This window comes from Setaria italica, chromosome II, assembly GCF_000263155.2.
Source record: "Setaria italica strain Yugu1 chromosome II, Setaria_italica_v2.0, whole genome shotgun sequence".
Taxonomy (NCBI): Eukaryota; Viridiplantae; Streptophyta; class Magnoliopsida; order Poales; family Poaceae; genus Setaria; species Setaria italica.
Genome location: NC_028451.1, coordinates 40,418,460 through 40,488,643, shown reverse-complemented (window position 1 = coordinate 40,488,643; position 70,184 = coordinate 40,418,460). Strand labels below are relative to the sequence as shown.

Here is a 70,184-nt window from a genome sequence, read left to right as displayed (position 1 = left end):
GCCGCCCGCCGCCGTTCAACGACGAGACAGGCGTCCACCTCTCCCGCCTGCATGGCTGCCACTTCGCTTAGCTTCCTCCTCGTTCTCCTCTCTTTATGGACGACGCGTGCCACAGAGCTACCCCGCCCAAGAATCTCGCCACCATGGCTGCCGCTGCCAAGCTTGTCGCCGCCCTCGTCCTGCTCCTGCCACTCGCCGGCTCGTCCGACTACGACGGCTTCATCCGGCAGGTGACCGACGGTGGCGGCTCCCGAGCCAGCAGGCCGGGGCTGCTCCCGGAGGCGCAGTTCGCGGCGTTCGTGCGGCGGCACGGGCGACGCTACTCCGGGCCCGAGGAGTACGCGCGGCGGCTGCGCGTGTTCGCCGCGAACCTCGCCCGCGCTGCGGCGCACCAGGCGCTGGACCCCTCGGCGCGGCACGGGGTCACGCCCTTCTCCGACCTCACGCGGGAGGAGTTCGAGGCGCGCCTCACGGGCGTCCGCCACGGCGGCGATGCCCAGCGGCTCGTGCACGGGAGCGTGCCCGCCGCGGCGCCGGCGACAGAGGAGGAGGTGGCACGGCTTCCCGCCAGCTTCGACTGGCGCGACAGGGGCGCCGTCACCGGCGTCAAGACGCAGGGCGCGTGCGGGTCGTGCTGGGCGTTCAGCACGACGGGCGCCGTGGAGGGCGCCAACTTCCTCGCCACCGGGAAGCTCCTCGACCTCAGCGAGCAGCAGCTCGTCGACTGTGACCACAAGTGCAGCGCGGTGGCGCGGAACGAGTGCGACAACGGCTGCGGCGGCGGGCTGATGACGAACGCGTACGCGTACCTGATGGAGTCCGGCGGGCTGATGGAGCAGCGCGCGTACCCGTACACGGGCGCGGCGGGGCACTGCCGCTTCGACCCGTCCAGGGCCGCCGTCCGTGTGGCCAACTTCACCGCCGTTCCCGCCGGCGACGAGGGTCAGATCCGGGCGGCGCTCGTCCGCCACGGCCCGCTGGCGGTGGGGCTGAACGCGGCGTTCATGCAGACGTACGTGGGCGGGGTGTCGTGCCCGCTCATCTGCCCGCGGGCCTGGGTCAACCACGGCGTGCTCCTCGTCGGCTACGGCGCGCGAGGGTTCGCGGCGCTGCGTCTGGGCTACCGCCCCTACTGGGTCATCAAGAACTCGTGGGGGGAGCAGTGGGGGGAGAAAGGGTACTACCGCCTCTGCCGCGGCAGCAACGTCTGCGGCGTCGACACCATGGTCTCCGCCGTCGCCGTCGCGCCGCCACAAGTGAATTCTTAATCCATCACCACCACGGCCGTTTGCCGCCGGCATGTACTGGGAAGACTTGGGATTCCTGACCTGGCAAGATCGATATCGTGTGAAAAACATGGCAATGTGTGATATAGTGTACAGATGAAATAACAGGATGCCTTTGCCTTCTGATGTGATGATCTTGGAATGAACTCGAGCAGTGCCGGTCCTAAGTTTTTAAGGACCCTCTAGCGAACTCATCACGATGGCTCTCTAAACTATATATAAATTTTATAATATATATAAGCACTAATTATTCTTGCAAAAACAAATCTAGTAATATTTTTAATAATTCAGCATGTTTGATAATTATCGAAGAACAATAAAGACTAAAACTAATAAGATTACCTTAAGGAAGAATAGAACTCCATAATATACATTGCTTCTTATAAAAATATATCTTCGGGCATTTCTTGATGCAAAATCATCAAGGACGGTATTGAGATCAATAGTGTCCAAGATATCCCTTTCGATGGTGCACATAGCCAATCCATTTAACCTTTCTTGTGACATAGTTGATCTCAAATAGTTCTTTAACAACTTCAATTTTGAGAAACTTCTTTTTGCCGAAGCTACAGTCACAGGTACAGTTAAGATGATTTGATAGGCAACTGAAACATTTGGATAGCAATCTGCAGCTATAACAAACTCCAGAATCTCAAGCGCTGACATCAAAGAATTTGGCAAAGTCACTTGTAGCACCTTTAATTCTGAAAAAAAATCATTGATCTCAACATCGGATGAGTTATCCTGAGAAAATGTTTCCACAAAATTCTTGCAGTGCAGCTAAAGATCAGCTTCATCCAAAGATTTCAAATTTTTTGAGTTGAACAAGAACCCAAAAATGTTATCAAATTTTTTCATCTGCTCAAATCTACTAGTCAATGAAGCAATTGCAGCATCAATCATAACATTGGAGTACTCTACTCTAAATGAGTCCACAGCAGATCGTTGTATTTTCTCATCTTGATCATCTTGTTCATCAAATTGTTTCTTTCTCTTTCCTTGACGTTTTGGACGAAATTTTGGCTCTATACCATTTCAGATGCAATGTTTTTTGCTGTATCCATACTATAAGTGAAACTTTCATCTCTGTACTTCTTAAAATATGATATGACACCTTCAATATGTTTGAGAGTATCATCTATACTCACAATTTTAGATTGCAACTTCTTGCCCACCTTATTTATAGAGAATAAAATATCGTGCCAAATAACCAAACCAACTAAAAATTCAAAATTCTCTAGTGCACTCACCAAAGATTGACATTCACTAACTGCCATTAGATCATCAGTTGAAGCCTTCTCTAGCGCTATTAAAGCTGATCTTATTTGAGGAGTTTGGAATCTGATAGCTTAACACTTTTTATTCGACTTTCCCAGCGTGTATTAGACCATGACTTAACTGTCAATCCTGGAACATTGTCCACTAAAATCTTCCACCTTTTAGTAGATTTTGCAAACAATGTGTATATACGTTGGATGAGACAAAAAAAGAAATAGCTTGCCTACAAGATTTAACAAATAGTAAGTTTGAAACTTTTCCCAAAACATGACATATTATATGAAAACAATGTATAATAGAAATAATAGTTTACCTGCAAGATTTTCCCATATCACAAAGAGTAAGATTCAGACTATGACATGCACACGGCATGTATAGTGCTTTTCGATTAATTTCAAGCAAGCGCTTCTGAACACCTTGGTGAGAACCCTTCATATTTGAACAATTATCATAGCCTTGTCCTCTCACATCATCAATATTCAAATCAAGGGTGGCCAATACATTCTTTAATTCATTAAAAAGACCCAATCCTGATGTGTCATCTACCTTCAAAAACTCTAGGAAGAACTCCTCTACCCTTGGAACATTCCTCGACATATTGACACACCGAATAATTAGAGTCATTTGTTCTTCATGGCTCACATCTGGAGTACAATCTAAAATCACAGAAAAATACTTTGCATCTTTGATGATCTTTAGTATAGTTTTTTTCACACAATCTGCAAGAAGAGAAATCATCTCATTCTGAATTTTATACCCAAGATAATGATGATGAATCTCATTATTTTGAATCCGCCTAATATGGTCTTGCATCACGGGATCAAATTCACTCATCATTTCAACTGTGCCTAGAAAATTACCATTACTATCTTGATATAGTTTCTCATTTTTTCCTCGAAAAGCCAAATTATGTTTAGCAAGAAACTTGACAGCAGAAACAATTCTTACTAAAACTTGTCTCCAACGCTTTCTCTCCTTTGCAATTTCTCGTTGCAAATCATCGTCAATTGTTTTATTTTTGCTCAATCTTAGCCTAACTTCATTCCAAGTATTCATGTTTGTTATATGCTCAGCACTGTTCTCATGTTGCTTGAGTCTAAGACTAAGATGTTTCCAATCCCTCAATCCATCATATGCTAGCAAACTTTTGCTCTGACTTGATTTGAACAATTTGCAGCAAAAACAAAAAACTTTGTCCACATGTTTAGAGTAAACCAACCATTTTTTATCAACCACCTCACCATTGCTTAACTTTATAGAGTAGTAAGCATATGAAAAATGTCTATTAAGAGCATCTACAGGGAACTCAAGATTCAATTCTCTCACCGGCCCCTTTTCAATCAATATATCTCTACCCTTATTATCAAGATTTTCCCAAGTTCTAGGATCAAAGACATCATGAATAGAAGCTTCTTGCACATCATCAATTGAAATTTCAGGTTGAGAGGAACGCTGTAAATTTTCATTCTTTGTAGCTTCATCAATGTCATCAACTTCTTCACTTAAATTATCATTAACTTGTTGCTATTGCTGCCCTTGTTCTTCAATATCAAGTGCATCTACAGGATTATCATCAGGCACAACACTGCTTGAAGCTGAAAAAAACTTATGTATAGCACCTTTTTGAGATTCAATAAATTGATCTTCTACTCTTTTCCATTTTCTTTTTTGAGATCCCGACAAATGTTTTTTAGGTAACATTTTAAGTTTCTAACACATAAATTAGAAGAAAAATATGACTATATGAGTACCGAGTACTAGAAATCAAAGTAATTAATTTAGATTAAAAATGATAAGAAAAAAAATCCTGACGAGGAAGGGAGGAAGCACACTGCACCTGCACAAGCCGCAGTCCCGCACGATGCGCCGTCTGTGGTCTTAGGTCTGCTCGTCGTGGCGTCGCCGTATTGTGGCGGATCCACTTCGGATTTGCTTGGTTAAACATGATTAAGCCGCATGATACGCGACACTCATGCCTTAACCGAGTAAACACGAAGTGCCGTCGGATTTCATCCGATTTAACCACTTGAACAGGACCGAATAGCAAACCCACACGAAGGTGAGCGGTTCCAGAGAATACAACAAGTCCACCGAGTTAACAAATTGACCATTTAGTTTGGCCATAAAACACCATCAGAGTTTACAAGGTTCAGAAGAAAAAACAACAGAAGGTAAAACAACGCGCTGAAGCTACTTCGTCGGGGTCGGATATCCCTGGTGAGGCCAATCGGGACATCAGTGATCCCTCTCCTCGCCGTCCGAGGAGGGATCCCACTTAACCGTCTAACCCGGAGGGAGTTGAGGCGGCCAAGTGCCAGCAGAGGGAGGCTCAGAGGCAGCAACTTCACCTGAAAAAGGGGAGCCACAACAAGGTTGAGCTACTAAGCTCAACAAGACTTAACCGACAGGGAGTACGCTACTCCACCACTTCTAGACATGCAAGGCTTTTTGGCTGAGGGGTTTGTTTGCCAAAAGCGCTAGGCGTATCCCTACTTTCAAGTTTTAGCTCCGGTTCTAAGTTCATTATCCGGTCTAGGTTTGCAATCTACTCTAAACAGATATAGAACCAACCAAGGTATATACATCATCATCAAGACCATGTCATCATCAGATTCCTTTATTACTCAGGGTGACATAGCGATCAAGCAGTCTCAAACTGTGAGAGGCAGACGAATTGATTCGAGTTTCTTAACCATGCATGGCGAACCTAATCTCACGACATCCGCGCACCTCAAGGGTCGCTTCCTGTGTCGGCTGTCCCCATCAATTCCCAGGCGCGTGTCAGGTCCAAACTTCCCTTGGCATGCAATGCTCCACAGTCCCGGTCTCTACCGTACTGTGACCGCACTTGCACCCACATGATGCACCATGGGAACCTCGTTCCGGGGACAGCAGGGGTATAAGCCACGCCCTAGTTCAATCAGGTACTAGGCTTCCCCATCCCATACTAGGTATGAGATTAGTACTTTCAAACACTTGATCACGAACACCACCACTGTCGGGCCTTAGCAAGTTTCATAGACAGACGGGGCGATCAGCCGACCACCAAAGAGTTACCCAAAACCTTGCCCCGTCCATCGTCCTTATAGTTGTAACAGAAGAAGAACAACCAACTCCTACAACTCGCGAGTGACAGGAAATCACTCGGCTTTTACCGTTTCCTATTTAAGCAAGGCATCTACTCGGCCCAACAGCTAGTGTCCAGATCAAGGGAGCTAAGTTATGCATCTATGGTTCCAAACAACTCCTATACATAAATGCACAAGCATGCTAAAGAAGACATGCGCAAGTTTGGTAAAACATAGGGGATTCATGCATCCGGGGCTTGCCTTCGAGCAAGGAGGAGGGAAATTGCTCGTCTGCTTGGGCGGCTTCGGCTTCTGGAGGTAGGAGCTCGGCTACACCTTCGTCTTCTTGCGGCGGGTGCAGCTCGTAGAAGCCGTCGGCGAGACGCAGCTCTACACGAATGCAATGCATTGGTTAGCATTTAGACGGTTATTTCAACAACAACACTTGCAAGTTTGAGCCCAGAAACTTGCGGCAAGTTATAGGAGTGTGGGGGAGGTTCGATTGAGTTGATGGAGATCAAGATATAAGGGTCAGATGGGGAGGAACTTATGATCTGACCCTTAATCTAGAGGAATAGATGTGCTAGGGGTCCTCAGACGTAACGCTGAAAAGTCCCCAAGTTTTACACATACACCCTCGGTTCAAGGAAAAAGTTACAGCCGAGCCCTCGGGTGAGGCGGAGAAAGGTCGGCGGAACAGATAGGGTTGGGCAAGACGGAACCGGGGTCGGGCGGATAGGAGGGGTCGGACGAGGCGAACAAGGGTCGGTAGCTTACCTTCGTCTTACAGATGAGGCTTGGGCGGAAAGACTAAGGCTTGGGACAGCGGCGAGGATGTCCGGTGGGACTCCGGCGGCGGTGGTGCTTCTTGTGGACGACAAGCAAGCTCTTGCACAGTGCGGAGGAGCATGCGGCTAGGTGGTTTGGGAAAGGCAGGTATCGAGCGGAGAGGAGAGTTCCTTAGGGGCTTAGGCGGTAGCGCTGTGAGCACGGACAGGGAGCAAGCGGGAGGGCAGCGATGGCAAAGGGGAACTCCGACGGGGCTCCGGCATTCCATTTTATAGCTGCGCGGAAGAGAGAAGGGGGAGCGGCGCGAAGGCCAGGGAAGAGGCGATGGAGTGCTCTGCCGGGGCGGCGATTGAGCGACAAGGGCGGTGGAGCAGGACTTCGGGGATGGCACCGGCGGTCATTGGGCACCGATGTCAAGGCGGCGCAGGCGCGGGTTTGCCGGTGGTTGAGATTTGGCGGAGGTGGGCGTCGTCGTGCGGTGGATCTGATGGAAGTGGCCGAGGAAATGGCGCTAGAAACGAGGGCGGACAGGTGAGAAGACAGGCAGCTGCGGTCGCGCGGGCGAGCGCGAAGCAACAGATTGTCGGGGTGGAGCTTCTGACAAGGCGGAAAAGGAGCTGTCGCTGCCGCGGTCTGGGTTGGCGGAGGAGGAATCGTCGCGTAGCGAAGACCGGGACGGCGCGACTGTGGAGAGGTGACGGAAAAGACGGGCGGCGTCGGGCTCTGCAGCAGGGATCTGGCGATGTGATGATGGGCGCGGGCGGCGAGGTGCTGCAGAAAGGGTAGCAGAGGAGCTTCCGCCGCGATTGGGGAAGGGGGCGCAAGAATCCATCCGGTCGTGGCCGGCGACGAGGCGGAGCGGCGGGCGTCGGTGGAGTTGAGCCACGCGGCTAGGGAACTCTGAAGCAGGCATGCAACTCGAGTGCGCCTGTCGCGGGAGATCTGGGAGAAAGATCTCGTGGGTCCACCGGTCAGTCTCGGTGGTCCACGGCTCGAATTGAAGGGCAGCGTTATGGGATGACTTAGAAAGATTCGACGGTGGGTTGGGGGTCGGCGGGGTCGGAACTGGGGGAAAACACGGTAAGGGGTCGGATCAAGGGGGTCGGGAGATCTGGAGGTTGAGCACTTAGGCTTGGTAAACTGAGACAGGCGATCAGGAACTCGAATTAAGATAACGCGAAGGATTTTAACCGAGGTCGTTACACGTATGCAATCTGCGGTTGAGGTGTCGCCGTGTTGGACTGCCTGTCGCAGTGCACGACAGGGGGCAGGGGGCACTCGCACAGTCACCGCATCGGCAGGCACAGAAGCATGCGGAGACGACAAATTACGGACGGCGGCGTGGCATAGAGCTGAGATTCAGGCGACAGGCGTTCGCGTCATTAAGCGTATACCTAAAAGGCCTATACGTGCAGCTATACCTATTACCTGGGGTCTTGGGCTGGGCCTCCCACTCCTGTGGTCCCTAGGCCGGTGCACCTCGTGCACCCTCCAAGGGCCGGCACTGAACTCGAGCTGCATGTCGGAAATCGGTTTGCTACTTTTAAATACGTGAATAATCGAAGAAGAGAGTAGAGGAAAATGCTTCAAATAGCTAGCTAGCTACACGCCTACACTTGTACCTGAATGTGTGATTTTGCTCCGATCGACCAAAATACCTGCGTTGTGCAAACTATCGAATTGCCAGATAGTAGGGTATCCGTGTCTCACCAAATCCACACCCATTTCAAATGGATCAAACGGGGAGGGTATGAGCAGAAGATAGGAGAGCCTATTTCAAATGGATCAAACGGGGAGGGTATGAGCAGAAGATAGGAGAGTATGGGCACCACATCCATTTCAAATGGATCAAACGGGGAGGGTATGAGCAGAGAAAGGGTATGAGCAGAAGATAGAAGAGTATGGGCAGAAGATTATATACCCATTTTCTAATCACCAAATCCACACCCATTTCAAATCACCAAATCCACACCCATTTCAAATGGATCAAATGGGGAGGGTATGAGCAGAAGATAGGAGAGTATGGGCAGAAGATTATATACCCATTTTCTAATAGAGAGTATGGGCAGAAGGTTATATACTCAGTTTCTAATGAGGAGGGTAGAGTAGGGTACAGGGAAGCTACTGGTATCCATACCTCACCAAATCCACACCTATTTCAAATGAGGAGAGTATGGGCAAAAGATTATATACCCATTTTCTAATGGGGAGGGTAGGGTATAGGAAGGTATAATTAATCAATTGGATATATATATATATATATAGTACAAAGTTAATTATCCATTGGATATGGGTGGGATCGAGGAGGGTAAGGAATGGATAATAATTATATGATTTTGGATGTGAACAAGAGTGAGTTTACCCATACCCTCCCTAGTGGCAGGCCTACGATTTCGTTGGACAACACTATGTAAATACCGCATTAGTTAATATTTTGGGGCGATGCATGGATGAATTCAGGGCAATGTGACCTCCGCTTGGATGAAAAATCACAACAAGGTTTCATGGTTCCACACAACACTCCTATCAACGAGGACTAAGCAAAATACTAAAAGAGTAGCAGCACCCAAATATAAAAAGACTAGCAGAAACGAAATATAAAAGGACTAGCATGAAAAAAAACGCAAACACGTTGCTCACACATAATACGAACGCGGTCACCGGTAGAAAACTCAGCTTTTATCTCAGTTGGTAGGCCTCAAATCTACCGAAAACCATCCAGATAAATTTTTCGAGACAAAAATTTCGAAAAAAAATAAAAAAAGCCGGCCCATGCCGACGCTGTCGGCCGCCTCCCGCGCCCGCTCCGCCGCTCCCACTCGGCCCGCCGCCGCCGCTCCTCGGTCCCACTCCGTCCGCGCCGCCTGGTGTCGCTCCGCCCGCCCTACGCTGCTGCTGCTCCTCACTGCTAGTGAGGGGCGAGCAGAGCGGGAAGGGGAGGAGAGTAGAGAGGAAGGGGTGGTGGTGGATAGAAGAGGAGAGGGAGTGGGTGGATAAGGAAGACAATTACGTGGAGAGGAAGATATGAACCCGCTAGGGTTGATTCCCGATCTTTCGATGAGAGGCGTGGGATAACTCGATTGGTGGATGGAGACGACGTTCACGGCCCGACTACAGCCTTCCAAGCTGCGCCTTAGCAACCGATACACCACCTCCAATGGCTGCCGCGATCTTGTGGAGCGCGTCACCCGGCCACTAGGGCACTCGTCCTGCAAGCAATCGAAGAACAAGCAAGAACAAGTAGAACAAGCAACTAAATTGCAATTATGGAGATGAAAACTAATCTGAACTCATAGAGTTGGGGTTCCGAATCGAGTAGAACGGATGGTCTAGTCGACACACGCGTCTACAAGGAAGTAGCAATGGCTAAACTTACATCAAAACAAAACTCAATCTGTTCGTGGCGGCTCTAATCCTTATTAATACCTAGGAGGACGACCAGGGGGGTGTTGGGGTCGTGCTGCAACCCTAGGACACGTCCATAATGGACCCAACTTGATACACGGCCCATCGGGCCAAAATAGGGCGACGCAGCACCTGTGGACAGAAAACCTCTCGGTAGTATTTCGATGATTGCGGTCGCCTCAGAACATATATGGACATGAGTCCGGATCCATATGAAAATAGACTTCATAAGGATTCCAAGGAGTACTTGAACGCCCAAAACGGAGTCCGGATGAGGTTGTGGCGGGCGTTGCAAGTTGGGCCAGAACTGTAGTCCGAATCCAGCACCAAAACGTGTTGGATTGGATCTCTTTCTTTCCTTGGGCCAAAAGTGACTTGTGGCCTGGTGGAGGACGTTAGGAATACTTGGACTTGGCCCCCAATCTACTTCTTTGGTCCTCCATGCCTTCCATGTGTGTTTAACACTATTTTTGATCCATGTATGTATTTCTGAAATTGACAACGAATACACATCATGGTGCAGCATCAATTCATCAAATGTATCACATATAATTATGATAAAGAATTATTTCACCTCGGAGTCAAAAGATGCCAATATGGTTGTATCCGAGCATGTGATGTCCTCATCACTCGGTCCCACTCCGTCCGCGCCGCCTGGTGCCGCTCCGCCCGCCCTACGCTGCTGCTGCTCCTCACTGCTAGTGAGGGGCGAGCAGAGCGGGAAGGGGAGGAGAGTAGAGAGGAAGGGGTGGTGGTGGATAGAAGAGGAGAGGGAGTGGGTGGATAAGGAAGACAATTACGTGGAGAGGAAAGCGCTGAGAGGGAGGATAAGGAGGTGGAAGCGCTGCCTCGAGGGCCGGGTGGCCCTTTTGTCCCGGTTAGAATTACCAACCGGGACAAAAGCTCTCCTTTTATCCCGGTTGGTAATTCCAAGATTTATTCCTGGTTGGAATTACCAACCGGGACAAAGGTGGGTTGTCCTAGTTGGTTTGTCCCGGTTGGAATTTTCAATCGGGATAAAAGGGGATGTCGCTGTCAGATCTTTTCAACTGGGACTAAAGCCCCTCCCGTTGGTATCCTTTCGGTACCTCATTTTTGACCCGGGACTGAAGGCATTTTAGTCCCGGGTCCAAAGTCATCCGGGACAAAAAAGGGTTGGATGGAAGGTCAAAAGAACATACGGAAAAATGGCACATTTGACCACCTAGCAAACACCGGATGACATGAGAAAAAAAGAGAGAACTAGTCGATAAGTTTCTCACTTAAGGTCGGAACGACGTTTACGATGATAAAACTTGGTAAAAATAGCCATTTCAGTCCCTAAACTCTGCACAGGGTCAAGTTCATCCCTCAACTTCCATAATGATCAATTTAGTCCCTCAACTTTTATTTTTTATCAAACATGATGTGCTAATATGGGACTCCATATTAATATGAAACTAATGCGAAAAGTTATTTTTGCCCTTTGGCTCCTTCTCCCCCTCAATTTTCCACCGGAAGTAACACATTATTATCCAAAATATATATGTATGAAAACACACACACACATATATATACATATATACACTGATATTGAGAGAGTATGAGTACGCACATGGAGCATGAGCATGCATACTGTACCATGAGTATATGAGTACATGTCAACTTTAGAGTATATATATGTACATTAAATTGTGTATATCATGAAAGAATATGAGTGCATACATTTTGCATATCAAAATTTAATCCGTATGAGTACATGCATGATTTTAAAATGTACAAGTACATACATTTTTTAAAACTATATTTTATGTTAGTTAAAAAAATATATTGTTGTGTGTATGTATCCAGGGAGTATGAGCATATATATATATATGTATATATATATATTTGATCTACATGAACCAAGGGTAAAATGGAATTTTCACGTTAGTCTCATACTAAGATATAGCACCACAATAGCTCAAGGATGAGTTTGAGCCAAAAATGGAAGTTGATGGACTAAATTGACCAATTCGAAAGTTAAGTGACGAACTTGACCCTTGGTGTAAAGTTCGGGAACCAATCTGTCTATTTTGCTATAAAACTACACTACACTTCACAACCCTAGGTAAGTTGGCGAAAGAAAAAGGAAATTTAGCCAAATTAACACCAACTCTTTCAGTTTTCATTTGTTTCCGGACTTTGTTTGAGCAGGACTGCAGGGTGGGTCTCTTTCCCTGTGTAGAACTATCCTTTACTTTTGTTAGACCAGCTTTAAAACTGAATTTGCTGTAAAAGATTAGTTGTATGCGATCGCAGAGGTCGGAAACAATTCCATTTTTTTTAAAAAAATGTGCAGAACTGTCCTTAACATTAATCCAATCACTAAACGAGAGTCTCTCAGCATATTGTGGAGCTAGAAATTCGATTGATTTATCAAGCCCGGAGAAATAAAACAATTTTCCGTTTTTATTTCACATCCGATCCAAGGCTCAGGGCAAGTACCTACGTAGTACATGCAACGAGAGAAAAAGTCAATCAGAGTCTGACAGAGGAAGCCAGATAGACAGATTGCCTGATCTCAACAGAGACCCACATTTCAGTCTCTAGGCAGGACGCGCGCTAGGCGCCGATCACCTTTTCACCTTCACGAGCTGCTCTGGCGGCCCGGCCGCCGCCGCGGTCTGCAGCTCTTGCCGGACGAGGACGCGCGCGTGCTTCGGTGGCAACGCCTCCAGGTCGCCCACACGCTCCTGCCCTTTCCCGCGCACCCACCGCCGCCGCGCACAGCGGAAGAGCCACGCGAGCATGTAGAGGAAGGCCAGCCCGGCGACCAGGGCCAGCACCACCGTCAGGAACACGTGGGCCCCCGACGGCGAACCGTGCGGCGGTGACGGCGCCGGTACTGGCGCCTGAGGAGTGGTTGCCGGCGTCTGCTGGCTCCGTTCTGCGGCTAACAGGGGGATGATCACAGAGGCTATTGTCTCCGGGACAAAAGTTTCCTGTCACCTCGAATGTTTAGATATTAATTAGAAGTATTAAATATAGATTAATTATAAAATTAATTGTATAAATGAAGGCTAATTTGCAAGATGAATCTATTGAACCTAATTAGTCCATGATTTGACTATGTGATGCTATAGTAAATATGTGCTAATCACGGATTAATTAAACTTAATAGATTTGTCTCGCGAATTAGCCACAGCTTATACAATTAGTTTATATTTAGTCCTTCTAATTGGTATCCAAACATCCGATGTGATCCGAACTAAAAATTAGTCCATGATCGAAACACCTCCTAGATTTGGCGTAGGTAGAGGGCTGTTTATTTGATGGGATCTCTTTCTAGGGACGGCGCACGAGCAGGGAACAGTTGAACTGATCCCTAAAGAAAATGGGTAGGATTCCTTTTTTTCTTTTCTTCAACCATAAAACTGCAATCATTTTATATCTGCGAAGTTAATCGGCTTAGCCGTCAGGGCAGGAAGAGCAGCCGATCTTGAGACCAGGACTGCCGACTGCCTGTCCTTGCTTCCTGTTCTGTTCACCCTCACAAGCGCGTGACGCCAACTCGAACCATGTATGGTGTAGGTGTGCCGCATCAGCTGCCCTAGGGGCTCTGATGTCTTTATGGTCACGTTCTTCAGACACCATGTATATATCACCAAAGTAAACAGACGTGTAGTTATTAGTGCATTCCCATGAGAGATCCTCCACCTTTGGTGCCAAGCACAGCACGGTGAAATTATTCATGAAACCCTCTCTGGCATGAAATATCAACTTCTTAAGCCTAGGGGCTATGATGAAGACTTGCCGAAGCCGCACATTGGCCAACAAAAATAGCTCCTCGACCAACGGCAGGTTGATCGTGAATTCATGATAAGAGTCAAGGTGCAAACTGGAAATGGAAAGGCGGAGCACCAGTGGAGCAAGCCACCTAGGACGACATCGTAGCGACGAAACGATAGGCTTTCAAGCTACGGCATATCCCCTTCCGGTTCCTGGGGCAGGCCCAGACTGACGCCAGGCATGTCCAGCGTTATTGACTTGGTGTGGTCGAGGCGGGGCAGCATCACCAAGCCAGGCCGCCGCGCGGTGACGCCGACGATGAGATTCGCCGGCTGCAGCCTGGCGGCAGCGTCGAATAGCGAGGAGATTTGGGCAAGGGTGAACCTGCGGTAGCTAGGGGCTTGCACATCGAGGAGGGACAGTTGGGGCTGTGGCCGGGCCTGGGGATCGAACCGAGCGACGAACTGCGCGAGCACGGCGTCGAGCGAGTGGGGTAAAACCTCGCGGAGGACGAGCTCGGGGAGGCGGGTCCAGAGGCCGCGCCACCGGCGTGAGAGCACGCTGGTCCGGGCGGCGGCGTGGGCGCAGCGGAGGCGGGCGAGGATCTGGAGCAGCAGGTCGTCGTGCAGGGCGCTGATGCGGTCGGCGTCGGCCGGGTCGCGGCGGGACCTGCTGGCGGATCGCCGCAGCAGCAGTCCGAGAGCTCCCGGTGGCATCGGCGGCAAGACCTCTGATTGGCCCGAGCCATCTCTGCACGCAACTCCCGTTGGTGTTCGAATGGTCAACGAGCACACAGTCACAGGCTCACAGTTCGCCGCGGCACCGCGTCGAAATAAAGGAGGGCGTGACAGCAGGCAAGGCATAGCGGTTCTGGACCTGGTAGTGGTAATGGTGCTTAAACTTACTCGGTGATCAAGGAGGTGTTTGGATCTTTGGCTGAAATTTAGCTCAGGTCACATCGGATATTTAGATGCTAATTAAAAGTATTAAATATAGGCTAATGATAAAAATAATTGCATAAACGAGGGTTCATTTGCGAGATGAATCTATTAAATCTAATTAGTCCATGATCAGCACATCTGATGATATGTGCTAATCATATATTAATTAGACTTATTAGATTTAATAGATTCGTAAGATCAGCCAAGCAGGAACTTGATCCCGTACGTACAGTACATCCCGGACGGATGATTTACTTAGTGTATCTTTCTAAGCACCCGTGAAGAATCTTGACTGGAAATGCTATAGTGCAAATGTTCCGCCTGAAATCTACGGTTATTCTTTTTGCGGCGGATGCTGTTGACATTGGGCAGGCGATGCGAAAAGCATTAAAGAGCAACAAGCCTATGGCCATCGTCACGTGAGCCACCATCGAGACACCTGACTTTCATGTTGGATTCTTATGAGGGGAATCATGGCGACACCTGCTCGGCTGTGCTCCTTCCCGCTGGCTGCAGCTGCGACTGCTGCAGCCAGCGTTTAGTCACTATAGCAGCTGCACAACTACTCCGAACGGCTTGCTTGTGGCTGCTGCAGCTGCAGCTAGTAGGGAGTAGCACAACCGATCTGGCTATATGGAGCGCATGTCAATATTTAGAGACTGATCCATTTCAAATACACATCTCTTTTGCGGAGTCATTACCCTTGTTAATGACCGCATAGATGAAATCCGGCAAAAGTCGAGATGTCTAATTAATTTGGAGCTGTCGAGGGTAAATATGGAGAAAAACATGCTTAGAGGGTAAATACCTTAATTATGCATGGTTAGAGGGAGGTACGTCGTACTCGTACGTTGGGTAATTTGGTGTGGAGGGCACTTCAGAAATTTGACGTTTGTCAGACTTGACATCACATGCCAACGTGGCACGCCACCCAAGCCCAGGGATTAGATTGGAACAGAACGAACAGTTTATTAATGTTAGCATTTTTATAGCTCAGAGACTTAAACGAGTCTCCGAGTAAAGTTTGGGATCGAAACGGCTATTAAATTCAACCTTTAAATTTGGTTATTAAACCGTTCACACCCCATGCGTTGATTCGTACCGTCTAACAAACTTGTTGGAGGGATTTTCCTAAAAACCTTTATAATTTGGAATTGACCGAACAAGAGATTAACCATACCGAAGTGTTATATATTTATTGAAATAGCACTTCAGCGTGTTGGCATAAAAATTCGAATCACGAAAGCGGGAATGGGATCGAACTGGAAAGTAAGCTTTGGCGCGCGAACTTGTGATGCCAGCCCAGCCCAGCCCATGCCGCTCCCTCATCGAGGTTCCAAATTCCAACAGTCCAGCCCATCCCAACTCTCCCCCGCGGCTCTTGCGCTACTTGGTAACTCAGCCGTCTCAGCGCAGTCAGCGGAGGCGGCGTCAGGCATTACTGTACTATTTATCAGGCACCGGCACCGTACTAACCCTAGGCAGGAGGAGAGGCGGCGGCGATCTGCGGTCGTCGCGCCCGGCGGCCGGCTGCTGCACCACGACGGGAGACCAAACCTGCGGCGGCCGCTCCTGCAGGAGAGACAAGCTGGTAGGCCATTCTTCCGTCTCCATTTATCATTGAACTGATCTCTAATGTCTTGATCCAGGGGCCTCGCCTTATTACACGAATCTCGTTCTCTTGCTTCCCAGTTCGTCTTCCCAAGCCATGCCACCGCAAGCAAGTCGCCGGCGACCAGAGGGCGGCGACGGATACGCCGCCGATGGGGTGGACCGGCTCAGTGACCTCCCCGAGGAGCTGCGCCTCGAGATACTCGGCCGTCTCGGCAGCGCCCGCGAAGCTGCCTGCACCAGCGTCCTCTCCCACCGGTGGCGCGGCCTCTGGACCCGGCTACCGGACCTGGCCTTCCGCGGCGTCGGCATCGGCTCGGTCGAGGCCGCGCTCGCGCAGCTCGCCGGCAGCCCCGCGCTGGACCTCCTCAACGTTTGTGTGGAAGAGCACGTGAACCCCGAACGCATCTCCTCGTTGCTCCGCGCCGCCGCGCCTCTGGCGCCCAAGAATCTCACCATCGCCAGTGAATACGGACCACGGGGGGAGGGCGCTGTCGACCTGCCCTGCCTGGACCGCACTGCCTCCCTCACGATTAGCTTGGTGGAGATGTCCTTGGTGCCGCCCCAAGCCGGCGAGTTTGCCGCGCTCACGAGCCTCTCCATCGTCTGGTCCAGCATCGACGTCGCGGCGCTGCTCCCCCTCTGCCCGTGGCTGCGCGTTCTGCACTTGCAAAAGTGCTTTGAGCTAGGGGCTCACGCGGTTCTTCACTTGCCGTTGCTGGAGGAGCTCCTTCTGAGAGAAGACTTCTTGGAGTCTATTGACATCGATGCGCCGGTGCTTAAGAAGGTGGAGGTGGAGGTATTCGTGGACGAAGAGCTCAGCGTGTCGTTCTCTGCGCCAATGGTAGAGCTATTTGACTGGGTCCTCGTATACCACCAGTTTGATGTTGCTTTTGGTCGGCTATGGCGAATGAATAGTGTGCGTGAGCTCCGCATACAGGGGTACCTACCGTGCGTCGAGATCCAGTTGCAAGCAGATGTGCGTCCCATCTGCAGCCTCCTTTGCTTGGCTTTCATGAATAAATTGTTCTACATGTGTTAGTTGCTATGATGTTAATTGATTCGTTTTCGTATTGCTGCAGCCAGATCTGTCCGATCAAGACTGGTTCTGGGACTTTGCGAAAGCCATAGCACAGCTTCGGTTTCCCAATTTTTCTGTTTTGGAGCTGGATATCTTGGCAGAGGGACATGTTTTTGGACCAATGGTATTGCATCTGCTCCGAATTCGACCAGTTATACAAATGCTTAGGATATCCATGGAAGAGAATGATGAGTGCAAGGTAAACACTCACCAATTTTTTCCCCAGATCTATTTGTGTTGTTTAGATGGCCATTAAACGTAAATCATTAATGATACATTTTGCTCCAAACTTCCTTTCAGGAAAAATTTCCATGCTCAAGAAACTGTCAGTGTAAACAGCCTAACAACTGGAGAAGTGAAAGTGTTGCTTTGACTGGTCTTGAAGAGATAGAAATTGTGGGTCTCAAAGGAAAAGATCACGAAGTTGATTTCCTGAAACTACTACTGCGATGTGCAACAAAGCTTGAGAGAATGACTGTGAGGTTGTATGATGGGGTTTCACCAAGTAAAAGTGAGTGCACGAAAATCAGGCACGTTTTTAAGGAATATCCTGATGTGGAATGTGTTGTCTACAGCAAATATGGTAAGTAGATTTTGTATCCATATTAGCACGTCTCTAGATATAACAAGTATTGTCAGTATGCTTGGAGTCATTGGACAAGTTCATCAATGTTTTGTGTTGCTATTATATGAATAGGTTTTACTACCTTTCAATGAGCCTCGGCTCTCAATTTTGGCATGATGGTAGCATTGGGAATGTGTTAGAAAATATTACTAGATCAAATATGCGGAACAGATCAGTATATATGCCACATGTATATACAGTCCAAAGGTTGTTTTTTCTTTTCTCAGTGCTGAATCATTCTTTTGAAAATATACAATCTACTAGAAATACCTATGTAGATCCAAGATTTTCTGTGGTTAGTGTTGAATAAAGAGCATTTTGACAAAAATTAACTTAGGACTGGTTGAAAGGGAGATAAGAAACGTTCGTTCTGTGGCAGTGATGAAGGCATTCATCATTATTTCCCCCTGCCCTCTTGCTAGATTTAATTGGGGATGTTAAGGGAGTTTCTTTTTGTCTTCCAAACTGTTAATATTCATGAGGTCACTATCTATGCAATGGATGGGTTCAGAATTTCGAAGGCATGACAAATATGTGGGTAATGGTTGGGATTGAACCACACTTTTATGAGCAATTTGGGAGATCCAAAGTGCAGGCTTTTTAATAAAGTACCCCTATTTGTGAAGTTGTGATCCTGTATCGCTGATTTTCTCTTTTCTTTTTTCTAACTGGTCAACTCTGCAGATAAAGGGAGCAAAACCAAGAGGTGGTGCAATTGGGGGCAAGGTTGCTAGAGGAGGTGACGAAAGATTTTTTTGGTGCCAGCAAGGGATGGCGTGGCCTATGCAATCAACCTGATGAAATCATACTGTTTTTGTGGATTTTGAAGGAGAAGAACATATTGTCAGTCAGCTCTTTGAAGTGTTTGATTCTTTTTTGGGAAATGCTGTTGTCTTTTGTCGGGAACCTTAGGAGTTGGGTGTGTTTTCAGTTTTGCATTGCATATTGCCTTGTCAGACTCACGGTTATGTGGCCAAGATTTCAGGCTTTTGGACCCCTTTTCTTTCTCTCCATTTTGCTAAATATAAATCTATTTAGGTTTACGTAAGTCAAACTTGTTTCATTATCAATAGTAGGTTTGATAACGCAAGGATGACATCGCTATATTCTGTCATGAAACAAATTTAACATAATTATATATATTATTAGTCAAATTTCTATGTTAGACTTGGTGAAAAAATGTTGCAGATCAAGTTCCAATCCTAACAGGTATATATTTGGGAATTGGGATCGAATAGAGCACTTTCCGAAGAGGAACGAGATCCTTTAACGTTTCGTTCTCATGAGGGACGTTCTGCTGCTGTGGAACATTGATTGAGCATCCGATGGCAAGAAGCAACAACAGAAGAAACAGAATGGACCCCTTGGCCCAGGAGCACGATGCGGCCCAGTCTGGACGCAAGTGGAGGAGGAAAAAGAACGCGAGGCTGACGGAAAAGGGCACGAGGCTGACGGAAAAGGGCGTGAGACTGACGAGAATGAGTGCAAGGAGGAGAGAAGCGGCGTGGAGGAGTTGATTGCTAGAGGGAAGAGCTGCTATGCTCATCAATCTTGTACGCAAGTATTAATCCACCTTCTCCTGCCATCTCGTCAACATGAAAGGATCACTGATACTGATAGAAGCTTGAACTCGATTGAACTTTCTCTTTTCTCATGAAAGAAGCAGTTGGTTGAATCTGTATTACATAGCATTCATATGGAAAAAGAGGCTAACAAAGAGCATCATGCTTTCAATACGTAAGTAATACAACCCCACTTTGTTATTTTTTATGTGACATCAAATTGATTTTAGTTATCCCAAATCCAAATCCCAAGTATTGCTACTCCTTGCTTGTTCTCTGGAATTGCACAAGGCCCTGCTCATATTATTTTTTCCATTATAGAGCTATGTTGCCTAGCTTTGTACCTCATGTTGGCATGGAATTTAGAAATTCGGGTGAGGGTTGGGCATTTTGGGTTAGTTATGGTAGGCAGAAAGGCTTTGAGGTCAGAAAACGGTACACAAACAAAAGGCAATCTGATGGGAAGATTGCATCATGTAAGTTTGTTTGTGCAAATAAGGGTTATCGATTGAAAGATAAAAGGGATCATTTAATAAAGTGCCCTCAAGCTGAAATTAGAACTGATTGTCAAGTGCACATAAATTTTATAATGAATCGAAAGAAGGAAATTTTGAAAGTGACTGATCTGGTTTTGGAACACGATCATCAACTGCACCTTCCAGAAACCTTGCACTTAATGGTCTCACAAAGGAAAATTTCAGATTTACAAGCATTTGAAATTGAAATAGCAGATGATATGGGAATTGGACCCAAAGCTGCACATGAGTTGGCTAGTCACCAAGTTGGTGGACCACTCTATTTTAGCTACACCCTTCGTGATTACAAGAACTATTTGCGGTTCAAGCGACCGCAAGAGATGGCGTACAAGCCGGTAGCATGCTTAAGTATTTTCAAGACAAAATTGTTGAAAACCCATCATTCCAATATGCATTGCAAATGGATTGTGAAGAACAAATAGCAAACATATTTTAAGTTGATGCTAAAATGATCGTGGACTATGCACACTTTGGGGATGTTGTTAGTTTTGTTTGTAGTGTTACCATTCTGTCCATTATTTCTTAAAACCCTCCAATTTTGATAAGGAGGGTGGGGAAGAGGCAGGTAGAGGTGAAGCACAAGCACAAGCTCAAGCACCAGTTGTAGATGGTACTGATTATAAAGATTACATGGGTGAACTTAGCTTCACTCAAATGCTAATGGTAATATTGCTCGTATAGTTACTTTACAAATTCAGATGACAATTTAGAAAGTCTTACTTTTTTATTTCATTTATTACAGGGTCCAATCACAGAAGATCTTTTTTACTAGATGTTGGTGAAGTACTTTTGTTTTTGAGCAATCCTTGGTCTAAGTATGTTGCAACTTTTGACATTGTAATGTTCAATTCTGGAGTATTTTGCCATACTGAGTTCAGTCCTGGAAGCATAAATTGAATAGGAATGTCTACTGTCTCAAAATGACAGCACTGAAGTCTTGTGCCTAATGTGCCACCTGAAAATTAGATTCCAGACCTGTGATGATTCATCAATGCATTATGTCTTATAGCTGTGCTGAAATACATTTGACAAAACAATCATCATATTCTTACGTTTGACAAAACAATTGTCATATTCTTAGATCCGTTTGGTAGAGCTCGGCTCCTCTCAAAACGGTTTCAGCTCCAGCTCCTTCAGTGGAGTGGCTTCTCTAGTGGAGCTGAAGCCGTTTTGCAAAATGTCTGGTAAAACGGCTTCTCAACAGTAATATGGGTAATTTTATGATCACTTGATGCTTGGAGAGAGAGGAGAAACCGGTGAAGCTACTTTTTTTTCTCCTCTTCTCTAGTGTAAGCCATTTTGTGGCTTCTCCTCGGCTTCAGTGGTGGAGCCATTTTGAAATTGCCCCTTTGACAGGGTTTCACCAAAAACCGGTGGAGTCAAAGGGTTTCACCAAAAACCAGTGGAGAAACACTTTAAGAACCCTACCGAAGGCCTTAGTTTGCCATCCTAAAATTGATAGCAATAGAATGACCCAATTACAATAATCATACTCCCATATTGACACAGTAATCAGACTCAAATTGCCAAACATGTTTGCTACTATCTGAAGTTCAGCATCTCAGCTTGTTGCCTTTGTCCTCCTGTACGGCGGCCGCCCTTCCTCCACGGTGGTTCGAGCTTGGCAGCACCGGTGGCCCTCCCCGTGGCAGTTCTGTTCCTCAGCACGCGAACCCCCTTGCGAGTCCCAACCATGGCCTGCCCCATCGGCGGTGGCGGCGGCCGGTCAGAACAACTCCGCGATGGCCTAGGTGACGGGGACGAGCGCGGCAAGCATCCAGCGTCGATGGACGGCGAAGAGCGAGGCGCAGCACCCAGTGGTGCTGGGTGGCGATGAGAGAGCCGCGGTACCCGGCGGCATGGTGGCGGCGACTAGATGCCTGCTGCCGGCGCTCCCCTTTTTTCCTGCGGGCAGAAGAAAGTGCGTCATCTCCTCTCGTGTGTGTGCGCCGTCGGATGCCTAATCGACGTCCCAGGGCAGCCGAACGTCCCCTACCGATGAGGACGATGAGGATGAAACGTTAGAGGATCTCGTTCCTCCGGAGAGGCAGTCAGCTGGCAAGGTTAGAACGGGATTTCTAAACATCTCCCGAGTAATTTTATTTGCTGTTTTCACTCAGTTTTTAGCGGCTGGGGACCTGGGGTCTTGTTTAGATTCGTACAGCTTTGATTGAAGCGTTGTGTTGCTGGGCTTGGTTTTGTTATTCTGGCCGGCCTATTAACGAAGTCCGTGTTGAACTTGTGAAACGATGGCTCGCTGCGGGGACCTCGCCGGCGCCGAGGAGGCAGGCCTTCGCGTCGGCGCGGCTGAAGCCTGCCCTGAAGGCCGGCCACGGCCATCTGCCTCATTGCCTCAAACAGTTGGGGCTTTCTGATAATTAAGTGGTTCCTTGATGAGTAGGAGGCCCAGGATGCCGAGTATTCAGCCCACCGACGAAGGCAACATTTTTTTTTTCTTTTTTCGCGATCTTGGCATCTTGCGTCGGCATGCTTGTTGTACGTGTGTATCTGACAACGACAGACAGCAGATCGAAATACGTCGCGCCATGCTCAGCCCTGTTATTAGTTTGAAAGTTGAAAGTTTTATTTTTTTCCTGCAACAGGATACTAACTAAGCACTCTTGCACACGTCATGGAAGCATGGTGCCGGCCCTCCAGCCTCCCGTCCCCAAGTGGCCGGCAGAGGTACCCTGCAGCTGGTGGCACGGCCACTGAGAGAGAGGTCACTGTTTTTGCTTCTACGCGCGCAGCTTTCCCAACTTGCTGTAGTTCAGGTTCAGCCTGAGAGAAATGCACACCTCTTGCAAGTTGCAACAACTTGTATGTAATCAGTGACATTTGATACCGTTTCGTATCCTTAAGATTTCGGTAGCTCTTTTTCCCAAGTTGCAACCACAACTTGTAGACTAAGGGGGTGTTTGGAGAGGGGGTGCTAAACTTTAGCACCCCACTTTTAGCACATTTTTAGCACTTGAACTTCCAAACAGGGGTGCTAAAAGGTGAGTGCTAAAGTTTAGCACTCTTGTTTTCTTTAGCACACCCAAGGAGTGCTAAAAGGTGCTAATGGGTGCTAAAAGTGGTCCCCAAGCCCACTTTTTCCCTAGTTGCCCCCTCTCTCTCCTCTCCACTTTTCCCCAAGCCAGTCATAAATGATGGCAATGTAGTCATTTCTCACTCAAGGTGCTAAACTTTAGCACTGTATCCAAACAACCCCAAGTGCTAAACTTTAGCGCTCTATTTCAGGGTGCTAAAGTTTAGCACAAGGTTCCCAAACAGGACCTAACACCTGAGGCGAGTAGCAGGCGACGATCGATGACGTGGAGCGCAAGAGCAATCGTGAAATGAATTAAAAATAATCATATATCCTCACCGACACGACACATGTATATATAATATATAAACATATATATATTTATATATATGTGGTATACTAGATCCGTATTACAGTGGGCATGCATGATGCCATGAATCATGCAAGCTTGCCCCTTTGGGGCGGCACGCATGTGCGACCAAATCACCAAATGGAAAAGGCAACAAAATAAACACAAAGCAGAGCAAACGGTAGACGACGACACCCCCCCCCCCCCCCCCCTTTGTTGGCAAAATACGCCAACGACCAACGCCTCAACCACCACCCGGCTCAGCCCGCCTCACAAACAGCCAGCGGCGGTGGTGGTAGGGCAGCCACATCCATCCATGTCCATCGATCGATCTCACTACCCTTTCCATCGATCGCTCACGGGGTAAAAACAAACAGCCAAGGCAAGGAAACAAACACGCAGGCACCAACCACATCGCCGATCCCAGCAGAGCAACCGGCCAAGATCTCGCTCTCGACCGCCGGCGACGATCCGCCACCGGCCGTCCTAGCACTCGGGCGTGAGCGAGTGGTCCCTGCGGAAGTCGTTGCAGTAGTAGTACACCATGTGGCCCTGCTGCGCCCAGCGCATGGCGGCGTACTGCTGCTGCGTGAGGCCGGCGCCCCGGGGCGACGCTGGCACGGGGCGGCAAGCCGGCGGCGCGGCGGCGGAGCACCCGGCGATGACGAACCGGTCGAGGTGGGCGACGAACGGCTGGTAGCGGTAGTCGGCGCGGTGGCGGCCGTCGTCGGTGGCCCAGTCAGAGGCGTCCCAGATGGAGCCGTACACCCACATGGGGCGGTCGGGGAACGTGAGCTCGGCGCGGCGCTCGTAGCGGCGGACGGGCACGTCGTCGACGAAGAAGGTGATGGCGTCGGGGTTCCAGAGGATGGCGTAGGTGTGGTACCCCGCCGTGGGGTCGAACCAGAGGTGGAACCGCATCTCGCGGCCCACGATGCGGCCGTCGCCGCTGCCGCGGACGTACACGTTGGTCTGCAGCGTGTAGGGCTCGCCCGGGATGGTGCCCAGGAACTCCATGTCGATCTCGTCGTGGAAACCCGGGTGCGCCTCGTTGTTCGACAGCTGCAATACGAGACATCTTTGCTATCAGGTACTCTGTTGTTGTTGCCACATTACAAGTGCAGAAGCAAAGCAATTTTGCTCAGAGTGTAGTAGGAGTGTGGTAGCTTACGTAGAAGGCGGTGTTGGTGCCGGCGGTGTAGCCGGCGGGGAGCTTGATGCGGGTGGAGAAGTAACCGTTCCTGTAGGCGTGCTTCGACTTGAAGCCACTCCCTGCATGGCCGCAAAGATCATCATCATCAAACTACTAACTTGCAATTTGCAAAGACTTGCGTGAAAAAAAAAATCAGTACCATAGTTATTCTGACAAATCAAGATCTCGATATCGTTTACTATTCCGGTATCCAGTACAAATAGTATCAATGGGAGCTAGTGCAAACAATTGAAAAGGACAAGTAACGCATGTGCCCAGCCCCAGCCTCTCATCACATTCACATTGGCAGCAGCAGGCCAGTAGCAGTGTCATTGTCAGCAGCGAGACAACACAACATAAGGTCTGAACACGTACGTCAATGGGCCACATGGAAGGGCATGGCCACAGTGCAGCCACACTACAGTGCTTACTTGTGTGGCAAAACAAAAGCAAAGCAAAGAATAATCAATTTTGGTAGATTATGATACTAATAGTAGACACGCGCACATACCGCAGGTCCTGTCGAGCCAGATGGTGAGGGCGGAGTGGTCGCCGGAGAGCGTCTGGTGCTGCGGCCCCCACTTGTTGGAGTACCCGCGGTTGAACGGGATGGGCCTGAACCTCGAGCTCGGGTAGTACCCCGGCGAAGGCTGCGCGTCGGCGCCGGAGGTGGCCGAGATCGCCACCACCAGCACCAGCAGCAATGCCGGCACGACGGCCGCGGCGCGCCGTGACATGCTACTGCTGCCGCAGCTAGGAGGAGCTGCGGCCATTGCTAGTTGTAGCTTCAGCTCCGAGCTCCTCTGGTAGTGGCAGCTAGCTGCGGCTGGGAGTGAGGGAAAGAGGAACGCTGTGCTGCGCGAGTGTGTTAGTCCACCAAGCGAGTTTATATAGAAAGGATGACAGAGAGATGAGCAGGTAGAGAGAGCACGCAGTGAGGTGGGACCCGCTCACAAGGCGGGGTTGGCAAGTGTGGTAGGAGTGAGTAAATGAGGAGCGCATGCAAGGGGGCCACGGGGGAGGTTGATGGAAGTTAAGACGAAGGGAAGGGGAACAAGAGGCCGGTGCAGCACGGGCCGGTGGTGTCACCTGCCGGGTGCCGGTGGCGGTGCCTGGCCTGCCTTGGCAAAGCGCCAAGCTAGCTGCCGCAGCGGCAAAGCTGATCTCCCGTAGCCTCTTGCGCAACTCAGCTGTATCGTCTACTAGAGTGCTAGACTAGGCTGCTGCCTGCCATAGTTTGCTTTGCTTGCTTCGGCATCCAACCAACTGCTCAACCAACCGGCACTGTTTGGTGAGTGAGTGAGTGAGATGCGCGTGATCTTTGCTAAATTTGGCAGCGGAACGAAGCTTCCGGTTCCTGGTCGGTTTGCGGGCACTGTTTGCAGTTGGAGCTCGTGCATGCTCCTCCGATCCTGTGTACTTCCAAATCCCAAATGATGTGCTATGGGCAGTTAGCAATAAAGTTACCTCCTCCGATGATGATCCATCTCGAAGTAATTAAGTTACCTCCTCTGATGATGATCCATCTCGAAGTAATTGAAGTAACATTTCTGCATGCTCAGGGGGTGTTTGGTTTGGGGCTGAACTTTAGGGACTAAAGTTTGATCTTTTTAGTCCCTAAACTGCCAAACAGAGGAACTAAAAGTTGTTAAAGTTTAGTCTCTAAAATTTAGCTCTTTAGTTCTAGGGGATTGATAAAATTTAGTCCTAAGGGATTGATAAAAGGGACTAAAAGGGACCTTGTCCTGTGCCCCTTATTAATGCCCCGTCCCTCCCTCCCCCCAACTTGCCCTCCCGCCTGCCGCCTCCGCCGCCGGCCTCCCTCCCACCCGGCTCCCGCTGTTGTAGCCCCTGCCACCCGCCACTGAGCGCGCGGTGGTGTCGCTCCGCGCCGTGCCGAAGAAGGCCGCTGCATCGATGGCCTTGCGGGTGACGGGGAACGCCACGGTGACGGCAGAGGGGGAGGCGCACACGATGAGGCCAGCGCGCCAAGCGTCCTTGCGGAACACCTCGACCGTGTCGTGGAGGAGGAAGCGCGGCGGGGATGTCAGAGGCGGGGGCCGCGGGCGGACGCGGCGGCGAGCGGGACGCTGCCGGCTGCGGCTTTCCTCCAGGTTGGCGGACCTCCCCTCTACACTGGGGGCGAAAGGGGCCCTCATGGAACCTTGCGGCGGCTGCGGCGGTCCTTGGGGTGGCAATTCGGCAGTGCGAGTGGGAGGAAGTGGAGTGAGAATTAGGAGCAGTTTGGTATTTGTTCAACTTATTTAATGCTTTTTAGTCACTAGACTATTCAGGGGATTAAATTTTAGTCAGGGACTAAGGAGGACTAAAGTTTATTTAGTCCATAGAGAACCAAACCAACCGGGCCTTAATTGCAGTGAAACATCGGAAGTGACGACGCCGTACGGCCGCTCCAATAATTGGGGAAGCAGGGCAACAGGCCGGGCTCCTGCGGGCGCCTGCCGGCGGTAACTCGCCATGATTGACAGTGTCGGCATCGTTATTAGTATTGTTTTGAAATTAAAAGAAGGGGCGGCCGGGGCCGTACGCTTATTCGGTGTGGAATGTCGCCGCGAAGCACATGTCTTGCGCGCCGGCCCCATGTTAGTGGCGCAGTCGCACTTTCGATTTATGCGGGTGTTTGCGTCGCTAATTCCGCGCTCTCACTGCCGCTCTCACTTAGCATTTTCCTGCCACGCATGATTAAAGGGCTTTTTGGCTTTAGGGTGTTAAAGTTTAATACACACCAGATGTGGATGTTTAGATGCTAATTAGAAGTATTAAACATAAGCTAATTACAAAACTAATTGAAGCAACAGTGTTGAATGTACTTGAAGCCTGTACTGATATAAAGAGGCTTAGGGGTTGTTTGCCTAAACTTTAGTACCTGTCACATCGGATGTTTGGATACTAATTAGTAGTATTAAATATAGTCTAATTACAAAACTAATTGCATAGATGGAGTGTAATTCACGAGACGAATCTATTAAGTCTAATTAGTCCATAATTTGACAATGTGGTGCTACAGTAACCATTTGCTAATGATGGATTAATTAGGCTTAATAGATTCGTCTCGCGAATTAGCATAGGATTCTGTAATTAGTTTTATAATTAGCTCATATTTAGTTCTTCTAATTAGCATCCCAACATCTGATATGACACTATTAAAGTTTAGCACAGCTTTTGATTTGGTTTCATACGCTACCTCAAGGGCTAATAGCTTTAATAATATTAAAGAGAGGGGGTATCTATAGTTCATCTCCAATAATGAATCACCAGCTCATCAACATATCTTATAGTCGTTTTAGCTTTTCTAAGTTTATAGGTATTTATGTGCATCTAGACATACACTGTATTTAGATGCATAAAACACTTATGACCTAGAAAAATGAAAATGACACATGATTTGGAACTCTTTTGTTCTTCTTCTGATTCCCTGGAGTATTTGAGGAGAAACCTAGGGGGTGTTTGGATCCTGGAGCTAAAGTTTTGTCCATGTCACATCGGATATTCAGATGCTAATTAGGAGGACTAAACATGAGTTAATTACAAAACTAATTGCAGAACCCCTAGGCTAAATCACGAGACGAATCTATTAAGCCCAATTAATCCATCACTAGTGAATGTTTACTGTAGCACCATATTGTCAAATCATGGACTAATTAGGCTTAATAGATTCGTCTCGCGATTTAGCCTAGGGGTTGTGAAATTGGTTTTGTAATTAGCCTATGTTTAATACTCCTAATTAGTGTCCAAACATTCGATGTGATAGGGGCTAAAATTTAGCCCGGGGATCCAAACACCCCCTAATTGTTCTAGAATACATCATTAAAAATTGCTACACCATTTGTACATATTACAGTCAGTTTTGTTAGTTGCATGGTATTAAAAACAATGGTGATGAGTGGAATGTGCGGTGCAGATGCTGGGTTGTTTTGAATGCACAGCAAAAATAGGAACCGTAGGAATTTGGATGAGAGATCTCGTGCTTGGGGAAACCAATTGAAGGCAGTAGTAAAAAAAATAGGAGGTTCACTGGAGAGGCCTGTTTTTGACGCACGTACGTATAGGCCCTTCCTGATCCTCGTCGGTGGACATGCTTGCGTACGCGCTTGGAAATTGCACAGTTAGCAAGCGTGGATACCCCCACATCACGTACGTACACCATGCATGCTGCCGCGCATCCTCATCTTGTTGTGGCCGACGACGCTTTCAATCCAAGCTACAGCCACCGCTCTTTGGAGTGTACGGCAGCAGGCGCCTCCACAGTGTGCACAGGCCCCAAGTTGCAATGAACACACTACCTAATGTAGATAGGTGCACTTGAGGATACCTTGTAGGAGTATTATTGGAGTAAACGGGACATCTCACATGGCTGCATGCGAGGCCTAATCTAAACTGGGAGCGGCCATACGCGTCTCGCCAAGTGCCGCCACTGTGCGCGCTTACAAGTAGTAGTAGATCCCAAAGGCATAGCCGAAGCCAGTATTCAACTCATCAGAGAATATAGTATGAACTCATGTCGGAGCGAGTAATGAAATCAACAGGGGGTGTATGGAGGGGATGAAGCCAAGTCCAGCATTTCCGCCAACCCAATCAACCATCCCAGGGCCTCGACGGCTGGCGTCGGCGCACATGCGCAAAGCTTTCCGCTCAAACCAATAGTCTGCTGAGGGTTGAATGAAAAGTAAGCGCCGGAGTAGAGTTGAGAAGGGCGCACGAAATGCGCGCCCGCCCCCATGTCGATGTCGCTACCTAGTAGGTCTACGTGCGTGGACGGTGGACCACCCGGCCTGGGGCCGGAGCTCTAGCGGCGGTTGGTCGCTCGACGGGATCGCCGCCCCGAATCCAGGTACCGGCGTGTGCTCCGCATGTGAGGTGAGGCGTCGTCATCGTCCACGGCGCGGCCGTCGCTTTCCGGCCGTTGTTGATCGATCGAGCCGAGCGCTCGCGTTGCTGCTTGATGCGCGCCCCGGCCGCCCGGCCGGGCGGGCGCAATGATGCCGGTGGCGATCGCCGGTATCTTATCTGAAATCCTGAACCGCGACGGGACGCGGGCGTTATAGCGAGTGCATTGGCATCTGTCAACTCGATCGACGGTACGTGGAATTATTGGAGGGCGTATCATTTGACGCCGGTCGATGCGGATCGATCGGATCTACGTCAGCTGGTGCATGCTGCCATCAACATCGGTTCAATTCACACTCGCTCGTGCCCTCCATCCTATGTTCCGTGCCCTCAGGTTTTACAAATATCTGGCGCTCTGTTTCGTCAAAAAAAGAAATCCAGAGAAAATATCTACTAGTGTTCTGATGTGCCGGTCTGTAGATGATAGAATCGCGTACGTATTGCAACAGCGGGCATGTCATGTGGCACCACTGAGCAAAGAAGGAGCGGCTGCGGGTGCCTGATGGAGGTTGACCCTAGGTCGACGATGGCCTAGGAAAGGAAAGGAGCTCCACTAATGCATCCGAAAAGGAGGCCCGCCGGCCATGTCCCCCCTGTCCGGTTGGTTTCGGGCTCCGTAACATGCGCCTCTCAAAATCTCATCATCATGATTCATGGCGCGCGCGCGCGCTTTCAGACTTCCTCCCCTCAGGAGCCGGGTCGATCCAATCCAACGGCCGTGCACGCACGTACCTGCTACGAGATGGAAACCTTCCTGTTTGGTCAGACCGTTACGTTAGCCGTCGTCCTCGCGTACGACTGGGCGCAACAACAACAACAACAACCACCACCGAGCCCATGTCGACAGACAGCCACCGACCGGCGGTACTGCACCGTCCGTCCCCGGCCTCGGCGGGGAGCCGGGATGGAAGCGATCGATCGGGGTGGCCGCAGCAGGCGGCGGTGCGTAGTACGGAGCGCGCACCCAGCCACCGAGACCCGGCCGGACGGCCGCTAGCTAAGCAACTATGAAAAGCGTCGCGTAGTCGCATGAGAAGGAAAACATTCCCCTCTCCCTGTCGCTGGCGGCCGGCTGGTTCCGTCGCGCAATCATGCGGCCACATGCGGCGTCCACCGACGGTGCTCCAGCGAGCCTGTGACGCTGCGCGCGCCGTGCGCTCATGCGGGCGGGCGACCGACGGTCACGCACTCGGCCCTGCCTGCCTGCGGCACCGACACTCTGCTAGTGCTAGCTCCTTGGATCGTCGTGCTTATTCCGTCTAGTACGTACTACTGCTACGACCTAGTGTAGGTGTAGCCCCTGCTACTCTGCTTTTCATCCCAAGCTAAGCTGTGCGGTTGGTGGATCCATGTGGTATGTGCGGCACGCGTCGTGCCGCATCATGTTATGTGCGTCTCCTCCTCTCCCCTGCTCGTGCTGCATCTCTGGTCCTGCATGTACGCGCAAGCATGATGCGGCGAGCTGGGGAACACGAGTGTCGGTGCCAACCCGGCCGCGGCGTCTGGGTCGTGTCACACTTACTACTGCTAACACCAAATAGATCAACCCTAAACTCTGACACGTACACCCTGGAAATCAGGAGTCCAGCCATCCAGGTCGGAGGAGTACTAGCTAGTGCATTAAAACAGCAGCCAGCGTCCGTATCATTTCTTTTCTTTTCTTTTCCTTTTTTTTTTTCGAAAGAAAGGTCTGCATCGTGCTTGACCAAACCAGAAACACAGGCCCGCCAGGGGAAACCTAACCGGACCGGCACGCTGCTACGCTACATGCGCTGCACCGTCCTTGCGTTCCCAAGCTAGTACAGTTCGTTGACTGGATTTCCCCCAATCCAGACCCCCGCGATCGGCTGCGCTGCATCCGCGTCCTCTGCTCGTGGCACCTGATATGACACTCCGTTCCCAAGTTTCTAAACCCCGGACTTCATGGCCGCCTGACTGCCCATTCCGCGATTACGGTGGACGCCCCCACGGGCACGGGGCACGGCTGCTGGTGCCATGCGCCATGGGGCAGAGGGACTCCCCGTCTCCCCGCCCGACAAGTGGTCGCATTACGACTTGCTGCAGCTGACCCGAACGTGGCCACCGTCTTCTCATGTCACTCACATCAGGCGTGCGTACGAGACGTGTGGTGGTGATTGGGCAGTGAACAAGCGGGCGGCCGGGTGGGGGTGTGTTGGCCGCTGCACGTCGCGCGTCGTCGTCGTCGGCGACCCGCCGCCAGTCGACACGGCTCGCGTACCCTGCGCATGTGCCGGCGGTTTGACTGCTGTCCGGCGCCGCGTACCCTGCGGTGCTCGTCGCGGGGCGCGCGGCGCGCCAGATGGGCAAAAAGCGAGCGCTGTGGCAGCGAACGAACGCGGCCTACTGTGCACGGGCACGCGACCCTCCCTCCACATGTGGCCGTGGCGGTGACCCTCCGGCATGTGCCGCCGCTTTTGGGAGGGCTTTAGCTTTTGTCTTCTCACCGTCGGTCGGCACCACCAATCACCCCAGCTCTAATTAATGAGCCTGCATGCACAACTGCTCTCAGGAACTGCATCAGTTCAGTTTTAACTGATGTCTAAATGCAAGTCAAAATCTCTACTGGAATGTCAAATAAATCTAGAAAGAGGTTTTTATGTCAAAAAAACCTTATAAAATCTATTTTTCCCCTTCCAAAATCATCATCTAGCTAGGTCGTGTGGTGTTAAATAGATCCTTGAGTTCTCAAAATGCATTATTAGTTTCTCGAACAATTAAATATAGATATGATTAAATCCAAAATATAGGTGAATGATATGAGTATTAATTCCATAGAACAAAATCATGAGGATTAGAATAAAGAAATAAATAAAAGAATAATAAACGAAAGGAGAAGAAAAAAAAACTATGGGTCACAATGGGCTGCTCCTGGCATGTATTCTGCAGTGGTGACAACATAACAACCAGGCCGAGCTGTTGGGCCACCATTCAGGTGCACAAAAAAGACATGGTGGGCTTTTCGCGCCAGCGCTGGGGGCCCTATTGGACTCCCATTCCGACACGGGAGGAGACAAAACAAGCAACCTGGTGGCACAGCTTGACGCTTCGCAGGCTGGGCCGCTGGGCGAGCCGAAAAGGACATGGTGCCGAATTGGTAGCCCTTCAAAATTCAAATTATAGAGTTCTGGCGTCAGCGGCACGGAGTCACAACTAAAAATGGCAACGGGTAAAACCCGCGCGGATATACGAATCACAAACCCGCACCCGCGACAATATATCCGTTGCCCGCGCCTGCGCCCGCCGCCCGCCACGGGCAGCAATATGCGCCCGCACCCGCTATCCGCGGGCCTATTTTTCCCGCGGGCATGCCCGCATACCCGCTAGAAGTATAAATGGATGAAGCATACTCGGCGACGGGAAAATAGGCAGGCGGCGGCGGGGTCGCGGGGGGAAGCTGCGCCGAGCAGGAGGAAGCGAGGGCGCCGAGCAGGGCGGGCCGTCGGGACTCGGGAGGGCGGGCGGCGGCCGAAGGGAAGCTGCGCCGCTGGCCCGTTGCGGAAGGCGAGGCCCGACCGCCCGAGGAACGGAGGGAGGGGCGGAGCGGAGGGTTGTGCCGCTGCGCCTGCGGGCGGCCGACGGTGGGCCAACGGGAGCGGGACGGCGGGAGGTCGGATTGTGGCTGTGCCTGGGCGGGAGGCCGACGGGCAGGACTCGTCCACTCGGGAGGATAAGAAACCCTAGCAAATCCATTATATACATGTGTAGCAGGCCCACCTATCATGCGGGTTTGCGGGTACGGGTAAAGTATTTTCATACCCGCAAATTTTTTACCCGCGGGCATAAAATCAAACCCGCACCCGTACCCGTGGGTACAAAATGATACCTATATCCTCACCCTAACGGGTTTTTACCCGTGGGCACGCGGGTAATCTGTACCCGTTGCCATCTATAGTCACAACTCACAAGCGGAGGCCGGAGGCGAACGCCCGGTTGGGCATGTGGCCACCCTGCTACTTCTCCTAGCTCTTGCCTGATGTACGCTGGGCACACGCCACCGCCCGTGGCGATCGATGCCGGATTGCCGGTTCGTCTACAACGGCGGCGGGGCCGCGCGCGGTGGCGCCGGACAGCCTCCTGATGCTGACCGACTTCAAGGCCAGGACTTTGATTCTTCAGCATCCAAGACTTGAAACACACCTTCCGGTCATATGTAGTCACGCATGCAACTCAGCGAAATTGATTCGATTCGATGGCACAACGTTTTAGGCGGATAACGAGGATTCATGGCAATTTTCGCTGTTCAAGTTTGTTGCTAAACTGATCGCTGGCTCTGAAAACTGAAACCAGACCGTTACTTTGATAAGGAAAAAGCTGTACCGCTAATAAGCTGGCATCTGATTCCGGGAGCAAAGTTAGTAATAATGGAGATAGATTCGTGAAGCAGCTAGCCATCTAAAACTGATCTCTTAGCGTCACCTCTGCTTCTGTCCTGTTGCTCCTACGGTGATGATCCTGCGGAAGAAAGGAAAGCAATACGAGATCAGAAAAACAAAAGCATCATGCCACAATCCACGTACGATATGAACACAGCCAGATCAAAATCACTAGGGCTCAGCTGCTCAAAGAGCTATAGTTACCAAGAGACGGCGATGGGGTCGGAGCTCCCGCCGGTGATGAGCTGGGGAAGCTTTTCCACCCAGCAAACGGATTTGGCCGTGGAGGCAGGAGGTAAAACTTCTCGGCGGTTGCTTCGGCGCCGGTCGTCGACGCCGGGTTCTCCGGCTTGAAGGCGGCCTGGAGCCTGATTGCTGCCGACGGCGGCGCGTCGGCGAGCAGCGCCAACGCGAGCAACAAGGCCACCATGATCTTGGATGGCGCCATCGTCGATCTCTTGGTGAATATGCAGGCTGGATGTCTTCTGCGTCGTCCTTGAGGGAGGGGTTGCTGGTCGATTTATCTAGGGGTTATTTGGATCTCCTATAGTATATGTGTTAAGACTTAGACCATGCTTGGAGTTCTTACGCAAACTGGGTTTTCTTCTTACCGACTTCTGGCTGTTAGTTAGACCATGTTTAATTTGGGGTTCTTACACTTACACTGGGTTTTCTTTTTACCGGACTTTGTTCCAGAATCCATTTGCAAGTACAATCCCTGATCTCTGTTCCAGAATCCAGATACAAGTACAATAACTTAAATCTTCGAACCGATATTTCAATAAAAGATATAAAGTATAATTCTACAAAAACAAGAGCAAACTCACCATCGCTTCAAAAAAGAAGAAGAAGAAGAAGAGCGAACTCACCAGGGAAATGCCGAAACCAGCCAAGGAGCGAACTCACTCAGCAATAAACTCACGTGAACTCTCCATGGCACAAACTCAAATGAACGCACACGAGAGAACTTTGGAACGGGTACGTTCAGAGTACACGAGTTCCTGCGGATAATGATGTATATGTTCCAAACGTTATCTTCTTTTAACTCCTTGTACTAGAGAAAGTGGTCAACCTGTATGCCGCCAAACAACTAAATTAACAATAATATAAAATGATCGTCATTGTTTTTTTCTCCTCTTCGTGAGAGACCTATCTTAATTCTTGACAAAAAGACAAGTAATTTCCAGCTAGAACAATCAGCCAATATAATATGGTAATAATTTTTTACCATTAGAATAATTCGGTAATGCTATGAACCAGGGTTTAGAAAAAAATAGACGCTCAGCTCTCCACCACTTATTTCCATCGACACAACAGAAACGATGGGCCAACGTGCGCTCTCCACCACTCATTCCCTCCCTGCTTCCCGTTCCCTAGTTCTCACCCTGAGCTTTCTACAACGTTTATCTTCTTCATCTCCATAGAGCTCCATCGAGCAACATGCTCCTGAACTCAGCGAAGGACATCATGGGGACATGCTCGCTCTAAGACGCAGCGCGGCTGCTGCAGCAGGGAGGGCATGGGCCCAGCGAGCTCAATGCAGGAGCCACCGTTGCTGCTGGTACAGGAGGTTCGCAGGCGGAGCTGAAGGTACGGCATGCCGATTGGGGCTGCTACCTCCCCGTGGTGGTGCTCGGCCTCCTCTGGAACCTCTTATTCATCCTCATCTCGCTGTGGTGCTCATTCACAGCCGCTTGGAGTCTATTTAAAGTATAATCTCTCTTGAACATACTGATCTTAAGGCACGACTCACACTCAACCCCCTCTAATCGCCATTTCAGTTCTTACTTCAATGGCCATCGCCCACGATGATCTGCACATATATACAACGACAAGGTCATGGGAAAAACGGTACCCAGTAGCATTTCACAGGCCACCAAATGCAATGCCCTGTTCAACTTCGGAGATTCAGTGGCCGAGAGAAACCGGCAATGTCTGCGTCGTCAGCAGCAGCAACTCGACGGATCGAGCTCGAGGTGCTCATCACCTGCGCGCGCGCACACACACACCCGCCGTACGCCACCACCTACTTGGGCACCGCGTAACTAAAGATCGATGGCACGCAAGAGCAAGGTGTGGGTGTTCCCCTCCTAATCTTGCTTCCAAGCAACAGCTAGCAATGCGTGTCCAGCCTGTGTGCTGGTTCACTCGTTGTGTCGCGTCTCTCCCTGTGGGGTGGCCCTCCATCCGTCACACCACCAAGGCGCACATCACTGTATTCTTGCTTTCAATATACGGAACAGCAACAGCTAGCGAGTAGTTCTATAATCGTCAGATGAGAGGACCAGCAGGGTCTCTAAATTAATATGGCCCCTTCAGATTTCGTAATTGGGACAAAAAAAAATGCCTCTAACTCGGAAATTTATGTCCATGTTCTAATTTCCGATAATCAATAACGGCGATTTCTGACAAACGTAACGCCGTAACGGAAATATCCGACCATGCCGGAAGTTCCTACAATCGAAGCCGTGGTTTCCAACCTAAGAATTTTTTTCTCTCTTCCTCATATGTTTCCGCTTTTCTTCATATCCTTCCTTCATGGCCTTATTCCTAAGCTCAGCAGGACCTTTATCATTACACGACCTTGGCAATTGCTAGAGAAAAGCTTGATGGGTTTTCTTGGTACATACACATGCCTTGTTCCTTTGCACAAGAGTTTTCAGTACCCCCATTTATCCCCGTCTGATCGCCATTTCGATCCTGACAAAAGTTAAGCCATGAGAAGGTAGACCACTGCTGCCTCTACCATCACCACCAATGCAAACTATCACAGGCACCCGATGAGCAGCCGGCTTTACCACGACCGAGCGAATCTTGGTTGCGCCCGTCTCCGTAGTCCTGCCATCATGCAGTCCTTGGTGTTCATTGAATCTCCCGTCTTGCCCATCCAAAACCCTGCTGCATAGGGCCGGCCGGCCTCAGTGTCATGCAGTCCTTCGTCTTCATGGAATCTCCTGTCCTACAAATAAGATTAGCACACGCAACAACAAAGCCATGGCAAGCACTGAATAGCTAAGCTAACAATGCTTCACTACTGCCCCATGGGCCATGGCGATGGCCACGGAAAATAAAGCCATGCATGCGCGCCAGGGGGTTGAGCAGACACTCTCAGAGACGTCACCACAACAAAACGACGCACCGCCGACGAAGCAGTAAACCACCGACGCGCCCGTGCAACATGATATTATAAGGGGGTGTTTGGATACGAGTGCTAAACTTTAGCAAAGTCACATCGGATGTTCGAATGCAAATTAGAAAGACTAAATATGAGCTAATTATAAAATTAATTGCATAGATGGAGTCTAATTTCCGAGATGAATCTATTAAGGTTAATTAAGCCATCATTAGCAAATGGTTACTGTAGCACCGCATTGTCAAATCATGTCAAACTCATGGACTAATTAGGCTTAATAGATTCGTCTCGTGAATTAGACTCCATATGTGCAATTAGTTTTGTAATTAGACTATGTTTAATACTCCTAATTAGTATCAAACATCAGATGTGAAAGGTGCTAAAGTTTAGAAAGAGGTACACCCCCTAAAAGATATATAAAAGGAGGACCGTTTCTGTGGTAAAGTTGACTTTTGGTACGTCGAACCTGTCGCTGGGGTCAAAATCGAGTACAACATGTGCAAAAAAGGAGAACCGTCGGAATTAGATGCAAAACTGGAGAAAACCCTAATCCTAATAGAAAAACGGGCTGCCCATTGCACGAGAACCGTGTGCCTGAATCTGCAGCTATAGATGTCCATGCAGCCAGTGGCTCGTTAGCCCGGCACGGAGCCCATTTTTTAGCCTGAACCTAGCCCGGCCTGGCACGAAATTCTTTGGGCCCGTGCTGGCCCGGCCCGGTAGCTCGTGTCGGGCGTGGGCCGCCACCTCGGCACAACGGGCAGCTCAGTCGGCATGATTTTAGTATATTGGCCCGAAATGGCCTGTTAACCTCCTCCCTACTGGCCCAACAGCAACATAAATGCAGCCTGCTAACTCTCACCCGTCACCCTTCCTCTCCCTATCTGCTGCCCACCGCCGTCTCCCTGTGTCTCTCGCATCGGCATCTTCCCCAGCTCCGCGTGGGGGCTAGCTCCAGGGAGCGGCGGTGGTGGCGGCGTGGGGGTTCGGGAGGAGCGGCGGCAGCTGCAGGAGGTCGGGAGCGACGGTGGCGGCGTGGGAGGTCGGGAGGAGCGGCGGTGGCTGCGGGAGGTCGGGAGCGGTGGCGCGGGAGGTCGGGAGGAGCGGTAGGGGCGGCGGCGCGGGGGGTCGGTAGGAGCAGGAGCGGCGGTGACGCGGGGGCCGGGAGGAGCGGTGGTGGCTGCAGAAGGTCGCGAGCGGCAGCGCGGGAGGTCGGGAGGAGCGGTAGGGGTGGTGGTGCAGGGGGCCGGGAGGAGTGGCAGGGGCGGCGGCGCGGGAGGCCGGGAGGAGCCGGAGCGGCAACGGTGCAGGGGCGAGCGGCGGCGGCGCGGGGGGCTGGGAGGAGCAGGAGTGGCGGTGGCGCAGGGGTCGGGAGGAGGAGCGGCGGCGGGGAGGGGGGACGTGGGGGGCCGGGAGGAGCGGCGGGGGCAGCGGCGCGGGGGACCGGGAGGAGCGGCGGCGACGCAGGGGTCGGGAGGAGCAGGAGCGGCGGCGGCATGGGGGATCGGGAAGAGCGACAGCGGCGGCGGCGCGGAGGGCCGAGAGAAGCAGGAGTGGCAGCGGCGCGAGGGCCGAGAGGAGCCGGAGCGGCGGCACGCGGGGCCAGGAGCGACGGCGGCGTGGGAGGCGGGTAGCGGCGGCGGCACGGGAGGCCGGCGGCGCGAGGGGATGGTAGCAGCGGCGGGCCGTCGTGCCTCGCGTGGCTTGAAGCCGGCCGTGCTTGACAGGCCAGCCCGGCACGAAAAAGGCCTTGCGGGTCCGCGCTTGGGCCACCGGTGAGGCCCGTTGGCCAGTGCGTCACGGCACAAAAATTAGCGGCCATGCTGGGCCCGTGCCGAACCGGGCTGGGCAGCCCGAATGGACATCTATACCTGCAACACTTTCTCATCCTGCATCTTCCGCGTGCCTGGGCCGTGGCAGCTTGGGCCTGCGCCAGCCTTCGGTCGACCATGGGTCATGGCAGCTGGGCGGGCTCGCATGTGCCTGGGCCAATAGTATCTGGGCCTACGGTTGATCGATGAAGTATGCAAGGAGGCCATCAATACGATCCAGAAGGTGCTGCAGGGGAGGTCACCGTGGAGTACGTACGATTGTTTGTGCATCTCGGCAGCAGTTAGTAGAGCAATTTGGCCAACAACCAGCTACGCATTATATATGTCTAATTGCATCAAAATTGATTTTGCTCAATTTATATCATTTTATTTACATATATTTTTAGCACCTCTTCGAAAAGTAGAAATATCAAAACTTATGAAATAGCAAGGATTAATGCGAAATAATAATGAGTTTAAAAATCTAACGCCCATGCACGTAATAATAATGATCCGAGCAAAAGCTTTGTGCGTGCTGGGCTGCTTGGTTTGCTTTGCCGAGGAGAACGAACAGAGAGCAGGGGGAGAGAGATTTTCTTTTGTGCAGGGGAGAGATAATTTTTCCTTACATTTTTATGGTGCAATCCTTTTCAAATATAATTTTCACAAAAAGGTCCTTCACGTACACAATAAGAACATTTGAATTCAATTAACGATACAATCCTGATTGGATTATATTCTACAAACAACATATTCTCTAAAAAACACAAAATGGCATAAGAAGATCAAATTTGTGATTGATTATTTTAATTGATGGGTCTATGTATGAACTAATTAGTTTGCACTATACAAGTTGACATATGTATAAACAATTACTCTCATCTTATATTACATAACTAAATGCATATTATATTTCTAAGATGGCGACAACATTAGGCAATAGGTGCACGACATCCAGTGACCGGCCACTGCTCAAGAATCTAAAGAACGTAAGAAACAACAAGAAGGGGATTGCGAACTGTTTGATTAGCAAAGGCAAGAGTTACTAAAAAAGCATCGTGAAGCTCGTCAGCAAAAGAAAATCATAACCGACCTTATCGATGTAGAACACTATGGTGCAAGAAAACTACAACGCGCATCCAAGCAAATTGAAGCAAGATATGCAAATGTTAGGATAAGTTATGCAAATTTAAAACCCAAGCAGAGACATGCCATACACATGATTGCCAGAGGTTGCAATATGCAAATATGACATCTAAGCAAAAACATGCAAAGAGAAATCATGAAAAAATGTGTCATGCAATACACCACAACACTCCGAGTAAGGTTTCCATCACCATGAAGAACCATTTGTATAATTCATCAGATTCATATTAAAATGTATTTTCAGAGGATATGTTTATTTTCAACATTCTTAAGCATGTTGAATGGATCAGTGGTCAAATATGGTTAATTTATAACTCTTTCATCAATCATCACTGCATAGTCTTGCTGGACATGTACGTTAGGCGTGGGGAGGAAGAGGATGCTCGGCGCGTTTTTGATGAGCTCAAGTATGTTGACGTTGTACTTTGGACCAGATGATTGTAGGGTACATACATAACGGGCAGCTGTTTCTTGTGGAGAAGTATGACAGCATTGTTCCAAATTTAGCTACCATGGCATTTGTATTTCAGCTTGTGCTCAGTTTGGTAACTCATCCAGGGGAAGGTCAATTCACCGATAGAGGTACATCTGATTATGATGTGCTGCTGAATTCGTTAGTTGACATGTATGCGAAGTGTCAAGAACTGTTAGAAGCCAAAAACATATTTAGAAGAATTTTGAACAAGGAAGTTGTCACCAGAAAATCAATAATTACCATGATGTTATTTAATAAGCAGATAAGGATGCAAGGTGCTTCATTGCATCACCTGTGGCAACGCACGGGCATATTTGCTAGTATTATAAAAGATGCTCTTCCCACTACAAGTCCACAATATAGTACGTGCACCGTGCACGACATATTTACAAATAGTCAAACACAGATCGAACATGTACTGCCCCACATTATTTTTTTAACGAATGGGTACGAGATTATGCCTATTTTAGTGATAGAGTAGATGATACAGGAAAAAGCGGCAAAGCCGTGAGAAAGCAAAGAGGTTGATCTCGCACTAAAAAGGCCGCTAGATCTTTTGCCCCTGCCACTATCCATGCTGACACCTCTTCTTTTATTTTCGTCATTAGCGTCGTTGATGAGGATTCTCGCCGGTTGAAGATTCGCGCATTCTGTTGCTTCTGTATTCCCATATAATTAAGAAGTGTAAGGCTTCTCGGAGCTTCAGGGGAAGTCTGGTGTTGTAGTGATGTTTGCCCACCAATCCAGTGTGTTAGTTGTGGGGCACCACGCTGTTGGACATAGGTTTGGCTGCGCTGTCCATTGTGCCCTATGTAACGATGTAAAGCTATTTGGCAAACGTGGTTAGCAAACTCGCATCCCACGGTTCCGCGTTTATATAGTGCTAGAGGCTGTCACAATTACACGGAGATAGATTACAGCTTGTCTTTCAAGTACACAGTTAAACCTCCCTATCTCTAACTATCTTCTTATCTGTTACAAGATTGTTACAATATTCTACGTCTTTATCTCGTGGAACCAGATAGCTTCATGCGCCTAATCCTTGCTGTACGACGTACCTTGACAGGATTGCCATGTGCTGTACTTGAGCAGGTCTTTAACAAAGTCCTACACCAACACGTTTTCTTAACAGCCCCTCTCAATCTTAACCCGATTTCTTAACCATGTTAAGATTGTTTCTGAACATCTCAAACTTCTGTGTAGCAAGCACTTTTGTGAAACCATCCGCTAGTTGATCTCCTGAGGGTATAAACCGAATCTCCAACTGTTTTCTTGTAACCCTTTCTCGAACAAAGTGAAAATCGATCTCAATATGTTTAGCCCTTGCATGAAACACTGGATTTGCTGACAGATATGTTGCTCCAAGGTTATCACACCATAAGCGAGGAATTTGATATTTTACTCCCAATTCTTTTAGCAACGTCTCTACCCAAATTAATTCAGCAGTAGCATTGGCAAGAGATTTGTACTCAGCTTCTGTACTGGATCTTGACACCGTAGGCTGTTTCCTAGCACTCCAGGAAATTAGGTTTGGTCCAAAGAATACAACAAACCCTCCTGTCGACCGACGATCATCAACACATCCTGCCCAATCAGCATTAGAGAATGCACTAACAAGGACGGAATCTGAAGCTTTAATACTCAATCCCATACTGATTGTCCCTTTGACATATCTCAAAATCCTCTTTGCTGCACTCCAATGAGATGTCGTCGGCGCATGCAAGAACTGACAAACTTTATTTATAGCAAACGCTATATCTGGCCGAGTCAGAGTCAAATACTGCAACGCTCCAACTATACTTCGATATCGAGTTGAGTCACCCAGCGACAGGAGCTCACCATCTTCCCTTGACATCTTTTCGATTGATGACAAGGGAGTTGGTGACTCCTTGCAGTTCAGCATACCAACTCTTGTCAATATCTCTTGCATATTTTTCTTAGCATAATTGAATACCACCTCGCATTGGCTGCACTTCAATACCAAGAAAATAATTTAAGCTTCCAAGATCCTTGAGAGCAAACTCCTCTTTCAAATCCGTCAGCAGTGCTGTGATAGCCTTGGGTGACGAGCTAGTCACAATAATGTCATCCACATATATAAGCATGAAAATTGTGCCACCTCCTTTTGAATAGATAAATAGCGACGTATCTGATTTTGAAGCTTTGAACCCAAGATCATACAACTTTGAGCTGAGCCGAGCATACCAGGCTCTAGGAGCTTGTTTCAATCCATATAATGCTTTGTCTAACCTGCACACAAAATCGGGATGTTTTGGATCCTCAAAGCGTGGCGGCTGTCTCATGTACACCTCTTCTTCAAGAACGCCATGTAAAAACGCATTCTGAATGTCCAACTGTCGTAGGCACCATCCTCTGGCAACAGCTATAGACAAGACCAATCAAACCGTAGCAATTTTTACAACAGGAATAAAAGTATCTTCATAATCAATTCCATACCTTTGTTTAAACCCTTTTGCTATGAGCCGAGCTTTGTATCTATCAATGCTTCCATCAGACTTCCTTTTCACCTTGTAGACCCATTTGCAATCAATGAGATTTACGCCTTGCTTGGGTGGAACTAATCGCCATGTTTTATTTCGGTGTAATGCACCAATCTCCTCCTTCATAGCTTGAGTCCAGCGAGGATGACCAAGTGCCTCAACTAGGCCATCAGGCTCTCCTGTCGAGCAAAATCCTGTATACAAATGGTACCATCTGTATATGTTTTGGGTTTGAATATTCCACGCTGCGATCTGGTTGTAACTCGCTATTGCCCGTCAGCCGTAGAAAATCCGCCGTCCGCAGATGGTCCGTCGTCCGCAGGAGGCTCCGCAGCAAATCCGGAGTCGTTCCCCCCTAGCGCTGACGCAGAAGCTGACGTAGGGGCAGTTGTGTCCTGCACAGGCACGCTCGGCGCCAATCGCTCGATGCCAGCGCGCCCAACAGATGAAGCGGGAGTATCCGCTGGCGCTACATCGGCCGGGTACGGCATATCCGCTTGGAAGCTGGAGCCGTCCGCCAGCGGATCCATCTAGCCTTCCGTGCCCCCCTGGCTGTTAACCAGAAACGGCAATCCAGTGCCTGAAACAGGATCTGATGCCTTTGTTTGATTCTCGGAGACTTCCTTCGCATCACAATCATCACTGAAATAATTGTTATGAGGATTAGATAATATCAGATCATCACTATTTGCTCCCCCATAGCTAGAATGAAGATGTGAAGGAAGGAGTAATATTTCTTGACGGAGCCTTGCTTCGGCACTTTCATGTAAAGCTTCGAAGCTTCGAAGGGGAACACTGCTTCATCAAATATGACATCCCGAGAGATATACACTCGCCCAGGCAATATATCGAGGCACTATAACTAAGGAAAGCACATCGGACAGAGCGGAAAGCTAGCTTTTTAGCATTAAAGGGTCTAAGGTTCGGCCAGCAAGCACACCCAAATATACGAAGAAAGGAATAGTTTGGTTGTTCACGACATAAAAGCTCAAGAGGAGATTGATAATCAGTGACCTTGCTAGGGAGGTGATTTATAAGATAGGTGGCAGCGAGGAACGCCTCATCCCAAAATTTCAAAGGCATAGATGCTTTAGCAAGGAGAGCTAGCCCAACTTCTACTATGTGATGATGTTTTCTTTCAACAGACCCATTCTGTTGATGCGCATGGGGACATGGACCCGATGGGTTATCCCACTCCTTTGAAAGAAGGCGTTTAACTTTTTATACTCACCACCCCAATCTGTTTGCATAGAGAGGATTTTCTTATCAAATTGTCTTTCGACTAATTTTTGGAAGTCCAGAAGCACATTGAACACATCTGATTTGTTTTTAAGGAGGTAAATCCAGGTGTAGTGACTAAAATCATCAATGAAGCTGACATAATAGGTGAACATCCCAACAGATGTAGGCACCGACCCCCATACATCGGAGTGGATCAAAACAAGAGGAGCAGGAGCGGAATTCTCAGATGTGGAATAAGGTAGCTGATGACTTTTAGCTCTTTGGCAAGAATCACACACTGAATCGATAGTATTATTGCTAATAAAAGGTAGGTTATGATCTCTAAGAACACGAGATACTATAGGAAAAGCAGGATGTCCTAGATGACTATGCCACCGTTCTATCGTCGGTTTAACTGCGGCGAGGACTTCTTTGCTTGGGCTGCCATCTGAGTTGTGCGGCACCAAGGGATAGAGACCCCCTTCACATCTTCCTCGATGAAGAATTTTCCTCGTTGCCCAATCCTTGATAAGGAAAAAGTTTGGATGAAATTCAAAAAGAACATTATTGTCAAGGGAGAGGCGATGGACAGATGCAAGATTTTTATGTGAGCTTGGAACATGAAGAATATTTCTCAAGACCAGATTGCGAGAGGGGGTTTGCAAAATAGAATGACCGATATTATTAATCCTCATACCTTGGCCACTTGCAGAGTATACTTGATCTCGACCGCCGTACTTTTCTTGCACAGTCAGCTTCTCCAAGTTGGAAGTGATGTGATCTGAGGCGCCACTATCTGCATACCAATTTGTACCAATCCCATATGCTGCAGCAGGGCCAAAGTTGGATGTCTTGTTGCTGTTCGCTTGATTGTCATCATCATATCTATACCAACACACCCTTGCTGTGTGATTTGACTGATCACAAATTTGGCACTTTGGCTTGTTGTTTCCCTGGCCGCCACTCCTGAAAGATTGACGAGCATCATCGGCACCACCATAGCTTCGGCCGCCATGATTTCCTCCACGGCCACGGCCAAAGTTCCCACGACCACGTGGGTTATAGCCACCACCGGGACCCCTGGATGCAGAATTGGCAGATGACATGTACTGGTTGCCAGAGTTGTCACGCAACATCTCCAGCCTTGTTTCATATGCCATCACCTGAGCATATAATTCGCTCAAAGGAATCTGATCAGTACGACCCATGACAGAAGTATCAATAGGATTATACTCACCGTCCAAACCAGAAAGAATGAAGGATATCATCTCATCATCTTCGACTTTCTTTCCAGCGCCGGCAAGCTCGTCGGCGAGGGCTTTCATCTTGTTGAAGTAGACTGATGTCGTCATGCTTCCCTTCTTGAGAGTTGACAATTGCATCCGTAGATGAGTCACTCTTGCTCGGGATTGGGCGGAAAACATATTTTCCAGCGCCGCCCACACTTTTGCAGATGAGGACAGGGTTGCAACCTGTCCGAGCACGTCCTTTGTAACTGAGTTGAACAGGAACGCGAGAATTTGCTGGTCCTGCGCCAGCCATGAGGAATACGCCGGGTTGCTGACAATCTCCTTGGATTTGTCCTCCCTGACGATCTCCAGAAACTCAGATGGGGCTTTGACGGATCCCTCTAGGATTCCCAATAGCTGCGCCCCTCTGATGGGTGGAAGAACTTGCGCCTTCCACAACATGTAATTATCTCTGGTAAGCTTCTTGGTGACTTGGGGACCAAGCGGCGCCAATGCTGTCGTCGAGGAAGAGGATGTCGCCATGACGTCGACGCTTCTTAGATGAAGATGGCTCTGATTGCCATGTAACGATGTAAAGCTATTTGGTAAACGTGGTTAGCAAACTCGCATCCCACGGTTCCGCGTTTATATAGTGCCGGAGGCTGTCACAATTACATGGAGATAGATTACAGCTTGTCTTTCAAGTACACAGTTAAACCTCCCTATCTCTAACTATCTTCTTATCTGTTACAAGATTGTTACAATATTCTACGTCTTTATCTCGTTGAACCAGATAGCTTCATGCGCCTAATCCTTACTGTACGACGTACCTTGACAGGATTGCCATGCGCTGTACTTGAGCAAGTCTTTAACAAAGTCCTACACCAACACGTTTTCTTAACACCCTACACTATTAGACTATTAGATCAACGACCATCAGAGGATGCATTAATTATATTATATCATTTGACGGTGTTGGTTGAGAACAGTTAATTGATTAGTGAAGGCCAACAACTTAACCACCCCAGGTTGACCTGTCATGTCCTCATTAACCCGGGCCGCCATCATCAAAGCTGCAGCTAAACTTGCGAGCTATATATGTGTATACCATCATCGCCCTTTGATAAGCATCTATACATGTGAGGCCAACATGAGGTTCCTACGCAGCTCCTTTTGCTCACCCCTTGTTGCCTCCTCCTCCTCCTTCTTGCTGCTGGTCGCGGTGATCGGGAGCTGTAGCACTGTTAGTGCAAGCACCAGTAGCAATTTGCAGGCCACCAAATACAATGCCATGTTCAGCTTCGGTGACTCGGTGGCCGAAACCGGCAACATCTGCGTCGTCAGCAGCAGGAACGCGACGGAGCTCGACGTGCTCACCTGCACGCATCCTCCGTACGGTACCACCTACTTCGGCAGGCCGTCTTGCCGGTGGAGCGATGGCCGTGTCGTCGTTGACTTCATTGGTAGACACATGCATGCATGCATGCATTTCCTTCTCTCGTACTAACACTAGCTGTCTACTCTGGTTAGTAAAGTGTCCACAACAGAGAACAAAGCAGCTAGCTTCCTAGTTAATTATAAGATTGCCCATGTCAATAATAACAGATACCATATAAAGGATATTTCTCCAATAGTCTAGTTGTAGAAATACTCCTTCCACAAATATAAGCATTTTATTAGAACATTATTGTCATATTCTTCAAATATGCTACTTTGATCAATAATATCTATAAAAATAAATTATTTCAAATACAAAGAGTTACATATCATATATACGTTAGTAAACCTTATAATATTCTTTCTACTACCCCCCGAAAGACTATTCGTTTAGAAAAATTTAGATGAGATAGTAGCAATGCTAAAAGTTCAAAGTACCCCTAATAACTTTTCTTAATCGAATGGATTACCGAGCATAATTAATTATGCATGCACGCTTGCAGTAATTGTCGGACCTATTAGCCTTCCTTATTTAGCGAGTCTGGCTTAAGCATCGATGGTGGGAGTAAATGATTGATTCGTTAACTGGGCCAGAAGATATTATGGGAGCCTTTGTTGGATTGTCTGAAAGTTATATGGACACTCTTTGTGGGACAAGTTTTGAAGGCTAAACAAATAGTCTTTGTGGGACGGAGGGAGTACGTAGAGGAGGAGATCGAGAAGGAAATAAAGAAAAGAGAGAAGTTACTAATTTAGCTACACACTTTAAACGTACCCATATTAGTTTGGAAGAACATGCTTTAGTTAGTCCATTGGAGATGCTACTATATATCTTATACTATCCTATTGCTTATTTAGATGAAAAGTTTACAGCTAGCAAGGTAGCTAGATCAGATGCTCCTCTAATGTCTAATTATGTGGCAAATTGTTGTAACTAACATATCAATAGTCAAAACTGAAAAAATTAATGGGGACATGTAAAAAAATTGAACATCTTATTTATATACGGTTGGGATACATACCGCAATAGTTAGAATCTAGGTATTGTTTGGATCTATCCTAAACCATGAAATCTTGTTTTTATAATCTTTAGCTGATCCAAATAGGCTAGCTTTTGATCTAGAATTAATCCACCAATCTAGATTGTAACAATCCGATAAGGTACTTCCTCCTAGTTTTTATATAGTGGTTCTGCAAAAGAATCAAAATACCCTCCGAACTTTACTCTAAATCACACACCAATAGCCTTAACAACCCCCACACAAAAACCTAAGGGCATTATAGACAATTAACATCCGAAAGGTGCAATCTAGACCCCATTATATTCATTCCAGGGATCAAATTTCCCTCGGCTTTTCCAGTCCTACTTTCAACATCCAACTTTTACGATTCACAAACAAGCCACAAGCCAGTTTTTTTACATTCTCTAGCTGATCCAAACAAGACCATGTAGTAGAGTATTTTAGAATGCAAGCAGATACTTCTTCAAGAGTTAACTATACTCCTAACAAATACACAATATTTATACAATCATACAAGTATAGAAAACCATACATGTGATTGTTATAAAAAAATGTTTCCATGTATTTTGCAGGTAATTTATACTAATATGTAATTTGAAAGACTGAAATCAGTTGTTCGATTTCATCACTTGTGACATTGAAGTAATTGAAATTATATATTTAATGTAGGATTATGATAGCTTCAAAGAATGGGGTTAAATTAAGAGCTCCCCAAACTCTGACATTAGCTATTTGAAAAGGGAAGAATTAATGAACTAAAAGATTCTCTCATTTCTAGAAAAAAATCAGAACTCCGCAGTCACAACCAATAGGGTGCTGATTTTCATTTGTTTAGGTAGAAGTTAATTTGCTTCATGTTTTACTTTTACCACACATGCCAGCACAATCACTTGGGCTGCCACTACTTCCACCATCAAAATCCAAAGGCAAAGATTTCCATCGTGGCGCAAATATGGCAATCACTGGTGGTACCGCGATGAACTTCTCCTTCTACCAATCACTTGGAATTGAAGACCCAGTGTGGAATCATGGCTCGCTATACATGCAAATCCAGTGGTTCATGGAGTTGATTCCTTCCTTGTGTGGGACGAAACAAAGTGAGCAGTTCGATCACTATTTTCTTCATAAAAAATTAATCTTGCCCACTATAGATCTTTCTATTTGTAAAATATGAAAATGTAAATACTTATATTCTCTTTAGATACTTAATGGTACTTTCTTTGTTTCCACCGTTTGATTTTGCCGGATGGACAGCTCTCAAGCACTCTATTCAATATAATTAAGCTGCTTGTTGTCTCATGCTAGACTGCAAAGAATTCCTAGCGAAATCGATGTTTCAGTTTGGTGGATTTGGAGGAAATGACTACAATATCCAGCTTCTTGAGCTTGGATTTACCCCAGAGCAGGCAATGAAGAACACCCCAATGATTATCAATGCAACTATCAACGGTATTGAGGTATGATGCATCATCGTAAAAACTATGTGCAAGTTATTCAGAATATCCATGAAACTAAGCTCGCCGTCTTGTCATGCAGAGATTGATTGCACTTGGTGCAGTTCACATCGTTGTCCCGGGCATCCTCCCAACGGGCTGTCTCCCACTCTTCCTGACGTTCTTTGCTAGTTCCTCCAGCGAGTCTGACTTTGACCAGTACGGCTGCTTGAAAAGTTACAACCGTCTGACAGAGTACCACAACTCGATGCTCCGAAAACAAGTGCAAATCCTCCAAGGGAAGTACAGGTCGACAAGGATCATGTACGCAGATTACTACTCCCAGGTGTACAAAATGGTCCAGCAGCCTCGAAAGTTTGGTAATCTTTTCCCACTCTACTCCCCAAGATCACAGAAATTAAGATACACAGTGGCAGATTTTGAAACTAAACAGCCGGATGATTTCTGTAGGATTCAGCAATCCTTTTGAGACTTGCTGTGGAGCAGGAGGAGGGAAGTACAACTTCGACGTCGGCGCCAGGTGCGGCATGCCGGGCGCGACCACGGCCTGCCGAGACCCGTCGGCTCGCCTGATCTGGGACGGCGTCCACCCAACGGAGGCGGCGAACAAGATGATCGCCGACGCCTGGCTCAACGGCCCATACTGCACCCCTCCTATTCTAAGCTGAATAGAATAGATCATATGTATGGGTCCAAAGAACATGGTGATCAGATGTGGATAAACGATAAAGTCGGAACCCTATATATGAGTATCAATGCATCACTATATTTACCAAGATGTAGCAGTCTGCGCAAAACTGCTGTATTGCTTGTAAACTTGAATTCAAATGCAATTCCGTATTCCATGCATCGTATTGCAAAATCTTTCTGCCCTGCCTGGATTTTGGATTCCTGGTTTGTCCTTAATTATTTAAATACCTCATAATCAACAGAGCAAATTAGCTAATCATAGTACTTTCTCCGATCAGAAATATAAGTTCATTAGGACATCGACATGGTCCCTAATACGATACTTGATTAATAGTATGTATAGAAATATATTATATTGGAATAAAAGAGTTATATATTATAGAAATACTTTTCCTAATTGATCTAGCGATACCAATCATATGTTTTCAATCTATAGATTTAAAATTTGATTAAGGAAATAGTAAAAAGCAACTAGAAAACCTTGTCGCGGCATTGCCAAGTAGGCACGCCATGTCGATGTCACGCCATCTTTGAGCTGCTTAGCTTGGGAACAACTTGGAGGCAACTATTATAACCCAAGTATGCATCTCCGCTGGAATTCAATACTGGTGTGACCTTTTTTTTGAAATTTTTTTATTGGTGATAATGACAGTGCAACAGATATGAACTTGATAAGAGGAAATCTGTAAGCTTGATGCTGTAAGTTAGTTTGAGGTGCGAGCATTATTCTGTTTGTAGCAGTGTACACATATGAAGATATGAGCCTCCAAGCTCTGTTAACCAACTTGAAGCTCGTAATATTTCTACTCATTCACTTATTTGTATATGCATGCATGCTAATGCCGACAAAGATGCTAAACACGGGCTTGCATTGAGCCATGATGCCTACAGGGTGATATGCTATGGGTTTTGCTTCTGAAATAGAGGGAAATGGAGCAGCTTACTTGAGTCTGATATGTGATTGATCAATATCATAGAAGTACCCAGGTTTTGTGCTACATCTGTACACATCTAAAAAGAATAGACAAAACATGAAACCTTTATGGGAATTTGCATAATGTTACATGACAAAATTTACGATATAGCAGAAATAAAATGGTAACCAGCTTTATTTTATCAGTTCTAAATTGGTTCCGAGATCATTCTAAAGCTAAAGAACATTTATATAAACAAACACTACATACATTCTTTTTGCAAGGAAACTCCCAATTATATTAAAGGATATTGTTTGGCAGTTCATGGTGGAAGTCTCATTTTACCAGGAACCTCATTTTGGACTAAAATTTTGCAAAGTACCTAACTTAGGTAATGTATAATTTAATCACACTCATCGCCTTTCAACCCTTGCACAAAGATAATAAAATGCAAGGACTGCTAATTTACAGTTAGAGAGCCTTTGCTTTATGATGAAGATCTTGGCGACAGGTAATGTTAAGAGGAAATGGAAGAAACAAATAAACACTTACTTCATAAGCGTTGTCCATTTTCTTCAGAGTAACTAATTGAAACTAATTACCACTAAACAACATATGATAAATGTCAAAGTCACTGTTAGCAAATTGATTGTGAGAATTTCAAAACCTAACATTGAACTAACTTTAGATGGTTCGTGGAATCAAGAATAGATTGGAATAGAAGTTTCTTCCACAAAAGGCCTAATGAAGTAGGAAGATGCATGTACACAGTTGTTCATGATGATATCAGTAGTTACCTAAATGAAACAGCGTCATTAATGCAAATTGAGTGGAAGTAAGCTCTGTGGTGAGAGCAATGGCACTCAGAGCTTGTTGCTTTTTACTACATTACAACTAAGTGTATTAATGATCCATTTGATAATTATCTAAATAGTCGGCAAATTTCTATCCAAGTGACCCAGTGTACTACTTGCAGTCTTATTACTTCCCAAAATAGATGGTTTTGATCATTCCTAAAAGTCCAAAACGAAATGCTCACTATCCTAGGATTTTATGACTTATGAGTGGTCATATATGTTTGAACAATTGAGGAATCGACATGGTAAATGTGCAAACGATCAATAACACTCTCTTGTCCCTACGGAATAACTGTGAGTTTTTAGTTATTTTTGAAACTATAGAATTAGCTTGTAATGTTGAATGATTTGTGCAACAGCAAGATAGCATTTCAGACACCAACAGCCTTTCAATAAGCTAGGGAAATAGTTGATATCAACCTTGTTACAGAAGAATAGACATTAGAAATTTTGATAATGGGTGACATCATCTACACTTTATCATTTTTTTCTCTTCTACATTTTGCCGACTGCACTACTTTAAACATGCATGAAAAGTCTGGATAAGAGTTCAGGCTCAATTTCGTCCGTATAGCTAGATCGGAGCTATGGGGAGCAAGAATGGAGGAGTACGTAACTACGTACTAATGGAGGAGATCGTCAAAGGAGAAGCCGGCGTACTTGTCAAGCTTCAGCTTTTGCGGTATCTGCGCCCGGCGCGAACGAAGTCAGCGAGGTCATCCTCGGTGACGAGCGGTGCCGGCGCCATCGGCGGCAAACCAGCGATGCGGCGTCCCAGCTCCGCCATGCCGTCGCGCGGCTCGGCAAAGGGCAGCGGCCTGATGCGTGGAGGCGACGACGACGACGTCCCGGCGATGGTCTGGACGGGAGGGACTGGCGGACGGCGGCGTTTCATCTGGCCTCGAGACGCGCCGCTAGAGGCGTCGGCAAGAGGAGGCCGCCAATTGCGAAGGGCCTGGAAGGCTAGAAACCTACCTCACCATGCCACTGGACACACGGCCCGATCGAAAGCAGGAGGGGAATCGGACGGCCAAGCTTTGCCAGCGACGTGGCTCACTGTGCGCTTGATTTTAGCCCAAGCCAGGGTCACGTTTCGTCTTATAGAGATTACTGATGGACAGTGAAGTCTGTGCTGCTCGAAACTTAGTTCGATGGATTTAAGGAAAAGAGGAGGTAACGGTGCTTATACTGTTGAGCAATGTTAAAACTGTGCACGGAAATAACCGAGAGAGTGTACCACTTATTTGTGCCCGCACGATCGTCGTTTAAAACGAGGATAACGATGCATTGTCCTCCATCCAATCCATCGGCACTGGGATGCCCTGATGAAACTGACCAAGCTGGTACCAGTGTTACCAATGCCTGACGACAGCGTTGGGAATGCATCACCGGTACATATCTGCAACACCCAGTATCCTGCAATGCCTCTTTCAAACATGTACAGCTACTAAAACATAATCATCCAGCTACCAACCTACCTGGAGGAATTTTATAAAAGAAACTGGTAGCATCTAGTCTGCATCCAATCAAAAACCTACAGGTTGAGCAGGAGTCACATACTCACATCTGCAAATTCAGGCTAGAGCCAGCGATTAGGCAATTCATCTCAGCGATTAGGCTGTTCGGCTTGAAAGGGGACCGGAGCACGGGACGCTATTTGAATCCACGCGGACTGGACATGGATCCGTTTCGGTTTTCTCCTAAAAAATGTTTTCCTGGTAGGATTTCTATTTGTTGACGGAAAAAAAGGTTTGGCAAATCAGGCAAACCCTGGTAGGATTTCCGCGGGCTGTCCGGCTGCGGGAGCTCGGCCCCGCGCCCCTCGGCAGCAGCGCCGCTCTAGCACGCCCGCGGAGGCTCGTCGCCACGCACATCGCCGTCGAACCTAACAATCTGGGCGAACAGTCAGCCTCAGTAGCACGCGACGTATCTGCAAGTTCTGCGACACCTCGCGGCGCAGTCGGCGCCCACGCTGGTGTTCATCAAACGCGCGCGCCACGGCGACTGCAACTTCGTGGTGTACGTGTACATCTCGGAGCAGCCGATGTGGGTCAGCACGGAGCTACACGGCCCCGTGGGCCTCCGTCTTCTGCGCCGGAACTGTGAGAGCTCGCGACTCGCGATGTTGCCGTCGATGGCGCCGGTCAGACCGAGCTCGGGGGGTGGACGGGGTCTCATTTATCGTCCGGGGTGGACATGCACGGCCACGATCAGCGCGGGTCGCAAGGCCGTGAGACGCTTTCCCACGAGTCCACGACCCTCTGGGCCCTCGATCGCCGTTCCCCTCCACGACCAGTCGACCACGATCACTGGCTGAGCCCCCTTCGGTGAGCCACGCTGGTGCCGGTGAGCCGCGTGTGCAGGAGCACGACGACGCGCGGCGTCTCCTTGCGCTCGTGCCAACCGCTGGCGCCGACAGCGTTCGTCGGCCCGCATCTGGCTGGGCCGGCTTCAACTGGAAGACCCGCGAAATCCAATACTGAGTGAGGGGAATCCGCTCAAAAAAAAGGCTATCCGGATCGCTAAAAGGGCTATCAGGACCCGCGGCTTCCCAAATCTGATCATATAGACTCACGACCCCTCTTTCCCGAGACAAGACCTTGGACATAAAAAAAATAAATCCGCAAAAGTCCCTTTTAGACTCCGGGGGGAGTTGGGCCCGAGAATCGAACCCAGAGCTAGCTGGTTCTCCCCGAAATGCATTGAGCGCAGCAGTTGATTGGACATCTAGGGTAAAGTACTATTTCGATGCGGGCTGCGCGAGCGGTATCAAATCGAGGCAAACTCTGAATACTAGATATGATCCAAAAATAACAAGGATTAAGGTCGTCCAGTGAGACGATGGGGAATAAGCTTCATCGTCGAGAGGGAAACAGCCCGGATCACCAGCTAAGGCCCCTAGATGACCAGTGCATAGATAGCCAGTAGGTTTGCCTAGAAGCAACCACCCTTTGAAGAGTGCGTAATAGCTCACTGATCGAGCGTCCTTGCACTGAAGATGAACAAGGCTAAGCGATCTGCCGAAGCTATGGGATGTCAAAATGCATTGGTAAGGGAGAGTTCTGCCTTAGAGGGAAGCAAACGCGAAAGCGGGGGTTGACGAAGCGGAAGCGAGGATGTCGGCTTGGAAAGAATTTATTATTCACTAACTCACTTCCGAGATTAAGCTAAGGAGAAATAACATCCATTGACCTCCGCCCGTAAAATGCGAGGCGCGAAGGTATCAAAGATAGGATTTTTAACAGAAGTACGACTAGCCGCAGGAGATCGTTCCTCTCTTGGAGGAAGGTGGGGAAGGGGCGCGCGCGGTGAAGATGACATCTGATGGACTTGTAGCGCCCGTTGAGGCTGCGGATTACGTTGAGGATGAGCTTATGGTCGGAGACGGCCTCGCCAAGATCGCCGAGAGCAGTTACAATGCCGTTGATGCGGCGGCAGTAGTCGGTGATGCTGAGGTCGCCCTGCTTGAAGTTGCGGAACTCAGCGTCGAGGTAGAGTGCCCGCGTCTCTCTGTTCCCAAGGAACTGCGACTCGATGGCGAGGCACAGGGTGCGTGCAGAGGCACTGCGTTCCCCCACGGTGTCAGCGAGGTCGGTCGAGATGGTTCCCATGAGCCAAGTCTTGACGACGCAGTCCATCCGGACCCAGTCTGGCGAGTGGAGGGCAGAGACATTGGACTGGATGTGCTCCTGTAGGGAGTACTTCCCCACGGTGAGGAGGAAGGACTCGCGCCACCACGAGTAGAACGTCGAGGAGACGTCGAGGAGATGCGGGACAAGGTTGGAATATTCTGCACAGCCACTACCTGGGCGTGCAGATTGATGATCGCAGCCACCTCGTGATGAAGGAGAGTGTCACGAACCGGATTTGGGGTAGCGTTGGGGTTGCCGAAGACGTTGGACGAATCGTCGAAGTCGTCCTTGGCGGGGGGCTCTGCCGCAGCGCGCTCACGGGCGGCGCGGTCGAGAGCAGCCTTGATGCGGGCATCAATCGCAACCCGATTTTCACGAGCGCGCTCGGCCGCAGCAGCGCGCTCAGCAGCATTGGCGCTGTCGTCCTTGGGCTCGGTGTCGTCCTTGGTCGCCGAGGGGGCGCTGACACCACCACCAGCTAATCCGGCGAGAGGGGGCGCAGGGCTAGCCATGGGCGGTGTGTGAGGACTCACGCGCGTAGGGGAGCAGCGCCGATCAGAGGCACGCTTAGATGCGGAAGAGAGAAGAACTGGAAAACCTAGACTCGTGGGATCCCAACCGTCGTATGAGCACTTTCGAGTTTTTGGCTGTAAATGCTATCCCAATTTATCCGTCACCGCTCCGCACAAACTTGCACCTCGCTACATCTTGTGCGTGCTTCTGGGATACTCTCCTCATCACAATTGATATCGCTATCTCGATCACCGCTCTAACCGCATCATCATCTTTCGGCATGTGGTCTTTGATGAAGCTGCCTTCCCCTTCTCTGCGGATCCTTCACCACCCTCGTGTGCTGATTTTATGTTCCTAACGGATCCCACTGATGCTGTGTCGATCTCTCTTGGGTCATCATGTCTCTCTCTATCTGCAGGACAATCTGGTGCTACCTCCGCACTGCCACGTGCGGCCCCGGTGCCCCGTCACCATGCCCGGCTGCTCCAGCGCCGTGCCTGGGCGCTCAGGCAGCCCCGGCACCCCCAACAACTGCCCCAGCCACTCCAACAGTGGCCCAGGCCGCCCCGACGCCGCCTCAGTCCACCTCGACGACACGCCTGGCTGCCCCGGCAGTCCAGGCGTCCTCTCCTGCACCGGACTAGGCCGCTCCAGCGCCGGTTCCGGCACCCTCCTCTACGCATCGTCACCTGCCTGATTGCTTCCTGCGAGCCGCGACATACGGCAGGTCTACTCTCGGCGACCAATGCACATCCATGGACCCATTCGTCTAGCTGCTCACATTTAGCCGGTTCGCATACCGGTCCATGCGCCTGGACTGGTTGGACCGCCACCGCCGCGCCTCCACTGCCTGCGGGCGTTGTTGCCGTACGTCCCGTGGCAAATCAACATGCTATGACAATGCCTGGCAAGTCTGGTTTCCGTTTGCCTGCTCTATTTCAAGCTGCCCCACTGTCTCCTGTTCCACGCAGCTATAGTGCTGCCCTCGTCGACCCTAACTGGAGGACAGCCATGCAGGAGGAGTTCGATGTGCTATTGGCCAACAACACTTGGGATCTTCTGCCATGACCTTGTCGATCGAATGTGGTAATTGGTAAATGGGTGTTCAAGCACAAGTTCAACACCGATGGGTCTCTTGAGCGTTATAAAGCTCGTTGGGTCCTGCGCGGATTCACCCAGCGGTCCGGGATCGACTTTGCTAAAACTTTTAGTTCTGTTGTGAATCTTGGTACAGTTCGGATGTCTTGTCTCTGGCTCTCTTCCGCCAATAGCCCATTCATAAGCTGGATGTGAAGAACGATGTGAAGAACGCTTCATGGCACTTTGTCTGAGACAGTTTATTGTGCCCAGCCTGCTCGATCTTCGTTACTGCTTGTTTCCTGGTGCCATGTGCAAGTGCCGAGTAAAATCGCGTGCAGGTTTCTGGATGGATTATTGGATGGTGGTGTTGTGTGGGAGTAGCTAGAGATGATCTTAATGTGCTGAAACGATGGTTTGAGTTGGTTCCTGACTGTGAGATTCTTTTCATTTGCTGCCGCTGCTAGCCTAACTTTAAATTGTTCTAGCTTTCCACTTTCCATTTCCTAGAGCTTTTTTAAATATGTTGGAGCATCCGATTTGTTTAAGATTCCGAACGTTTTTGTAGCATTATTGAAAAAACCACCCTACCACACCACTTGGCTATTAACCGACTAAGCTTGTTTTTATTCGTGAGCACTCTTCACAAGTTTTGAGCCTACTATATAATCTCGACGCTCTTTTTGATATTCCACAAAATTCGGGCATGACGTCCAGTTTAGGCCTAGAAAAGCCTTTAAGTTTTATTCAACTAATCCAGTATAAGTTGGTGTTTGATCAAGTGTAACTGTGTAGTAAGCACGTCACTGCAAAAAATAGGTGCTGGTGGTTCGATATGTCGATTATGAGATAGATGTATTTTAGATGAGAACCCATAGTTCTTAATGAAAAGTAACCACGTAACGATATTGAAGTTACGAGGTGATTATTTCCATGGAGTTCATAGTGTTACAAAATTACGTGTAATGCGCCGTCAAGCTAATCAGTTACTAGCTACCTAGCGCTTGAAAGTCGGCGGCCTTCTGACTTTGGTAGCCTGCTCGAACGCGTAGGCCATCTCGATCAACCTCGGCTCGTAGCCCCTGAGCCCGCCGAAGCTTATCGCGAAGGGGACCCCCTCCTTGTCGTACCCCGCCGGCACGGCGATGCCCGGATACCCGCCGACGGCGAGGACAGAGGAGGCGTCGCTGTTGGGCGCCACGATCGCGTCCAGCTGGTGCTCCTTCATCAGCTTCTCCAACCCGTTGGCGGATATCTCCTTGAGCCGCCGGATCGCAGCTCTCTCCCTGGCGCCAATGCCGTTGGTTTCCTCGGCCGCGATGAGGTCCGGCTGCCCGAAATCTTTGAGCCTCTCCTGCAACGAACCAAGATCATCATCATCATCTCATCGATGGTGCTTAGCAGCTTAGGCACAAAGTATCTTGTTGATCATCAGCAGTTCGAAGATGAAAGATTATTCAGTTTGTTATTACCTCTACAGGGTGTGCGTTGTTGAACGCAATGACATCTGAAAGGGAGCGGACCGGGGAGCGCAGTAGGTCTGACAGGTATGCATTCAGGCTTATCTTGAACTCTGCGATCATCAGGAGCGTCTCTTGGGCATTTAGATCGGTAAAATTTGTCGCGATGTCGAGATCCTTGATCACAGTAGCGCCGTGTTCCCTACCATGAGGAGCAGAAATTAAACAATTGGCTCGGAGATTTGTGTGCAACTAAAATTATTTGTATGTAGCCTGAGGAGGTTACCACGCATCAAAAATTACTCCTTCCGTCCCAAATTACTATTCGTTTTGATTTTTCTAGACACATAGTTCTTTCTGTATATATATTTTCTATATATTTTCTCTCCATGTCAAAATACTTGACATTTCTGATATATTTGAAAAAATTAAGGAATAGTAAAAGCTATGTACTCGGAATAGTCAGAACGAATTGTAATTTGGGACGGAAGGCGTATTGTGTTATCTCAAATTTTCACGTTCTAGTGGGAAAAAGAAAATCTGCAGCAGTCGAATGCTATACTGAATGTCTCTAGCAAACCTTTGACGGATTTTCTTCTAAGATAATATTTTAATTATAGATATTAGGTATGAACAAGCTAAAGCTTAATGTGATTTAATTAGTGGACCAAGCTAGTACCTCATTGTGTTGAGATGCTTCTCATACACCGCCGTCTGGAAGTCATTGTACCCTTGGAAAAATACAGCAGGGGCACCGATTCTCTTGCCCCTCAATCCATCCATCTTCAGGAACTGCGTGTAACCCCCACGTGGGATGAACTTGGAAGCTGCTCCGGTAGCTTCAGCGTCGAGCTTATCGTAGCCGACAATGGCGTCCAGCACATGGACGGCGTCGGATACCGTACGACACATTGGCCTGCCAGGACGAACAGGAATTCAGTTACCCATCTGAAGTTTCAGAGTGAATTACAGCCAGGACTTGGGAGGCTTGCAGCTTACCCTATGGTGTCTTGCCTCGGCGTGATTGGGATGACGCCTGACCGGCTGGACAGCCCAACTGTTGGCTTGATCCCAACCACGGAGTTCGACGACGACGGGCAGAGTATTGAGCCGTCGGTCTCCGATCCCAGCGTCACGGCGGCCATGTTCGCCGCCGCGGCCACACCCGGCCCGGCGCTCGACCCGCACGGCGAAGCCGACAGAACATACGGATTCTTCACGAGTTCACAAAACATTCGCGACCTCATGTTTTTTAGATTGTGATCTCATAAAAAACATTGTGCACTCGTGACCGGAAGAAGTGAAGTGGTGAGATTGTTTACCAGCGTCTGGCCGCCGCGGGCGCTCCAGCCGGACTCGACGGGGCGGAAGTTGGACCACTCGGAGGGGTTGGCCTTGCCGAGGATGACGGCGCCGGCGCGGCGGAGGCGGGCGACCACGCCGGCGTCGCGCGGGACCACGGAGCCGAGCAGCGCGAGCGACCCCGCCGTGGTGTTGAGCCGGTCGCGCGTGGCGATGTTGTCCTTGAGGAGGACGGGGACGCCGTGCAGCCCGGCAGCGCAGCGGCCCCCCGAGGCCTGGCGCTCGGCGTCGGCGCGCGCCGCCTGCGCGAGCGCGTCCGGGTTCACCTCGATGACGGCGCGGAGCAGCGGGTTGAGGCGCGCGATCTGGTCCAGGTAGAACCGGACCAGCGCCGTCGAGGTGAGGCTGCCGTTCCTGAAGCCCAGCTGGATGGCGTCCACGGTGGCCTCCTGGAACTCGAACGCGCCGCAGCCGGCCGCCGCGAGGGCCACGACGGCGGCGAGCACTCGGAGGCGCGGCGCAGCCATGCTGGATAATGGATTTGTCTACGTAGCTTAGCTTTAGTGCTGCCCCCCCTCACTTGTGGCTTGGCAATTGAATGCCGAAGTGCACATATAATAGTGGGATGGCTCGCTCGTGTGAATCGTGCTTGCTGAATGCTGATGATTACGTGCGGTTTGTTCTTTTGTTTTGACTAGATCTGTCGCCAGTAATCGGTGTGCGCCACGGCCACGCCTACTCCACCTACGACCTATCCATGGACGATTGGTGTGTATGTTCTGCAGACTGCATTATCGTGTAACGGTGTGCTGTGGTCAATGTCGGTATTTTATACCCGGCAACCTACCAAGGGAGTACTTGAGGTAGAGTTTTAGTTGGTGGGTGTCGTCGAAATCAGAAGTTCGATGGTGTATGTATGCACGCGATTTAGATAGGTTTGGACCGCTAGATCGCGTAATACTCTACATCTTGTATGTTGTTTTGCCCGTATTGGATTGAACTTGTCTCGAGGGGGTCCCTGCCCACCCTTATATTTCGGGGGAGTAGGGTTACAGGGTAGTTGTTCTACAAGAGTACTAGTCGGATACGACTACAGAGTTCTACTCTAATTCGGAAGAATAGTTTCCTTGTCTATGACTAGTCTCCTGGTAGTTCATGTAGATTACCTCCTGTACCGTAGTCTCCTTGTCCTGATATGTCTCGGTATACTTCTTCTTGTATGGATCTGTACAAACCTTTTGGTGGGCCCATGGATGTATGCCTGACAAGCCCTCGAGTACTTTGTAGTCAAATGTAATAGCTTCAGGTACTTCTGCAGATGTTGCTCGACTTAGTTTCTGGTGCTCTTTGAGTACTTTGGTCGTGGCCAAGTCTTTGGAGTACTTGAGTGCTGTCATGCGGCTGGAAGGTACTCTAGCTTCATCTGACGTTGTTTCTGATAAGTCTGTCTTCAAACCTTTATATGAGAGGGCGATGAAAATTACACCCCATATGGAGTAGCCCCCGAGCCTTAGGTTGAATCGAAGAATTAGGCTGAGGGTCAATCTGCATTTGTTCCATCTTCGTCTTGATCTTTGAAGAAAAAGAAATTTTTATCCAATGGGCACGGTATACGCAGCCCCCGAGCCGTTATCCGACTAGTTTCGGGAGGTATAAGGGTCTTTCAATCTGTTACCGTGATCTTTCAACTTTTGCTGGTTTGGAAACAACCTGTCTTGCGTGGATAAAGCTGTAATTACTGCTGATTAGCGAAAACATCGGGCCGTTACCCTGGAGACTCCGTTGTGGTTATAAAAGTTAAGGGGGAGTTACCCCTACCCTTTACGCTGCCATTTTGCATCTGTCATTTGTCTTGGCTGAAAAAACCCTAGCTCTCAGCACCACCGCGATCTCATCTTAAACCGCTAGTGCCGCCACGCCTTCCGTCTCCTGTGACGCCTCCTCGAAGCCCCCGAGTGCATGCACGTGAAGACCAAGGCAACAATCAGGATGGGGAGGAAGCTCGAAGGTCCAAAGAAGGGGTCCAAGTAGGATGCCAAGAAGGCACCCAAGGAGGGTTCCCAGAGGGGAACTTCCAGGAAGGGGAAGGAGCCTGAACTGCTAGCGCCGAAGTGTGGGAAAACCAACCAGACCACACCGCCCAATCAGGAGACAACTACTCCACGCGTGACCGTGGAGGCATCCGTGACTGCTGGCGGTGTAGCCGGATCAACGGAGACGGACATGAGAGAAGCAGTCAAGACGCCGGAGGCTATGTCTGATGCTACACTGTCCGAAATTTCCGGAGGCGGAGAGCGCACGGATACCAGTGGCAATTGTGTGGCCACTGCTGCCCAATTAATTGCTGCGGCTGTTGGCGACAACCTTGAAGCTCTGCTGCCTGCCCCATCAAGTATGCCAGTTCCAAGTACCTTGCCAATGCGCTTGGTGAGGAAGGCTCCTCTGGTGCCTCGTCGGTCGACCAGGTGAGTACACTGGTAGTGTGTTTGAGTACTGAATTTGTATCAAGTAGTCGCTCTCTGGTTCTGATGCTTTGTTGTCTGTAGGGTATCTTCGAGTGTTGAGCTTGGTGCGGCTGGCACAGGCCTAGCAGTTGATGGCGGAAGCTGCTCAACTATGAGCCCAGCCCCCGTGCCTGTCATCGAATTGGAGGAGAACTTAGCGCCAGGATGGGGGAAGACGCTACGTCATTGGCGGCCGCGTTGTTGCAGGATGTGATCGGTTTTGTCCAGGACGTAGCACCGGCAGCTCCCCAGACTACTGTTCCCGGATCGCTGCCTGAGGCCGTATTAGTTGAAGAACAGTCTGCGATGGATGTGTTGGGTGTCGTTCCTCTCAACTCTGCGGATATTGATGCCCCCGAGCTCGAGGCCGCGCACGCCCTTGGATCCATTGCGACGGCTGTAGGGACGTCGTCAGAGGTAGGGCCGTCGTTTAGTCGGGAACTAGACTTGGTGCCCGGCGCAAAGACTGATTCAGTGGCTGAACATCCATTGCCGCAGAGGCAAATTGAGGCTTTTGAGAGCCCCCTGTTGGAACTGCAGGACATATCCTCAATCTTGGAGATGAACCAGCATATCGTGGCGTATACTAAGGTGAGTTCAACTCTTGTAATCTTCTTGCTTGATTTGAGTGACTAGTTTTCCATTAAGAGTGCTGATGTTTCTGTACTCAGGATTTGTTTGAGAAGTCTCACCAAAATGTCCAACTTCTGCAGGAGCAAAGCGAGGCTGCGCATCGCGTTGAGCTTCTGGAGAAGGAAATTAGCGAGGAGCATCGGCGGAATGCCCAGTTTTTGGAGCAGTACGATAGCACTGTTGTGTCATTCTAGGTGGAGCGGCGGGAGTTTGAAGGTGAAAAGAACCGCATTGTTGCGCACAACAAGTCCTTGCACCATAAAGTTGAAGGTGAGTACTCGTGCACGCAGTCTTTAAGTTGTCTGTTGTATGTGGTCTGTCCTCTGACTACCCATTGCTGTTTTGCAGAGTTGAAAAGCCAGGAGACTGTGTTGAAGAACACAATCACTGACTGGAAGAATGCCTTCTGTAGGCTGACGGAGGAGCATGAAAAGCTCAAAAGCCGGTTGGAGAAAATAGAGCGCGATTTGGAGGAGTCTAAGATGCGCCGAGATGGTGATGTTGGCCTAGTTGGGGCCATGACTACTCTCAAGGTGCAACAAAAACTTCTCCAAGAGTGGTTTGATGTGGCGCGACCTCTGGCCAACATGGTGGAGCCCCCTGAAGGAGTAGAGAGCCTCGTCCCCTGCTGGAGAGGGTTAAGGATGCACCGGCGAAGATTAATAGCCAAGTCGGTGTCCAAGCACCTGCTGGGATTTGTCAAGTCATTCTATCCCAAGGCTGACCTATCTCCAGTGGCGGAGGGTGTTGCTGCGGATTGCTCGGATGAAACTTGTCAGCAATACTTGGAAGAATTGGACCCTATAGGCGAGGAAGTAGCCAAATTCATCAACCTGCAGTAGTCTTCTAGGTTCATTTTTGGCTGTAACTGCTCCTGAATTTTGTGTTTTTGAACGATGATCTTTTGGAGGAACTGAAATGCAGTTTCCTACTAGTACAACCGTGATGATCCTTAGTACTTTGTTGAGTATTTGTTTATTGCTGACTTGGCAGGAGTCATATATGTGAGCTACTCGGTTGTTGAGTAGTCTGTAGTAGTTTACCACTCGTAGTCTCGCAGTGGAAGTAGTCATCCTTTGTCTCTGCATTATTGCAAGTGTACCTAAGAGGACGCATGAGAACACTGTGCCTTTGTCCTTTGTGTCTGCATTATTGCGAGCGTATCCGAGAGGACGCATAAGAGTACTATGCGTACCTTGTCATTTTGCAATCAGGGCGGATCACATGCGAGCATTTACTCTGGTCGGTTGGCTTTGCACGTGGGTATTGTACTTATGCCAGGCGGTGGGGCAAGCTTTGCACTGTGTAGTTACGAGTGTGTGGTAGCGATTGTTAGATGGTAGCTTGACTTCCTAGCTATAAATTGAGCTCCATCTGCCTTTGTGAAAAGCATGGCTCGGGTTATAGCAGTAGTTGGCCTTAGGCTTCTTCTCTTTGATGGTGGCGAGCTTCCAATGCGCACCCTGGTGCTAGAAGATTTCTCGTATTGAGGTTCCACATTCCCTCCACAGATCCTTAAGCTGAGTTCAGTGGCTGCGATGCTAGAAGAATCCTCGTACGAGGAAGCACCGTGCGCCCCGGCGTTTCCCCTGCTCTCTGGATGAATCAACGCTGGTGCTCGCTGGCGGAGAAAGGTGAGTGTTCCGGTTTTTATCCAGCTATCTGGTTGAGGATGGTGGTGTGGTTCCGACCGCTCTCTCTCTCTCTCCGCAGTTTCTTCGAGCAAGACTCAAGTACACGATGTGTACTCGTAGTCCTGTTCTGGGTGATTGTGGAAGAGAGAGGGAGGTGATGTTGGATGAGGCGACGGGGGTGCTATATGCCCTGGTCTACATCCAGGTCACCGTCGAGGGGAGGAGTAGGGCACAGCCGCCTAGAGCGCTGCTTTCTTGCGTGCACTTCCTGCTCCTTGACGCTTCTTGCTCCTGGTGTTGGAGTAGTCTCCAAGCTCATCCGCGCATGCTTGGCGTGATATTGTAAAAGCCTGGGACTTCTGTTGTAACTGGCAGTAGGCAGTTGCTTGCAGTCGTTGTTGTGCACTTTTTTTGTATTCTTGACGTTTCGACTTGTTGGGGCGGATGCATTGATGTATCCTACAAGATTCGTTAATACGAAAAATGCATATATGAAATGAGTAGCCGAGATGAGTAATCTTGTGTGCTCTTTTTGTCAACTTGTTGGCTTCTTGTGCCATTGGTCCACATTTGCAGATCATTGGATGAGTTGGAATAACTCGTTTAAACTTGTGAGTACAAGTTAAGTTGGGGCGTTTTGGCCCAGAGAGCTTACTAGCTTGAAGTTTGCCGCTGAGCCACCTTTGTGAGCCGCTGGGTTTGTTGAATAACTCAAGTAGACTTGTGACTACAAGTCGTACTGAGGCACTAATAACCAGAGAGCTGAATAGCTCATGGTTGCAGCTGACTTGCCTTTGCGAGCCACTTGGTGAGTTGAATAACTCAAGTAGAATTGTGACTACAAGTCATACTGGGGCGCTAAGGCCTAGAGAGCTAAATAGCTCATGGTTGCAGCTGACCCACCTTTGCGAGCTGCCTGGTGAGTTGAATAACTTAAGTAGACTTGTGACTATAAGTTGAACTGGAGTGCTAAGGCTCAAAGAGCTGAGTAGCAGCTGACCCGGCTTTGCAAGCCGCTATTTGAGGCGAGGACATATAGTCGACTGCCGTAAAAAATAATTGAATAAAAAAGGTTGAGGCCAGTGGCCTGTGTAAAATGTCCCGTAGTCTACTGACTAGGGGTAGAAACAATAGAGATGCTCGATATTCCACGAGTTCTCAACATCTTCGCCAGAGAGATGTTGTAGCCTATAGGATCCTGGGCCTGTGACCTTGGATACGATCCCATGGCGAATTAAGTTTGTGCAGCCCTGTGGTGTCTTGAATGCGCTTGAAGACCATGTCACCGATGTCGAAGGAACGTTATTTGACATTGTGGTCCTGGTAACGGCAGAGTCCTTCAAGGTACCTTGCTGACTGGACGAGTGCCGCACAGCGGGCTTCTTTTAGATTGTCAATGTCTAGACGCCTTGTTTCTTCTGCTGCGCCTTCATCGTATTGCTTGACTATGGAAGATTTCCACATGACGTCGGCAGGGAGTATGGTTTCTGATCCATAAACCAGAAAGTAGGGTGATTGCCCCGTAGGCTTGCATGGTTGAGTACGTAGCCCCCAGAGTATGTTGGGTAATTCTTTGAGCCACTTGCTACCCTTGGTGTTGCCAATGTCATGCAGCCTTTTCTTCAGGGTGTCAAGTAACATCCTGTTGGCGCGCTCAACTTGGCCGTTGGCTCTTGGGTGAGCGACAGAGATATAACGAACGTCGATTCCGCTGTTTTCATAGTACTCCTAGAATTCTTGGTTGTTGAAATTAGAGCCTAAATCTGTGATGATCCGGTTTGGGAATCCATAGCGGTGGACGATCTCGTCAAGTAAGCGAATACTCTGTCTGCCTTGGGGCAGATGACAGGCTTCACTTCAATCCATTTGGTGAACTTGTCAATGGCTACGAGTACTCGATTGAATCCTCCGGGCGCAGTTGGAAGTGGTCCAATCATGTCGAGCCCCAAGCATGCGAAGGGCCATGTTGGAGGTATCGTGATGAGCTTGTAGGCAGGGACATGTTGTTGCTTTGCAAAGAATTGACAACCTTAGCATTGAGGGACTAGTGCATCTACATCGGCTAGTGCAGTAGGCCAGTAAAATGCTGCTCTAAAGGCCTTGCCTACTATCGTGCGTGAAGATGCGTGGTTGCCACAGATCCCTTTGTGTATTTCTTCTAATATGTCCTTGCCATCTTCTCGTGTGACGCACTTCATGAGTACTCCTGAAGATGCGCCTCTTCTATATAGCTTGTCCCCGATGAGTACGTAGCTTTTGCTTCGTCGTAAGATTTGCTCTGCCTGTGTCTTGTCTGAGGGTAGTTTGTGCTCTTTGATATAGTCAATAAGTGGTGTTCTCCAATCCACATCAAACATCATAACCTCCCAGTTTGGTTCTACTGGACCGCGATCGGTGGTTTGTGAGGGTGCTTGCTCTGTGATGGATGGCTTGCGAAGTTCATGGATGAAGACTCCTTCTGGAACTTGAGCACGTGTTGAACCCATCTTGGATTGGACGTCTGCAACGACATTGTTGTCACAGACAACGTGATGGAACTCCAGGCCTGAAAATTTATTTTCCAACTTGCGAACTTCGTTGCAGTATGCATCCATGTTCTCCTTGTTTCGGTCCTACTCCTCGTTGACTTGTTTGATGACTACTAGCGAGTTGCCGTAGACTAGTAATCTTTTGATTCCCAGGGATACTGCTAGGCATAACCCATGTAACAACGCTTTGTACTCAGCTTCATTATTTGACACCTCCCAGAATATCTGGAGAACATATTTGAGTTGTTCACCCTTGGGGATATCAAGAATACTCCCGCGCCAGCGCCTTCGAGCTTTAGTGATCAATCAAAGTACATGACCAAGTGCTCTGAGCGTTCTGCTGGTGTTGGTAATTGATTCTCCCCCCACTCTGCCATGAAATTGACTAGAGCTTGGGATTTGATTGCGGTTCGTGGCCTGAATTTCAGGGAGAGCGCTCCGAGTTCTACTACCCATTTGGAGATTCTACCCATAGAGTCTCGATTATGAAGAATTTTGCCTAGGGGGAAATCAGTGACCACGGAGATCCTGTGTTTCTGGAAGTAGTGTCGCAGTTTCCGCGAGGTGAGTAGTACAGCGTAGAGCAACTTCCGGACCGGTGGGTACTTGATATGAACCTGCTAGGGTTGATTCCCGATCTTTCGATGAGAGGCGTGGGATAACTCGATTGGTGGATGGAGACGACGTTCACGGCCCGACTACAGCCTTCCAAGCTGCGCCTTAGCAACCGATACACCACCTCCAATGGCTGCCGCGATCTTGTGGAGCGCGTCACCCGGCCACTAGGGCACTCGTCCTGCAAGCAATCGAAGAACAAGCAAGAACAAGTATAACAAGCAACTCAATTGCAAATATAGAGATGGAAACCAATCTGAACTCACAAAGTTGGGGTTCTGAATCGAGTAGAACGGACGGTCTAGTCGACACACGCGTCTACAAGGAAGTAGCAATGGCTAAACTTACATCAAAACAAAACCCAATCTGTTCGTGGTGGCTCTAATCCTTATTAATACCTAGGAGGACGACCAGGGGGGTGTTGGGGTCGTGCTCCAACCCTAGGACACGTCCCTAATGGACCCAACTTGATACACGGCCCATCAGGCCAAAATAGGGCGACGCAGCACCTGTGGACAGAAAACCTCTCGGTATTATTTCGATGATTGCGGCCGCCTCAGAATAGATATGGACATGAGTCTGGATCCATATGAAAATAGACTTCATAAGGATTCCAAAGAGTACTTGAACACCCAAAACGGAGTCCGGATGAGGTCGTGGCGGTCGTTGCAAGTTGGGCCAGAACTGTAGTCCGAATCCAGCACCAAAACGTGTTGGATTGGATCTCTTTCTTTCCTTGGGCCAAAAGTGACGTGGTGGCCTGGTGGAGGACGTTAGGAATACTTGGACTTGGCCCCCAATCTACTTCTTTGGTCCTCCATGCCTTCCATGTGTGTTTAACACTATTTTTGATCCATGTATGTATTTCTGAAATTGACAACGAATACACATCATGGTGCAGCATCAATTCATCAAATGTATCACATATAATTATGATAAAAAATTGTTTCACCTCGGATTCAAAAGATACTAATATGGTTGTATCCGAGCATGTGATGTCCTGGAATCTGAGAGTACTTTACTGATGAAGTAGACTGGTCTCTGGACCTTGTATACCTGACCTGGTTCTGACCTTTCAACTACTATTGCCGTGCTTACGACACGAGTAGCAGCAGCAATGTATAATAGCAAGTCTTCGTTTGGAGTTGGCGCTGTGAGGATCAGTGGCTTTGATAGGAAGTTTTTTCAACTGTAGCAGAGTCTTCTCTGCCTCCTCTGTCCACTGGAATTTGTCTTGCCGTTTGAGTAGTTTGAAAAGGGGGAGGCCTCGTTCTCCAAGCTTTGAAATAAATCTGGACGTCTTTAATGCTGGACGGAGCTTGCATATTGGTGATGGCGGTGATTTTCTCGAGGTTTGCTTCAATACCTCTATGGCTGATGATGAACCCAAGTAGTTTCCCTGACGTTACGCGAAACACACACTTTGTAGGATTGATTTTCCACCGGAATGCTCGCAGGCTAGTGAAGGTCTCTTCCAAGTCTGCGATGAGATCATCTGGATTTCTGGTCTTCACTACCACGTCATCTACGTACACTTCCATGTTGCGATGGAGTTGTTTCTCAAAGCACATCTGGGTGGCGCGTTGATACGTGGCTCCTGCGTTCTTCAACTCGAAGGACATTGTTTTGTAGCAGAAAGCTCCAAAAGGAGTAATAAACGTAGTTTTGGCTTGGTCTTCTTCCTTAAGAGCTATCTGGTGATATCCTAAATAGCAATCCAGGAAGCAGAGTAATGCGCATCCAGCTGTAGAATCGACGACTTGATCAATCCTTGGGAGTCCGAAGGGATCCTTAGAACAGTGCTTGTTAAGATCTGTGTAGTCCACACACATCCTCCATTGATTGTTGTTCTTCTTGCGAACCAGGACTGGGTTGGCAAGCCATTCAGGATGGAACACTTCTTTAATAAAGCCTGCCACGAATAGTTTTGCTAACTCTTTCTTGATGGCTTCTCTTCTGTGCTGGACGAATCTGCGTAGTTGCTGTCTCTTTGGAGTAGCTTTAGGATCTACGTTGAGTGAATGCTCGATCAAATCCTTGGGCACACCTAGCATATCTGCCGGTTTTTATGCGAAAATGTCTCGGTTTGCCCGAAGGAAGTTGATGAGCGCGCTTTCCTATTTGGCATCCAGCCCCGTGCCAATAAGGGTTGTCTTGGAGGAGTCGCTGGTCTCAAGGTCAATGGCTTTGAAGTCTACATCACTTGTCGACTTGACTTTAGTAGCTCCCAACTTGTTCTTCAGGATTTTGAGTTTTGTTGGGGAGAGCTTTTTTGAAGCATGAAGACTTGTTGTATCGAGCTTAGTACTTGAGTGGATGCCGCCAACTCAATAGCTTCTATGTCACATTCGTATGACCTCCGCAAGTCTCCACGGAGGAGAGTAGTCCCTTGGGTCCTGGCATCTTCAGGAGTAGGTAAACATAGTGTGGGATTGCCATGAACTTAGCCAGTGCTGGTCTTCCGAGGATAGCGTGATAGGAAGTCTCGAAGTTCGCCACCTCGAACCGGATGTACTCTGTGCGGTAGTGCTCCTTAGTCCCGAACGTAACTGGTAAGACTACTTGTCCAAGCGGTATAGCTGCGTTGCCT

General features: G+C 48.9%; 5 protein-coding genes across 5 annotated transcripts; 3 read left to right on the top strand and 2 right to left on the bottom strand.

Annotated features, from left to right (window-relative positions):
* Positions 1-128: 128 nt before the first annotated feature.
* LOC101766321 (probable cysteine protease RD19D) lies at positions 129-1,268 on the top strand. The gene has a single exon (XM_004959613.3). It carries the CDS (start codon positions 144-146, stop codon positions 1,266-1,268), a length of 1,125 nt encoding a protein of 374 aa, XP_004959670.1. The 5' UTR covers positions 129-143.
* Positions 1,269-16,225: 14,957 nt separating this feature from the next.
* On the top strand, positions 16,226-17,377 carry LOC101765501 (putative F-box/FBD/LRR-repeat protein At4g03220). Its single transcript, XM_022824342.1, has 3 exons — positions 16,226-17,107; positions 17,211-17,269; positions 17,362-17,377. Exons 1-3 carry the CDS (start codon positions 16,226-16,228, stop codon positions 17,375-17,377), a joined length of 957 nt encoding a protein of 318 aa, XP_022680077.1.
* Positions 17,378-23,293: 5,916 nt separating this feature from the next.
* Positions 23,294-25,382, bottom strand: LOC101759668 (xyloglucan endotransglucosylase/hydrolase protein 31). The gene is made up of 3 exons (XM_004957633.3): positions 25,016-25,382; positions 24,484-24,584; positions 23,294-24,374 (listed from the first exon to the last, which is right to left on the bottom strand). Exons 1-3 carry the CDS (start codon positions 25,275-25,277, stop codon positions 23,799-23,801), a joined length of 939 nt encoding a protein of 312 aa, XP_004957690.1. The 5' UTR covers positions 25,278-25,382; the 3' UTR covers positions 23,294-23,798.
* A 21,075-nt stretch (positions 25,383-46,457) lies between these two features.
* LOC101759260 (GDSL esterase/lipase At5g45910) lies at positions 46,458-50,084 on the top strand. The gene is made up of 5 exons (XM_004957632.2): positions 46,458-46,785; positions 48,663-48,878; positions 49,087-49,238; positions 49,318-49,594; positions 49,686-50,084. Exons 1-5 carry the CDS (start codon positions 46,473-46,475, stop codon positions 49,901-49,903), a joined length of 1,176 nt encoding a protein of 391 aa, XP_004957689.1. The 5' UTR covers positions 46,458-46,472; the 3' UTR covers positions 49,904-50,084.
* A 7,715-nt stretch (positions 50,085-57,799) lies between these two features.
* Positions 57,800-60,414, bottom strand: LOC101758859 (putative amidase C869.01). Its single transcript, XM_004957631.4, has 5 exons — positions 59,701-60,414; positions 59,378-59,592; positions 59,058-59,294; positions 58,391-58,580; positions 57,800-58,272 (listed from the first exon to the last, which is right to left on the bottom strand). Exons 1-5 carry the CDS (start codon positions 60,205-60,207, stop codon positions 57,916-57,918), a joined length of 1,506 nt encoding a protein of 501 aa, XP_004957688.1. The 5' UTR covers positions 60,208-60,414; the 3' UTR covers positions 57,800-57,915.
* Between the last annotated feature and the right edge of the window lie 9,770 nt (positions 60,415-70,184).

Excerpts from the sequence above, each read along its gene's own strand:
- LOC101759668 (XM_004957633.3), bottom strand. The coding sequence starts at position 25,277 with ATGGCCGCAGCTCCTCCTAGCTGCGGCAGCAGTAGCATGTCACGGCGC. Across the intron at positions 24,585-25,015 it reads CTGGCTCGACAGGACCTGCG|GGAGTGGCTTCAAGTCGAAG; the intron begins GTATGTGCGCGT and ends GCGGCCATGCAG. Across the intron at positions 24,375-24,483 it reads GCACCAACACCGCCTTCTAC|CTGTCGAACAACGAGGCGCA; the intron begins GTAAGCTACCAC and ends CTCGTATTGCAG.
- LOC101758859 (XM_004957631.4), bottom strand. The coding sequence starts at position 60,207 with ATGGCTGCGCCGCGCCTCCGAGTGCTCGCCGCCGTCGTGGCCCTCGCG. Across the intron at positions 59,295-59,377 it reads CCGAGGCAAGACACCATAGG|GCCAATGTGTCGTACGGTAT; the intron begins GTAAGCTGCAAG and ends TCGTCCTGGCAG. Across the intron at positions 58,273-58,390 it reads ACAACGCACACCCTGTAGAG|GAGAGGCTCAAAGATTTCGG; the intron begins GTAATAACAAAC and ends GGTTCGTTGCAG.
- LOC101765501 (XM_022824342.1), top strand. The coding sequence starts at position 16,226 with ATGCCACCGCAAGCAAGTCGCCGGCGACCAGAGGGCGGCGACGGATAC. Across the intron at positions 17,108-17,210 it reads AGATCCAGTTGCAAGCAGAT|CCAGATCTGTCCGATCAAGA; the intron begins GTGCGTCCCATC and ends GTATTGCTGCAG.
- LOC101766321 (XM_004959613.3), top strand. The coding sequence starts at position 144 with ATGGCTGCCGCTGCCAAGCTTGTCGCCGCCCTCGTCCTGCTCCTGCCA.
- LOC101759260 (XM_004957632.2), top strand. The coding sequence starts at position 46,473 with ATGAGGTTCCTACGCAGCTCCTTTTGCTCACCCCTTGTTGCCTCCTCC. Across the intron at positions 48,879-49,086 it reads CTTGTGTGGGACGAAACAAA|ACTGCAAAGAATTCCTAGCG; the intron begins GTGAGCAGTTCG and ends GTCTCATGCTAG. Across the intron at positions 49,595-49,685 it reads CCAGCAGCCTCGAAAGTTTG|GATTCAGCAATCCTTTTGAG; the intron begins GTAATCTTTTCC and ends TGATTTCTGTAG.